Source organism: Eublepharis macularius, chromosome 13 (genome assembly GCF_028583425.1).
Source record: "Eublepharis macularius isolate TG4126 chromosome 13, MPM_Emac_v1.0, whole genome shotgun sequence".
NCBI lineage: Eukaryota > Metazoa > Chordata > Lepidosauria > Squamata > Eublepharidae > Eublepharis > Eublepharis macularius.
This window is the reverse complement of record NC_072802.1, coordinates 27,786,888-27,858,976: the sequence shown is the minus strand read 5'-3', so window position 1 is coordinate 27,858,976 and position 72,089 is coordinate 27,786,888.

Below are 72,089 nucleotides of genomic sequence, written 5' to 3'. Positions count from 1 at the left end.
CTTCTTAAAATGACTTAATTTTTTCAGCAGCCTTAAAAGCTACCATTCATAAAATGGGTGGAGTAAGCCACAAAATGGCCGGTTGTGCAAACTTTACAGAGCCAGTCTGCAGAGCTCAAGAGGGGAAATTTTACCACTGCTTTCCCCCACACTTACCCACTCCCACCCCCAATTTTAACTTGCCCCACAAAGGGGAAATATATAGCTACATCTAGGTTTCCTTAGAAGAGAAAACAAGCAGAAGAGGGGAAGATTCAATGGCACACTCTTTTCCTATCTAGAGCAAGCATGTGTGTGCGCATGAAAAAGGAGGAGGAGAGGTAGATGGGAAAGGATCCTGATGCTGCCATTTCCCCATCTGGACTAAAATTGTATCTGCATGTATGCTTTCTTCTCCTTCATACAAAGAGAAGAGAAGAGAAGAGAAGAGAAGAGAAGAGAAGAGAAGAGAAGAGAAGAGAAGAGAAGAGAAGAGAAGAGAAGCTTCTGTAGTCACTTTAGAGAATGGCTTTTAATTGCTTTGAGCGTGATGAAGGGAGCTCTGACCTTTGAAAGCTCATACACTGGAAATCTAGTAGGTATTTCAGGTGCTATTGGACCTGAAACTTGGTCATTCCTGGGTGATCTTCTCCCTTCTCTTCATTTAGGGAATGTGCATTAAAGGGATAGGAACTGTTAACATGCTTTGCACTTCAGCTGTTAATTCTAATGAAACTTAGAGTCTCTCTACATGTTACTAAGTACCTAGGGATGCTCGAGTGCAGGATTTATGTCTAGTCTTCAATTCACATGCAGGCTGTTCTTGCTTAATGCATGTGAATGCCACTTTCATGGGAGCTCCCTTTGCAAGTGATTCTGGAGGCAAAGTGCCAATTATGCTCTGTTTTTGCTGTGAGAACAAGTACTGCAGGCTCCTTTGAATTGCCAATTTGTATTTCCTTAAGGTGTGAGAAAGTGTCAGGATCTGCATTTCAATCAATGGATGTGGTAGCAAATTGAAGTGTGACTGTGCAATCGAGTGCATGGAAAATTGGAGGGGGGGCATGTGAAATGAGGTGCAGTTGAGCGTCCCTAGGCACTTAGTAACATGTAGAGAGACTCTTAGTTTGACCTATTGCACAAGTCTTATGTCTTCCTTTCAGAGAGTGGGGACAAGTATAACTTAATATAAAAAGAAGTGAAATAGCAACCATTTGTTCATCTTTAATTGAAACGATGCAAATTTTTGGCTAGGTGAGTATTCTTTTAATAATTGGTTCGGCTATGATGAATATGCTAATTTCAGAACAAATATTGAATTAGACAATATTCAGTGCGGCCCTAATTCACACATGATAATGGGCATGATTATTTAGGAAAAGGTGGTGGAAGGCCCTGCAATCATAAGCCCACTTTTGTCCTCTGTGTCTCGTATTTTGGCTTCTTAATCAAGCATCTTTATTATTCCCACTTGTCATCAGTGTGGTAGTTGCAGAGAAATAATCGCTTGAATAATTCTCCAAACTTGTCCCAATTAGGTGAATTTAAGTCACACTAACATATTGGTATACCTTGTTCTCAAAAGGATTATTTCAGCCTTTATCATGTCTGATTGTAAAACAGGGAGACATGTAGGATTATTTTAAAACACACACACACTTCTATACCTATTTAAGTTTATGAAGAAAAAGCAAGTCGGGGGCTCCCACTGGCAAGAAGTCAGATTTTATAGAGTAGCATAAAGATTGCTATAGAAGCACACTCCGAATATTGCATAATAAAGTTGGCTAAACAGCAAAAATCTTGCAGAGGTAATAAGAATGCTTGGAGAGATACGATCCATCCTAGGCTGAAATGAAAGTTACTTTTATACAATGACATGAAAAAAATAATGCAAATTAACCATTTTATCCATAGTGGCTGTACCAGGGCTGGTAGCAAGGGTTGGGAGGATTGGATATCTGCAGACATTCAAAGCTTCATAGGGGGCCGACAGCAACCGGGGATTCTTTCCCATCCACTCTCACCAGAAATGGGAGATTGCCTCACAGGTCACAGTGGAGTCTGGAGCAACTCCCCATTTTCTACTAGGAAGGAGCTTTGAGGAATGGAGTGTTCCTTTTTGTGTGTGTTCCTTATGCTTTGCTGATGCCAATGGGGCTTAATAATTTTAACAATTTGTGTTTTTTTAATTGTAAGCCACGCTGAGGAGTTGGTATAGAAATATTCTAAATAAATAAATGAGTGTGGAAGAGTCATATTCTGCTCACTCTTCCAAAAGAGTGAGGGCGTTGTGCAGAAAAGAACACGAGTCCAGTTGTACCTATAAGACTAACTGTAGGGTATGAGTTTTCATGAGCCACAGCTCACTTCTTCAGATATGGCTAGAATGTGAGTCCATCTGTCCTTATATCTTGGAGAGTGGAGTGACTGCAGAAGCCGAATGATAATAGCTGGTGATAGCAGGAGTGACTGAATAGGGTAGGATATGCAGAGGTGTAGTGGGTGTGGAGAAATTAGCACTGGTAAGGAGACAGCAAGCTTGTGTCTCGATTCAGTCCAGATGGATGTATTGTCTTGAACTTAGTTATCAGTTGCAATTTAGCAGTCTCTCTTTCTAATCTCCCTTTGAAATTCCTCTGCAGGATAACTGCTACTTTTAGGTCGGCAACTGAATGTTCCCCCACTGATTTGTTAATGCTGTGGCTTCTGATGTTAGTCTTATATCCATTAATTCTTTGTCAAAGAGACTGGCCAGTTTTTCCAATGTAGAGAGTGGGGCATTGTTGACATGTGATGGCATAAATCACATTGAAGGATGAGCTGGAGTATGAACCTGAAATGGTATGACTGACGTTGTTGGGTCCAGTGATGGTGTTGCTAGAATCTATATGAGAGCAAAGTTGGCATCTTGATTTGTTGCAGGCCTTGGTACCAGAGACCGTATTGGTATTACGTAGTTTATCATTGTGTGTGAGTAGTTGTTTCAGGTTAGCAGACTGTCTGTAAGCAAGAAAAGGTTGCCCCTCCAATGGTTGTGTGAGAGAGAGGGGGACAATGCTGGAGAGTATCTTGCCTGCCGCCCCCCATCATAGACACAGCCTTGGGTAGCACATCTGAAACTACCATTGAGAACTGATATTTACACTGCTTGTCAGTTGGAACTAGAGATGGGCAATAACAGCAATACGAACAAAAAAAAAGCCAGGAACAGCTCAATCTGCTGTTCATGAACAAGCTGTTCTTGAAGCCCCATTCAGGCAGGGATTGTCTGAACTCTGTCTGAACTCCTGCTGTTGCCCTGGAAACCCCAATCTAAGCCCAATTTAGCTTGATAGGCAGGTCTGCAAAGACCAGGGGAGAGGGGGGCTCCCAGCTCTGGCTTAGTTTGCAGACAGTGGAGAGGGAGAGAATTGCTGTTGGCATTTTGATAGAGTGCATTGGAGCTTGAATTTTCTTTGTGTGTGGTGGGATAGGGATCTACCCCTTCAAGTTCCAGGGCTGCTGCCAGGCTCTGGGCCAAGCTATTATTTATTATTGGTACTGTTCCTGGTGCCTGCTCAGGTCAGGTTTCTGGGAGTGGTGCAGTAGGGATCTTGACTTGGATGATAGCTGGAGGAGAGCCTGCTGGTCCCCCTGAACAGCCAACCACGAACATGTTCATGAACAGGGCCATGTTTGTGGTTGTTCATGAGTCCCTGTTCGTGGATATCAACAAACAACGAACATCATGTTCATTTTTTTTTTCTGTCCGTGCCCATCTGTAGTTGGGATTAGCATCAGAGTTGCTACTTAGCGCTCCCTTACCTTCTAAAGTAAGGTGGGTGGCAAATTGACACAGAGTCTTTTCTGTGGTGTCGCCCCAGATGGCCAATTCCCTCTACATAGCAGTCCATTCACTACCAAATCTACTAAATTTTAAGTATCAGGTGAAAGCCTGGTGAGTCTCACAGGCATTTGGTTTGAGCTTTGGTAAGTTAACCTTTAATTGAGGCTTGTGGTGGTTTTTTGTTCTTTGTTTTGTTTTAATCTGCTGAATTGTTTTGATTTGCTTTAGTTTGACTGCTTTCTGACTTTACTCTGTTACTTGGGATTGTACTGATTATTTTGTTTAATTTTTTTTCCTGGTAAGTCACTCTGAACAATAACTTAAAATGAATGGCACACAACGTACCATCTCTTACAGTAACATACACATTACTGTGAGATAATTCTCTCATTTTAATGATTATTTCTAAAATGCTCTCCAATCTGTATCTTATAAAATTTGAGCCAGAAAAAGATATCTCCCATATGTAAAGTACTGGCCATTGGAAGCAGATGTGCACAACCTGTGACTCTAATAAGTCAAATACAATTCATTAGCTGCATATTGTGTCTGAACAGGTATTTAATAACACCTTTGTTTTTTGTATATTTTGCTTTTGTTTATTTGTAGTCCCAGGCGAGAAGTATAAACAATGATAGGCCACCGTTAAGGTTTTGTAGATTGCAATCAGCTTGGTGGGTTACAAGTTGTGCAGGCATGATCGAGAGAGTTACTTTGCAATAAATTGAAAAAGGTCTTTCTTTTTCCAATATCCTTTTATCAATTTATCTACAGTCTGACATGCTTCTTCAGAAGAAATCTCTTTTGAAAGTTTGTACTTGCTGATATTTTTGTCCATACACTCAACCCTCAAAAATTCATCTGCTACCACATAAAGAACACTTAGCAAACAGAAACTCAGGTAGCAAGGTTAAGTAGAGAGAATTTTGTGTTTCAGAGAAAATAGTAAGCTTGATTTCATACTGGTTTTTTTTTTTTTGCTTGTAAGATAAATGAACCAGTTTTTTTCTTCCAAGTCAGGCTGCTCTGATCATTCATTATAATAAAATAAATAATGTGCAAGAGAAGGCATCATATATCTAGTAGCCAAGTAGCCCTCACATATGGAAGTTTAAGTCCATGGACTGGGACTACCTGGCTACGAAACAGATACTTCTGCAACCTTGTGCCTCTCCCCCTACCTCTCTGAATTACAGAAAAATTTGGAAAGTTGTACAAATTACATTGAATAGTTTAAACCCCCTCCCCCTCCCAAGAAAGGCACTTTCTGTACATGCACAGAAAATGTACTTACTTCTTCATCTGCCATTGGTGTCATCAGTAGAGGAAGCTCACAGGCCTCCCAGAGGTAGTGGCAGGGGAAGGCCCTACCCCAACACTGATAAATTCTGCACCAGCTTCTGATGAGGTTGGAATGTGCATTTAGCAGAGATGTACTATTTAAATCACTGTACATCGTCACTGGTTTCCATTATTGTATTCTTTGGCTTTTAAAAGGGCGGAATCCATCCTTTTGCATACTTAGATTCTGAATTTTTCCCAGGTAAACCAGTTCCTTCCTCTCCTCCCTCGCCTCTCCTCCCTGGATGGTTGGGAAAGGGCTGGTATTTCCTACAGCCACAGGGGAGGAGGTAAGCAGTAGAGGAGTAGCCTATGTGAAGCAGGTACCAGGATGGAGTAAAAGAGGCCTTTCTTGCCTCTCTGGAACCATTACATTGGCAACTTTAGAGCTGTGCAGTGCAGGACTACCCAGTTGCTTTGGAGTCATATGGGAATTTTTAATCTTTTGGGTTGGTGTCCCCTACACTCACTGCAGGGTTTAGAGGAGGCTAACATTTATATGAGTGAAAGTCCACCTAAATAATGGCATAGGTCACAAATGGCTTGAGACAATGCAATTAGAATAGGTGTTTATCTGAAGAACATTGCCAAATTCCATTGTTTCATGCCTTCTGTGAGCAGCAACAGCTAGAAAAATGGCTACCATCCAGACTAAGGGGCTCAGGTAGATGGTGTAGCTTAGAAAGGGTTCCTTTAGCACATTTGATCTGTGGCTGCTTCTGAGCCCAGAGCAGGGTGAATGTGCCAGGACAATGCAGTATGAGCCAAGCTACAAGTGACGCCTTACACAGGTTGGGCATGTGTCAGCTTCCCTCAAGCTTTGATGGGAAATGTAGGCATCCTGGTCTTGCAGCTGTAATGGAGAGCCAAGCTGTAAAACCAGGATGCTTACATTTCCCATCAAAACGGAGCTGTGGGAAGGAACTGTGGCATAGAGTTCCCAGGTGTTATCCATGATCATCTCATGCTATGGGCCAAGCTACAAGTGATGAATGACACAGGTTGGACACTTGTCAGCTTCCCTCAAGTTTTGATGGGAAACGTAAGCATCCTAGTCTTGCATCTTTGCACTCCAATTGCTGTCCAATGGACTTTTCAATGTCCAACATTCCACCAAGCTGCCTACATTTTCCATCAAAACTTGAGGGAAGCTGACAAGCATCCAACCTGTGTAAGGCATCACTTGTAGCTTGGCTCTATGTCTCAGCCACCTTGATCCAACCCAAGTAACCCCAGTGTGGGTTGAGAAGTTAATAAATTATAAGTTATTTCTCTTCTGGTACAAATCTTTGAAGAATTAATAAAGTTGCACCCCAATATTTAACCACAAAATACTATCTTTCTGCCTTATTTGCTGGATGTACACACAACAATTAGCACAAAATAGGGGGAAAAGAGATCAAAATGTAACTTTTGGTTAAGAGATGAACCCCTCAAATGAAATTGAAGCCATAAATTGACTAAGAAGAATAGATTCCTGCTGGAAGAAGATTTTTCTTAAAGGCCAGAAAAATCAACTGGCATGTAAGATGCTGGATTACATGAAAAGTGCCCACACAGACGCTACTATGTTGTGAGAACAGCACAACAACAACTGAAATAAGAATCTTACTTAAAAGTAATTTTATTTACAAAGTGATCTGGAAGACCCAGAGGGGATTAAGATTATGCAAACAAAATTGCAACACACTTATTTACAATTTATTTATTTTATTTACTTAAAACGTTTCTATCCTGCCATATCTACTTGGAGTCTAGGTGGCTGGTATCATGTTTAGGTCTTCCAGTGTCCAGAACTGCTAAGGAGACAGGACAAGGGGGACAACATTCTAAAGGCCCTGATCACTACTTGGGCTAAGCACTCTATGTGAAGGTATAAAGTTCATGGCCAGTTTGATGTAATGGTTACTAGCGGCAGGACTCTAACCTGGAGAACCGGATTTGATTCCCCACTTATCTGCTTGAAGCCAGCTGGGTGACCTTGGGGTACCCATCTCTCTCAACCCCACGCACCCACCTCACAGTGTGATTGTCATGAGGATAATAATAACACACTTTGTAAACAACTCTGAGTGGGGGTTAAGTTGTCCTGAAGGGCGTTATATAAATCAAATGTTATTATTATATATTTTATTGAGAGGAAGGGCAGAGGAAACTAATTTTAGGTCAGTCACATGTTTCAAGCCTAACCCACTGTAAAGAAAACAAAGAACTTTGATGATTCCACAGCCCTGAACTTTTAAAAAGTTACACACAGATTTGTCAAGTTTAGTCATTTTGTTTCAAGCAGGGGCCCATTTCCAATCCCAGTTTATCCTAAGTCTCTGCTATTTAAAGGTTTATTGCATGCAGTTTCTATTTCATAATCATAACTATTATTGTTTGAGATACCTAACCTTCAATAAAAGCAATCTATGGTGGCAGCCAACATTTTATAAATCAATTGTTTTATTATGAAATTATTTTGTGAATTCATCAATAGGCAGCTATTTACTAAGGACAGCCCCCCTCTTTTTTTTGTTTTGTTTTGTTTCTGTATGTTGTCACTCTTCATGGTTTCCGTCCCTCCATTTTCATTGCTGGTACTGATGATTTGTTCATTTTACACACTTCATATTGTTTCCAATTGTTTATGTAAATTCCATATTGTAATGTATTTATGTAAACTGAAATATTGTACTCTGCCCTGAACCCCCCTGGCAGGGAGGGCAGACTAAAAATCTAATATAATAAATAAATATAATAAATAAATGTATGCTGTTGATAATACAGCATGTTGATTTATTAATGGGAAAAAATTGACACAAGGAAACAGAAAATGGCCTCAAAATGCAGGCACATGGCTTTTATTTGAAGTCACAAAAGTGAAATCAAACCAGCAAAGTTTGTGAAAATGATAGTACTCCTACCGTATATTAAGGCAACTGCCCCTTCTCCATACGACTCTTTCACAAATTATCCAATGCAGATCCAAATATTCATTTCACCTCTCTCTCCCAACCCAACTTTCATTTAACATACATTTAGAATTTGGACTTTACCATCCTTCGAGACTTCTATGGAGACAAGGTTTTGAGAAACATCTAGTTGTCGTTAGCGGTGAGAAATTTGGTATAGCCGGTCTGAAAATATACCTGAAAAATCCCCCAAAATATTTATTAGTATTTTTTCAGATAAATTCAGGAATCCTGACCATATTCAGGATTTTCAGATATACCTATATTCCTATCCAAATTATCCTGAAAATATTTGGGAACAACTGAGGGCACCATTTTAAAGGTTGCAGCACCTTGTTTTTCTCCTTTTGCAGATTTCTCAGGTAAAAGGAGGAGGTTCTTTCCGGATGAATGGCATCACACATCAAGGAGAGCTCAACTCTATCCGATCACAGTGATTCTATCATAGCCTACAAGCTGAACTCCTAGCTGCAGCTTGGCCAATATGCTTTGGAATGCATGCTTTTAGCTTTTCTGCTTTGATCTGTCTGAACCTTACTTCTGTTCTGCTGCCTGCTGCCAGGTTGTTTCTCTTGGGACTCTCTAGTTCAGCATTCGTTCTGCTGAGATTCTCTGGTTCAGCATTGATTCTTCTGGGCTTTGTTGGGGTTTTTTTTGCATTGAGAGGCTTTTGATCAGTGGCTGTTCTTGTGTTTGGCTAAAATCTCTTTGCTCCAAAGAAAGGATTGGTAGCTGGGGGGCACCTTGTTCAATCCTTGACCCAATCTTCTTGAGACTTTGGGGGGGGGTTAGAGGACAGTCGTCCCTCACCCTACTGCAATTTTGGTGTAATTTGAATGAAAAACCATGACTCCAGCCTGCCAGAAGCATTCCCCCATAGATAATAATGGACCCACTTAATTTCAGAATGTGAGGCCAGGGGGTGGGAGATATCCAAGTTCAAATCTGGTATGAGAGGGCCTCAGTATCAGAGATACCAATATTTAGGGCCTTCCCATTACCAGTATCTAAAAAATACATTTTTAGTGCACATTCCTAGTTGTCATGTACCATGAAATCATTATAATGTATGCATTATTCTTAAATTGTACTGTTCTTCTAACAAGGAGCACAGGAGTCACAGTTCTGCCCTTATCTACCCACTGAGATGAGTGGCCCAGTATTACCCAATGGGCTTGATGGAATTTAAACCAGTCTTTACATTCCTTAAATAACACTCTAACCATTACTCCTCACTGGATCTCAAAGACTCCCCCCAAACCATAAAAACTACAAACTTTTTCCAAATGGAGACTCTGTTGCTCGTTTAATCTAGAGAAATCATAGACTATCATAGGAGAAATCTCCAAGCAAGACAGGCAAGTAGAATCGCAAAGAATATTCTCAATCAAATTCTTACTCTAGTACAGACACAATAAAAAGCTCTTTAGAGTGTGTGCACATTTACAAGGTAACGATCGCTTCAGTTGCAAGCAATTATTAAATAATGTTATATATACACAACATCACATATCTTTCTCCTTCAATGGTTCCTAGGTGTTTGGCTGGTTAGCATCCTGACCCTCAGTGAAATCTGGCATCAGGCATTTTGCTAGGCACATTTTGCTAGGCACAATTTTGCTAGGCACAATAATACATATACTGTCCGAGTATTGAGAGATGGAAGGAAAATGTGTAAGAACCATTTGATTTTACCCACTGTAAAAGGGCAGCTTCCTCTGGGGTAGAAGACAGCAGATGTTCAAGTGAGCACGGAACAGTAATGAGTACCAAAGAGATGAAAGTGCACACAGAGTGCTACACCAATGTGAGAGAACACTGTATTTGCTCAAATGCAGCAGGGGAAATGTAAATATGCAAGAAGCAGGGACAAATAATGGATATGGGTCTCTTGTATCCCTGTGCATATGTTTTATTCTTCCATTTGTACTACAAAAAAGTCAGAGTGTTAATTCCCCACAACAAGTAATATCCAAGGTAGACAAACAGTCAGATGTTCATGCATTTTCAACCTCTTTCATGCCTGGAATTAGCCTCTTACTTTGAAGACAGAGGAACATTATTCTATTAGTGTCTACAATCCCATTTTTCTAGAAACCCATGAATACTAAAGAAAGAGCTGATTTCATATAGCTTTGCAGTTAGATTCAGCCTTGAGTAATGAATATTGTTACATTAAAAAAGCTACCTATCTAGAAGCACTTCAAAGTCCCTTAAGACATGAGAGGAAAGGCTGTCTTAGCCGTGGCTCAGTGACAAAACACCTGCTTAGCATGTAGAATGTCTTTGCCACCTCCAATTAAAGGATCAAGTTACTTACTTACTTATTTCATTTATACCCTGCCTTTCTTCCCATTGGCATCCCAAAATGGCAAACATCATTTTGCTCTCTCCTCCATTTTATCATCACAACAACCCTGTAATGTTGGTTAGGCTGAGAGGGTGTGATTGGCCCAAGGTCACCCAGCAAGATTTCATGGCAGAGTAATGATTTAATAGCTGATAATAAAGATCTTTCTCCCTCTGAGGCCTTAAAGCACCACTGTCAGTCAGAAAAAAAAATACATTGGACTAAATGGATCAAGAACTGGACTCAGAACCTTTCCTGTAAATCTTATTTTACACGAGCCAATGTCGCATAGTGGTTAGAATGCTAGATTATACTCAGGCTCATACCCTTACTCAGCTATGAAATGCACTGGGTGACTTTGGACTAGTTACTTTCAAACTTACCCACTTCACCGAGTTGTTATGAGGCTAACATGGGGGAGGAGACCATGCACACCACCCTGAGCTCCTTGGAAGTACAGCAAGATAAAAGTCTAATCAATGAATAGAAAGTTTGACTTGGGGAGTTCTCTGCCTGAGAAGAACAACTGTTGGAGTAGATGAAATTAGAACAGATGATGGGATAACATTCTAGTTCCTGTAAGGAACAGCTTCATCATCATTCATAAATTATAGGGGAAGTTGTAACTCAATAAAGGTGGCCATTTCAGTTTGCAAGATCTGAGCAGGTCTGTTAATGACAGGACATTTTGGAGGTCTTTCATTCATAGGGTCACCATAAATCAGAGACAATCCATACATAATTGTACATAACACAGGGGAAGATGTTAGACGGCTAGGTCAAGATTAGAACAGTGCTGAGAACAGTGACCATTTCCCTTGCAGATTTAATATAAGCTCATCTCAAAAGAGGATATCATATAAATATTATATCTTCCTATGTAGACTCCCTACTTTTTCCTATTGACCCTGGTTATCTGTCTGTTCATTTATGGGCCATCTTCCAGATCTGGTTCAAGTATCAGATTAAAAATAAAGGAGAGCCCAAAATAGCCTTAAAATGTATCCACAGGAGGAGGAAGGGCTCCGGCCTCCCCCCTCAAGCCATTTCACCGTGTCAAAATAGCACGGGGAGAGGCTATTTCCCAGTTTTTACTGCTCCACATGCACATGGAGCAGCAAACATTCAGCTCCACTCTACTTGCTTGCTTGTTTGCTGTTCTGGAAAACAGATTCAGTGGGGAGCCCTTTCTTCCCCCTGAGATGGCATTCTGAGGCTGTTTGGGCTCTCCTTTATTTGTCAACAAGCATTTATTTTTTAGCTGCTGTGGGACTGCGGGAACCCAAGTTGGGAAACCCAGACCCAACTCTTTAAAAACTTGCATATCTAGAGAAACCCGGAGACTATCGTGAAAACGATAGGGAATAGAACCTGGGAACATCTGCAAACCAAGCAGATACTTTACCCCTAAGTCAGGCAAGAGAACTCACACATTCTACAGGTTTTCAATGTGGCATCACATGTCCATGCCATGACTCTTAAAACTTTGCATAAAGTTTAACTTTTTTGCTATTTGTAAGATTTTTTTTCACCAGCCTCCTAGATGCCAAGAGTCTCTCACTAGAGTTAGAGATGCAGAGAAGTTAGCCGTGTTAGTCTGTGGTAGCAAAATCAAAATGAGTCCATCTGACGAAGAGAACTTGATTCTCGAAAGCTTATGCTAAAATAAAATTGGTTAGTCTTAAAGGTGCTACTGGACTCTTTTTGATTATTCTCACTAGAGTTAAAAGAGAAGTGATAAAATAAAACAATGGACACTTTGTTTCAGTCTTTATTAGCTGTTATTTCCTAGCTAATTAGTTCATAAAAGGTAATCTTGGATGGAAGGAAAAGAAACATTGTCTCGAGACTACAGTGACAACATATCATACCTGTCAACACCTAGCTGTTTATATTTTGGGTGGCTGTAAATCATCGCTTTTTGTGCCATTATGAAACTAAAATTTATACCTATTTATGGGAGAGGGTTTTTTTCTCAGCTTCTCTTTAATGCAAACTGTTTTTCTTCCACTTTGAGAGAATTCTACTGACATTTCTCAAGTACCAAAACATACCCAACAGATTGTGAACTGTAAATCAAAATAATTGTGTGTGTCCACAGTAAAGACAGATGGACTGGCCTCTTAGAGTCTTGGCTCAGAACTTTAATGAATTGTGGGTGAAAAGTCCAAGGTAGAGAATGGATATTGTTCACTGGAATCATCATAACTATGGACGGGCTAGTGGAAGTACCATGGGTATGCCTTATAGCTTCTATCTGCTGCCACATCCACCAATAAGCCTACTTCTTCAGTCTGTGCCAGCTTTGGAAGTTCCGAAGCAATCAAAGTCAATTAAACCAGAGGCATTTTGATGTCACGTATAATCACATTTCAGTAGAGAAAGAAAAGAAAGGACTAGCCAGGGATAATTTAGCAAACCATTGCAAACATTTCTTAAAATCACTTCTAAGATGGATGCTACTGACTTCATAGGTGAAAAAAGCAGGCAGTAAAAATTAACTGATATTGGTCATTTAAAGGATGCATCTACCTGCAGAGGAACAAAGAGAAAAACTGTAAGGAATTCCCTGCTCAGCAATGCTAGTAGGTCATGTCAATTTCCAAACATGACTCAAGGGAGATATGTGCCTTAAATTCAGAGCCAAGCTACACATGACAAATGACACTTGAAAGGCAAGTGGATTGAGTGGAGGGCAAGTGAACAGGGAGAAATACACTTGCCGTTCAAGTGTCATTCGTCATGTGTAGCTTGGCCCTTAGTTCTCGGATTGGGCCAAACCAAACCCAAGTTGAAAAGTCTGACCTTCTGACACGTTCAGTGAGGAAGTTCCATTAAATGGAGAAAGTTCACGATTGTCTGCACCCTAGCAGAAGAGTGGATGGTAAGAAGCTAACATTGTGATCACCTAAGTTGACCCATGGGTTCCACAGAGGGAGAGGAAGTCCTTCAGATCCTTGACCAGGAACAGCTTGTTTGCCACCATAGGGAGCGCAAGTTGGGTGGAAAGTAGAGTACAAATATTTTAAATAATAAAAAATACTAATCTCCAGCACCTTAAGATCTGAATCTAGAACCATATCAGCAGCCAATATAGATATTACATTGGGGTAATGAGTAGACATGGGTATGAAACAAAAAAAACCTGAACCATGAGGTTCGTGGCTTTTCACGAACCAGGAACCAGGAACTGGCATGGAATTGGGGTGAGTTACAAATCAGTTCGTGGTTTGTGGGGTTTAAATGGCCCTTTCCGGCTGCTTAGCAGCAGCAAGGAAAGGGACATTTAACAGTTTAAAGGGCCCTTTCCTGCCTTGCAAGCTGCAGGTCCCTTTAAACTATCAGCTGGTAGGTGGCAAACCCCAGCCCCCACCACCCCCTGCTGCCTGCCAGCTGATAGTTTAAAGGGACCTGCTTGCAACCGGCAGGAAAAGTTTAAAATTGCCCCTCTCCGAAACCAATACAACCCAAATGAACCAGTAACCAGTTCGTGGAAGTTCGTGGAAAGGAGCTTCCACTAACCACTGGTTCGTGAACCACGAACCGGGCTGGTTTGTGGGTTTTTTGAACCAAACACACATTTTGAATTGACTTGAAGGGTAGGAAAAAGTTTTGGATGTCCATGGCTTCCCATGGACATGGCTTCCCATCAGATGTCATCTTAGGCTATGGTTGCCATCTTCCCGGTGGTACTTGGAGTTCTCAAAAATAACAAGTGATTTCCAAACTGCAGGACTCAGTTCCATTAGAGGAAATGATCTTTTGGATGATAAACTCTATGGATTCACGTCTCAAACAAGCAATCTCCCCTCTCCTAAACTCTGCTTTCCCCATGCTCCAGGAATTACCCAAATAGGAGGTGACAACCTTCACTAAGGCATATTTGGGTGCCTCTTTTGGTCTCCTGTGCATGCATGGAGGCAGGAGGTCTTCATTCTCTCCTTTCCACCCCCAATGGAAAAAAGCAGCCACCCCCTTCAGGAACTGAATGGGACTCCTTGACTTACCAAGGGGGCAGACTGAGGCAAGGTTTGAAGTAAAGACAAAGGGAGACTCTTGCTACATTCCTTGACAGCCACGGTGACAATTTTTGTGGGTAAGGCAGGGGGCAGCCTGTTTGTGGCAGCTAAATTTGGCTGGGTGGAGCAAACAGGAAGATGATAAGAAAAGGACTGTGCAATGGCTTCCTTGCCCTTTCTTCCTCTGGTCACAGCACTATTTGCAAGTTTATGCTGAACACTTGATTGTTCTTTATACATATGTTGAGAAATTTTGACGTTACATTTAGTGCATGTACAGCTGAATTTGTGATTGAAGCCCCACATTTATCCAGCTACTATTTCTCAGGGCCAAGCTACAAGTGACGAATGACACTTGAACAGCAAGTGGATTGAGTGGAGTGCAAGTGAACAGGGAGAAATACACTTGCCATTCAAGTGTCATTCGTCACTTGTAGCTTCGCCCTCAGTTTCATTTGTCAGGTGAATGCATGTTGGCTCTTTCTTACAAAAGGTTATGCACACCCATGCAGGTTATACATGCATTCACTGTAACATGTGAACAGAGTTAATGCCAGGTTCAGACTCTTTGTAAGGACACTGAACACAGAAACCATTAATGGCTCTAGATTTTAAGAAATCTGCATAATATAAGTGTAGAAATCATTTCTCTGCCACTGCATTGCTGCTAATAGGTTCAAGCCAGTATTGGAGATATGCTCTTTCTTTTCTCACACAATGCCAGAAGAGCCATAGGTCTTTGGGAAAGGATTTGCCTAAATCACTGGATGTCTGGCATTTGGTTTTATAACTTGCCAGATGTAGGAAAGACAATTCTATTTGTGTCTTGGAAGAAACATGTATATTAGGAATTATTAGTTGCGGGACTTGAAGTCAATTCCCATTTGCATTGATACACATTGCGGCATAAATCTTTATCCATTGATTGCTGAACAACCTAACGATGTGTAAAAAAATGCATTGATTTACACTAGATTACAAACTTGGTGAAAAAGGAAGAGCTCCTCTGAAGTTAAAAGACTCTAAAATAGAGACTGCATGTCTATTAAGAGAGGCACTAAATAAATCCACCAATTTTCTTCAGACACGAATGTAGCTTTCATAGCTTCCACATCTTTGTATACATTCTTCGTACTCTCTCAAGAGAGGGAGAATTGTTCAAATAACACTTTTGCTCTAGGAGACTCTTCACAATCTTGTTAGTATGCATGGCTTATTTTGAAACGGGACAAGGCTCACAAAGAACCATGGCAGAAGACTGCTGGGATGGAAGCATTTTTTAGATGATAAATTCTTCCACCTTCCACAAGGCTGAAAATAAACAGTCACCTACTGAGTGCAAGATGATTGGCAATGAGCCCCCCACCCCATGGTAAGCGCAGATTATCAGCTACTGTGTTAGAAATCTTTCAACCTCTTATTTCTCTGCAGAAATCTCATATTCCTTCTCTATCAAGTATTTAGCCAGAGGGCATATGAGGGAAACAACAGCAAGCAGGACTGTTCAAACCCTGGCCCTTGGAAAGGAGGCAGTGGCAGGGATAATTGGTGATACAGGACAGTTTCAAATAAGCCAATAACGACCAGTCCACAATGTCAAAGCTAGGGAAAGGTCTAAAGTTGCACGAGGAAGGCTATTACAAAAACAAAACCTGAGATGGTGTTCAGTGATGGAATGCTTAGGAAGGATGCAGGTCCTGATTTGGTTGTAATATTGCCGTATCTGTAAATAAAGGCAGTGTTATTTATCTACTTACTTAATTTATTGTCCACCTTTCTTACTGAAACTCAAGGCAGATTACAGAGTTAAGCACAATGCAGTAAACACTGCTATAATACATAGAAAGAACAACATAATAAAAATGGATTACACAATTAAAATACCATGAAATAAAAAGAGTATAATGCATCTGGTGGGCTGAATCTTACAAATTACTGGATCCAATACATTGGATTTCACAATTAGAGAAAAATGAAATAAAGATGACAGAATACATCCGGATTCGGTTTCGTTTTCCCGGCCATGTCGGACGCTCCTCTCTACAGGTCCAGGAGGAAGCGTCTGAGCACCCTGACTGGGCGGTTAACCTGCGAAGGCTAACCCCCAGGATCCTCAGTCAGAGGGTCAGGGTCTGGAGCGCCGCAGGAAGAGCCCCCTGATGCAGGGGGTAAATTGCTCGTTTGCTCCTACGGAGGCCGGCAGACATGCGCAGCACATTCCGTGCTGCTGGGCCATGGAGAACGGCAACAAGCAGATTTAAGGTGAAAGCCTGTAAGTAAGCAAATCCCTTCTGTTATTTCAAGCAGAGGGAAGGATTGGAGGAAACTGAAGCTTAATAGGGTTCGGATAAGTTCCCCTTCATTGAGTTTTGGAACTTAATTGGCGATCCCCCCCCCCAAGATGGCGACGAAAAAGCAGAGTCCCGCTGTGGGAAAGTCGGTTTTGGCTGTGCTGCAGGGGAAGGGAGAAAATCTTGAAGAGGTTGTCAAACGGTCTGTTGCTGAAGCTATGAAGCCCTTTATTGATATGTTAAGTGAAATCGGAAAAAGGGTTGGCTCAGCTGAAAGCGATGTGAAAACCATTAAAGACGCAGCGCTCAAGGCGGAGAAATCTGCTCGGGAGAATGCAACGCTCATGAGAACCGCAACTAAAGAAATAAAGCTTTTGGAAAATCAACTAATCGGGTTGCAGGTGGACCGTGCTCAGATGACATTGTGTTTACAAAATGTTAAAGAGGAAGAAAGTGAAAATTTAAAGGATCTGGTGTCGGAGCTTTTGGCGGCATTCGCAGAGGCAATTAAAGAAGAGCTGAGAAGTGATATTGCAGAGGTCCTTCAGACATCTTCAAAATATACAACGAAGCGTCAGCTGCCTCGCGAGATTTTTATCATCTTCTCATCTAAGAAAATTCGGGACACCATCCTATATAATTCGATTAATGTGGACTTGGACTTTCTGAGTAATAAGGTAAAGATTTTGAAGAATATTCCATTTTTGGCTCGGAGAAGAAGATTTAAATATAAAAGGTTTGCGGCTCTTTTGAGAAAATGTGATATAAAATATAAATGGTTATTTCCGGAAGGCATCTGGTTTAGATACAAAGACCAAACCTATAAGATAATATCTGAAGCACAATTGAGGAACTTTATACTTGATCATCAGGAGTTTGACCAAGAAGAAGATCCGAAGCCTGAAGGGGGGAGGGAGGAGGAGGAAGCGAGCACAGCTATTGTAGCTGCGCAAAGAGTACTAAGACCGAGACACAAGGGGGGGAAGGAGACCTGAGCCTGATTGTATTTTGTGTTTTATAAGCTCTACCAATCTAATAATATACTAGAAAGTTTAACTTTGAATAATTGTAGCCTGAAGGGATGTCATAAATTGTAGTGTGTAGTATGTGATTATGTTGTTTTTTATTCTTTCCCCCTTTGTTCCCTTTTTCCTTGTTTTAATGTTGTGTCTTTTAGTAATTAAAAAATAAAAATTTCTAAAAAAAAAAAAAGATGACACAATACATCCAATAAACATTGGAGGAAAAAGAAAAAGGAGGAAAAAGAAAATTACCTGTAATTTTCATAAGCAATTAAATGTCAATACTATTAGCTTTATAGAAAGTGTCCTCCTGCAAAATCTGTTTTACCAGATCCCTTTCCCCTTTATAAAAATGCCTTCCTGAATAGTTCCTTTAAGATTTATGTACATGCATGCACATTTGGGGTAGTGTACTTTAAGGTGATTCCAAAGTGTGAACCAACTCCATTGAAAAGCAATTCATTGGTCTTAACGTAAAACTGCATGAAAGTTCTGTCTCTTCTGTGCCCAACTCTTTATCCTGGAAGTCACTGTGATGTCTGTGCACATATTAAAGTACTCCAGAAGATATACAATAATCAAGTTCAGGGAAATCAAGTGATGTATGTAATGGCTGTCTTATAATTTCCCTGGAAAAAATCCAAACACTAATGCTTTTTAGGGAAGGGCAGAAGACCCCTGTTGGCTTCCCGAAGGGTTTCATCATCCTCTGCAAATAATGCCTCAGAGCTATCCAGATCATCATCGGTGGGTCTCCTCTCAGAGACAGGTGTATCCAAACAATTAGGCATATTTGATAAGCCTCAAAGAAGTAAAATTCTTATTCAGTTCTCCAAACAGCTGGCAGCTGACTTGATTAGCTTTGTAGAACCCACAATCCCTTCAGTCCCTCCAGCTTTAACTGGCAGACAACCATGTGCAAGAGCAGCCTCTTCCTCGAATCTAGGTTTATGCCAGATGTATCAGGAGACTGTTGTTAACGCCTCAGAGAATTCTGAGTTGCTAACATCTTTGTCAAAGTCCTGGCTTTCAAAAAATCACTTAACTGATTTCCATCTTAAGTAGAAAAGTAGAAGCTTTCTTAGTGTAGGACCTTTCTTGTATCTGGAGCCTATTAAATACATTTCTGTTATTTCAGTACTAGCACACTACAATTTGGAGCTTTGCCAACCTGATGTCTCTTCTGGACTTCCTCAATCTTCCTGCAGAAAGACCTCAGCTTGACTAGGCTCGGCATCCTGCTTCTCCAACTCTTCCCCCACTTGAAGATTCTCATCTGGAATATCACTGGATGGTACCGATGCCTTTTCTATCATGCCCAAATCCCTCCCTTTTGATTGAATTATGATATCATTGTGGTGCAAGAGACTTGGACAGCTGCTGATCTGGCTATGGAAGGGTATCATGTCTTTAAAGTGGCTGCTACACTGGTGAAAGGCCCGGGGAGATTGAAAGGGGAGCTGGGCTTATTTAATGTCAAATTTCTGGAAAAATTCCCCCTTTCCCAGTGTGCTATGGCAGTCCTTATGTCCTGGGAGGGTGGCAGTATGATTATTATAAATACCTATCTTCCCCCACAAAGCAAGAAATCAGCAGTTGAAGAAACCTGGGAGTCCTTTGAACAATATGTTTCACTTGTAATTTCGGAACACCCAGAAGCTATGGTCCTGTTGATGGGGACTTGAATGCCCACCTAGGACCTAACAACCTACATCTAGAGATCAAATATAAGACTCTTCTGGGTCTTTCAGAATCTTTATGATGATTATCATCAGACTTCCACCATACTGGATCTAGATGCTCTTCTGAATTGGCTCCCAGTTTCTTTTCAAGAAGTTAATCATCTCAAAAGTAATAAAGTCACTGGTTTACATGGTATTTCCCCAGAACTGCTCAAGGAGAACGTGGATTGGTGGCCCCCTTTTTTGCATCACTTTTTACATATATTGACGCATCTGGTTGCACCCCCAAAAGCTGGGAAGTAGTGATGGTGGTTCTTTTTTTTTCAAGAAAGGCAGGAAAGATGATCCTTCAAATTACAGGCCCATCAGCCTACTAAGCATTATCAGCAAATTTTACACTAGGCATCTTCTTGATAAATTTTTATCTTGGCTGGATCAAGAGGACATTATCACAGTGGCGCAAGCAGGCTTTAGGGAGGGTAGGTCCACCTCTGATCATTGCTTAGTTCTTCAGCATTTTGTCAAAAAGTATTGCTCTAAAGGGACATCTCCTTTGTAGGTGGCCTTTGTGGATCTAAAAGCTGCATTCAATTCCATTTCTAGAATTGGAGGCATCTTCCATTGATAAAAGGCTCCCTTTCTTTAATTCATTCTCTTCATATCCATACCTCCCTCAGAGTTAAATGTAGTAAAAAGGGCCATCTCACAGAACCCATTAATACTTTGAAGGGAGTCAGACAGGGTTGCCTTCTTGCAGTTTTGCTGTTTGTATTTTATATAAATGATATGGTAAGCCTTTTCAATGTCACTGACCATCCTCCTCCAAAACTGGCACACCAACATGTCTCAATCCTTCTTTATGCAGACAATGCCATTGTTCTCTCCAGGATCCCAGTTGCCCTAAGAAGAAATCTTCTTAGACTTGATCTCTACTGCAATTCTCAACAACTCGCGATTAACTATCACAAAACTAAGGTTATATCCTTTGGTAAGTGCCCCAAATATAGAATTTGGTTGATAAATGGCCAAAGGATAGAACAAGTTAATTCCTTTAGATATCTAGGGATAGTGGCGCAAGAACATCACATTTTAACTATGTGGCGGATAAGAGAGAAAGATCAGCTCATTACATCATTAAGTTTCTCCTCACTAAGGGGGGGGGGCACTTAGCACCAGCTGCCCGTAAGCTCTTTCAAGCAAAGTCACTCTCTCAAATTATTATATGGGGCCAACCCCCATGATTTAGCTGGCTTAAGGCTGTCCAAGTAAGTATTGCACAGCTCGGATTCTCCTCTTCAGCTCTCCTCCAGATGGGTGGAGACCTAGCTAGACAAGCTTTGAGGCAGAGAGTTGAAACATCGAATGCCAATCTGATATTTCAAGATCTCCCAGTTATATTGTACCTCATAGACAGCATCTTGCTACTTCGTCTACCTATTTATACACTCTGGAAAATAATATCCAAAGAAGAGCCTTTATTCTTGCTCGATTTTCCGCCTTGCCATCTACAATCATCAAGGGCAGATATCGGATGATCCCATGGACGGAGAGACTCTGCCCATGCAATAGTGGTGAAATAGAGACGACGACGCATGTGTTTTTTCATTGCCCCTTTTACACTGAGATCCACGCTGTGTATATCCTTCCACTTCTTGAACGATCAGACATTTCTGATTCCACCACTATAAATACGCTTCTGTCCAATGAAAGTTCAGAGATTACTAGGCAAGTAGCCAAGTTTTGCTCCCAGGTGATTAAACTCCATTCTCTTCAGTTCTCACCAGGCAATGCTGATGAAGAACTGATTGCAATATCTAACACTTTAACTTAGTGATACTTAGTCATACTTTGTCTGGATCTGGGTCAATTTTTATTTACACGTACTGTTAACCCTGATTCAAATGCTAGATGACAGACAGCATACACTGGCCTTCTGGTTGAGCATCACATTATTACATCTTTAGTTGATTGGTCCTGGTGGATTTTTCTTAATATGGTAGTTAGTGATTGTTTTTGATGTTATGTATTAGTGTCTCGCATGTTATATTTTGCCTGTTTTTGATGTTATGTATTAGTGTCTCGTATGTTATATTTTGCCTGTTTTTAATGTTATGTATTAGTGTCTCGTATGTTATATTTTGCCTGTTTTTGTGCTTTCTACCTCTTTTTATATCCTTCCACTTCTTGAACGATCAGACATTTCTGATTCCACCACTATAAATACGCTTCTGTCCAATGAAAGTTCAGAGATTACTAGGCAAGTAGCCAAGTTTTGCTCCCAGGTGATTAAACTCCATTCTCTTCAGTTCTCACCAGGCAATGCTGATGAAGAACTGATTGCAATACCTAACACTTTAACTTAGTGATACTTAGTCATACTTTGTCTGGATCTGGGTCAATTTTTATTTACACGTACTGTTAACCCTGATTCAAATGCTAGATGACAGACAGCATACACTGGCCTTCTGGTTGAGCATCACATTATTACATCTTTAGTTGATTGGTCCTGGTGGATTTTTCTTAATATGGTAGTTAGTGATTGTTTTTGATGTTATGTATTAGTGTCTCGCATGTTATATTTTGCCTGTTTTTGATGTTATGTATTAGTGTCTCGTATGTTATATTTTGCCTGTTTTTAATGTTATGTATTAGTGTCTCGTATGTTATATTTTGCCTGTTTTTGTGCTTTCTACCTCTTTTTTCTCTGGTCATGGGCTGTAATAATAAAATAAAAAAGATTTGGGTTTTTAGGGAGTCTAAGGGAAAGAGAATTAGAAGTTGAATTAAAAAAGCATTTCAAATGATCATACTTCATTCATTTTATTTATTTATAAATATATTCTATATGTTTATGAATTTTCCACCCAGTGACGGCACCAAAGGCAGCTAACAGTTAAAACAAAACATTATAAAAATTATTCATAAAACAAAATTAAAACTAGTATACATATTAAAAGCACATAAAAGGGTAGTAAAAATTAAAGGGCAGGAAGAAAAGATTATGTTGATGACTATTGGTATTTTGTCCATTAAAAACTATTCCAAACCATCTGTTTTGAAGTTGCACCACTCATGATGCAGCGTACTTATAAGCAAAACATGGATCAAAGTGCATAAATTGCTTACTTAAAATAAATATAAAATACTGAAGTGCCGCTGGAACAGACACAGATTGGAAGGCTCTTTTTTTTGTACAAAGTACGCTGGGAAAACCTAACAGGCACTCAATCTTTGCTTTAAAAAAAATCCCTTCATTCTTTCACAACATTTGATACATTTCGAAACACAAATGGAGACCTTGTAAGTAGATCACAAGATAACTTGGGGTACTGTGTATAAATTCAACTATAGGCAAGGCAATGACATTTTTATATTTTAAAAAAACCTATGGAATGTGTTTCAATTTGTCAGTTTTATTGTCTCCCCCTCATAATTTATTCTAAAATAGAACCAAAGCACAAGGGAAAAGCTGAGAGAAGACAGCTTGACTTTTCTCCCCTTATATTAAACGCTCGTACTTTTCAAGATTTTTTTCCTTCAGAATAATAGGTTTTAATAAGTCAGAAATTCATCATTAATTCTCCACTTCCCTTAGACACAACTGGCATATTTATTAAAAGTTTCGTTACTGGAAATCCAGTTTACTGCTTGCTTAAATACTTTCTGCAGACACATTTTGTTGAAAACAGAAAACCATATCCTCTGGAATTTAATTACCTCATTATGAAAATATTTACAGGAAGCATTTTAAAATTTTAAAAATTCTCCTATTTTTGACCATGCAACCAGAAGCTTGGAATTGTTCATATTATTCCATTTCAAAGTCCATATGAGAAAGATCTCTTCCATAGCAATAACTGGAGAAAGAAATAGTTTTTATAAGATATAGCATCTCTGTTAGATTTAGACAGCAATCAAAATTTTAAAAAAGTATAAAGCTACAGAAATGAGATTTGGAATCTGAAACAGAGTTCTGGATATCAGCATTGAAGAGCAGCGTAAAATTTTCAGCAAATTTTATGGCTACAGAGAATATGATCAAAATGTTGTATCACCCTTCACAAATTACCTAAAATTAATCAACAAGTTACTCTGACCTGGATAGGCCACGTGAGCCTGATCTCATCAAATTTCAGGAGCTAAGCAGTTACCTTTCTCTCCTAAATTTGGCTAGTAATTGGATGGCTAGTCTTGGCTAGTAATTGGATGGGAGACCTCCAACAAATACCAGGGTTTCAGAGGCAGGCAATGGCAAACCATTTCTGTTAGACTCTTGCCATGAAAACCCCACCAGGGGCTGCGATATGTCAGCTATAACTTTAGGCAGGGGTCATTTAATAGAAAAAGAGCTGGAGGAACTCATTATTATATGCCACACCTTTGACATCACTGGAAGAGTATCATTAACATAACTGATTTGCATATGCCACACCCCCTGACCTCACCTATCCTGGCTGTTTTGGACCCAATCCTGGCCATTCAGGGCCGAAATTGGGCCCAAAATGGCAAATGGGGGCTGAAAATGGCTGAAAAGGAGCCGGAAATGGTCAGTATCAGGCCACTGCTGAGCGGGGAGAGTGTTCCACCAGCTGTCAGAGGCCCGATCCAGGCCATTTCGGTCCCAATCCAGGCCAAAATGGGCCCAAAATGGCTGAGAGTCAGGTGGGCGGGACCACCTGACATGTGACCTCTTTGGGGAACTGCCAAAACTGCATTCCTGCACATTCCCCCTCAAAATGAGCCCTGACTTTAGGGCAATCTCTACTGCCAATCAAGGAGCTAAAGATAATTGTTGGATTTTTGGAGTTGATGATGCAGACTTTATACATATGTGGAGGAAATGCAGCAGAGCTGAAGGACATTGAGAAATGATTTCTAGAGCTATTTCTCAAGGAATTAGTAAAGAGTTACCTTTCTCTCCTAAATGTTTTCTGTTAAACCATGAATACTACTTTCCCAAAGACTTCCTTCCTATCTGCGAGATGAGTCTCTCCTAGATATTGGAAAGGGAATATAATCCCAAATAAAGAAGAGCAGTTGGAGAAACTAAAGTGTAAAGCTGAATAAACTAACCTGTATATTGCATGGTAAAAAGTTGATAAGTTTGATAAATGGAATGTTATTTTGACTAGGATGATGAATCGAACTTAGTAACACCTATACATTGTCAAAGGCTTTCATGGCCAGAGAACGATGGTTCTTGGGGGTTTACCGGGCTGTATTGCCGTGGTCTTGGCATTGTAGTTCCTGACGTTTCGCCAGCAGCTGTGGCTGGCATCTTCAGAGGTGTAGCACCAAAAGACCGAGATCTCTAGTGTCACAGTGTGGAAAAGATGTTGGCAGGTCAGTTATATCTACTCAGGAGGGGTGGGGTTGAGCTGAGTCATCCTGTAAGAGTTTCCCAGGGTGTGGAATGCTAATGGCGGGAGGCTTCACTGTATCCTGAGGAGGTTCTTTTGCATATGGATTGGTGCTTGATGTGCTAATCTTCTCTGCAGGGCTATTGTCGGGTGTAGAGTGTTTTGTTAGCCTGGTGTTTTTCAGAACTGGAAACCATGCTCTGTTCATTCTTAAGGTTTCTTCTTTCCTGTTGAAGTTTTGCTTATGCTTGTGAATTTCAATGGCTTCCCTGTGCAGTCTGACAAAGTAGTTGGAAGTGTTGTCCAGTATTTTGGTGTCCTGGAATAAGATACTGTGCCCTGTTTGAGTTAGGCTATGTTCAGCCACTGCTGATTTTTCAGGTTATCCAAGTCTGCAGTGTCTTTCGTGTTCTTTTATTCTTGTCTGGATGCTACGCTTTGTGGTCCCAATGTACACTTGTCCACAGCTGCAGGGTATACGGTATACTCCTGCAGAGGTGAGGGGGTCTCTACTGTCTTTTGCTGATCGTAGCATCTGTTGTATTTTTCGGGTGGGTCTGAATACTGCTTGAAGGTTATGCTTTTTCATAAGCTTTCCCATCTGATCAGTAATTCCTTTGATATATGGCAAAAACACTTTTCCTGTAGGAGACTGTTTTTCCTTGATTGTTTGATCCATCCTGGGTTTGATTGCTCTTCGGATTTCATTTCTGGAGTAGCCATTTGCCGGAAGTGCGTGGTTTAGATGATTAATTTCCTCATTGAGAAAGTGCGGCTCACATATCCGTCTTACATGATCCACCCAACAACCAACACCTATACAATTTGTTTATGGAGTTGCAGATGAATTTGTAAAGCTTTGTATTGAAATTTCTTTTTACAGAATACATTTTTTTTAAAAGAAAGGATGCAGAACTGAAAAGTCGAAGCAGCAAAATATAGAACAAGAAATGTGATGTTTGCCCAACCCTACTCCCCACTGCAATTCCTATGTTACCCTTTAGAAAACAGAGCTTGGGCTAAGGGTGCCATTCTTCTCCAGTTTCCAATTATCTCTCATTTTTAAAGCAGATACCTACTAGGCAGGGCTTTTTTTTCAGCAGGAATGTGGTGGAATGGAGTTCCAGCACCTCTTTAAAGTTTTAAAAACTTTAAAAAACTCCCCCCTTGTTCCAGCTGACCCAAAGTGACGTCATTCTATGGTTCTGCATGCCACCACTGAGTCCCACCACCTCTTTTCCCAGAAAAAAAGCCCTGCTACTAGGCCTTCTAAATCCAGAGTTGTAAAATAAAAGGGGAAGGAAGTTTTCTGCAGAATGGGAAAGCAGCCCACACTGCCTTCCCTTCTTCCTCTTGTTTTAGTCAACGAAGGAAATAATTGTTGAGATTGGCAGATATAGGAAGCAGAAGGCAATGCTTAGTGTCTCTATTCGTAATCTCAGGCTAGGTGTTATTATTAAACAAAAATAGCAAAAGCAGACTTTTTTCAGAAATGTAGAATGCATGACAATAATTTCATAACTAAAACAAGCTGTTTCATGAAATTGTATGATTAAGATGAGGAGAGTTGCGAGCTCGCCCAGGCAACTGGCAGGAGGTGGGAGACAGAGGGTACTTGCTAGTCTTTCTGGTGCACATGTCAGTTCATGTGCATGCCTGCATCCCTGGCTGATGTCATCACCTCAGTCATATAATTCAGAAGTGCCAGCATTGTGCCAAGGCCAATTCTTTAAAAATTGGGCCAAATCATATTGAAAATGCTATGTCTGGGCCAACGGTTAAAGAATAGGCCTTGGTGTACTGTTGTCTCTTCTGAATCTCTTTGGAAGTGACATCGTTGGGGCACAGATGTGTGCACACCCATTTCCCCAATCTGCCTCTTCCCACACATACCCATTTCCTGGGCCGCCTTCCTCCCAGCAATCATTTGGCAGAGGCATGAATCACTAAGTGATTACCTACCAGCAGCTGACACCTGGCAAGTTTTGGGATGAGGTATTGTGGGTTTGGAGAGTGTAGAGGGGAGGGGACATTTTAATAGTCTGTACAATAGCCTGAAAAAAATAATGCTTGGATCCTGCCTAGAGCTGGGGAACTTAAATATGGCAGTCCTAGCTCTGGAACATGAATCCCCTCATTTGATACATGCAAAATATCAACATAGTGGTCATATGAGTTGAACAAAATATTTTGGGGAATGATTCCCCTTAGCTAGTGGCTAAATTTTTACTTACGTCATCATTAATGCTTCCCCATAACATGTTTTTTCTCTCTCTCTCATGTTAAGAAACCCTCCATTCCCACCTAGGACATAAGAGCCAATATGGAGGATTCTCCGTTTCCTGAGCTATTTGCCTGGAGAACCTTCCCATGTGGTTGCAGAGGCAAGCCCTATTGCAACTTGGTAGGGCTTGGTAGGCTGGTGGGGGGAACCTCATGCTGCAAACAATATTGGGGTATGTTGCCTTGTGTGGTTTTACTTATATTCTACTATTAAACACTTTGCATTTAATAGTAGAATATTACAGGTTTTTCACAGTTTATAATTAAAATGCAAAACTCAAAATAATTAAAACATTAATTAAACACAATCAAAACCCTACATAAAAGGATTTAATTGTCAAAAAGTGTAAACATCAAAAATCTTCCTAAAGAAAAAAAAATATCGTTACAATCCTCCTGAAGGACAAATAGAGGGAAAGTGAGTGAGAACTTCAGGGACCAAGAAGGATCCTGAGAGAAAAAACATTTCCAACAGCATTCCTTTTCAAGAAGAACACCCAGGGTGTTTTTCCTCTGCAGTTGAAGGGGTTGATCATTCATTCATTCATTACTTTAAAAAAAAATCATTGGATGAAAATATAATGGCCAATTATCATCTTCCAGTTATTGCAGCCAGTTATCATTTTTGATCTTTCATCTGCCATTTTTGGGCAAGATAACTAAGAATGTGGTGGCGACTGAAAATCCTCCCAGATGATAGATCTGTTCCAGACCCTTTTCAATCAGGTTTCAGTCCAGAGACTATGGAACAGAGATAGAGTTGGTGGCTTCAGATGATGGTCTCCATTTGAAGGCAAAGAGAGGTGTGCTTTTTGTGGTTGTTGTTACTAAATCTATCAGCAGTCTTTGACATAATGGACTATGCAGTCCTCTGGCAAAAGTAGGCATCTAAGGATGGGTTCTGGAGTCGTTTGAATCATTTCTTGCAGTTAAGACTCATAATGTAGCTGTCAAATATTTGTTGTCAATTGTGTAGGACTTGCCTAGTAGAGCCTCATGCTTTTCAATCTCAATGTAAAGTAGAATCATTAAGTGGAATTCTCTTAATTCTTCTTTGCTGAATTTCACCCTGAAAGAAGAATAGTTTCTATTCTTCTTTTTAGAAATTCGAGTCCGTATTGAATCAATTCCTCATTCATGAAAGAAGGACATCTCCGCAATCATACAGTTAAAGAACCTCAAAGATAATGAGAATCAAAGAGAAAAGAGAATAAGAACCACCAATTGCCACCCCATTCAGAAAAGAGACGGACACCAAGTTGGATCTAAGGGCCACTTTATTAACTTAATACAGACAAAACAAGCCAAACAGAGGCAAGGACCTAAAGCGGTACAGGTCGAGCCACTGTGTCCCACCTGGACCACCGCCTTGACCTGTCTGGGCGAGCCCCAAAGCCCCAGGTGGGACCCATCCGGTGGATGGGGCGGACCCAGCCGGCCAGGCAAATTTGGTCACCCCCCCTTTAAGCTCCTGACACCTCAGCCGTATAGCAGTGAGGGAAAGGACTCGCAGGCAGGGGTTCCCGAAGGCAGCCTGCCTGTGGGCCTGGCAGCCGTCACAGCAGTACCAGCCCTTTAGGCAGGCCCCTCTTCCCACACAGGGAAGCGCCAAGGGTGCTCACCGTCCCGCACCCTACTCCTACAAACCAGCCATGACTCACCTAACAGGCACCACCTCGCACCAAATTTCTCAATCCCCATACATCGATGCAAGGTAGGCGAAAAACCCCCCTTTACCCAAGCCAATACGGAAAGGGGGGGAAAAATTCCTACCTGGCTCCGAAACGGCAGCCGGCTACTCCTGCACCAATAACTTAGGGAGAGGCGGGTGGGCCGAGCGACTGAGCTGCAATGAGCTGGGAAGGGCAGAGCTGCGTCACAAGGCTCGCTCTGCCCTCCCAGCCACTCCTTATACGGAATGGAGGGGGTGGTGCCGTCCATCCCTCAGGAGCGGCAATAAACGGCCCCTGGCTGAGCAGCATAGCTGCTTGCCAGGAAGGGGCCGAATTGCCACCCCATTCAGAAAAGAGACGGACACCAAGTTGGATCTAAGGGCCACTTTATTAACTTAATACAGACAAAACAAGCCAAACAGCGGCAAGGACCTAAAGCGGTACAGGTCAAGCCACGGTGTCCCACCTGGACCACCGCCTTGACCTGTCTGGGCGAGCCCCGAAGCCCCAGGTGGGACCCATCCGGTGGATGGGGCGGACCCAGCCGGCCAGGCAAATTTGGTCACCCCCCCTTTAAGCTCCTGACACCTCAGCCGTATAGCAGTGAGGGAAAGGACTCGCAGGCAGGGGTTCCCGAAGGCAGCCTGCCTGTGGGCCTGGCAGCCGTCACAGCAGTACCAGCCCTTTAGGCAGGCCCCTCTTCCCACACAGGGAAGCGCCAAGGGTGCTCACCGTCCCGCACCCTACTCCTACAAACCAGCCAACGCCCGGGCCAAGCCTCTGCTTAGGCCCAGGCGCCCCACTGATGGCCTAAGGCCAACTGAAGTCCTTGCCGCAGATCATCAAGAAAGATCTGGTTGCCTGTCTGAGACAAGTGCACCCCATCACCCCTGTAAAGGTTGGGGAATTCGGCCCTGATCCTGGGGTGAGGCAAATAAACGCCTACCCCCCCCCCAAACCCCTTTGGATAGCCCGATTGGCTTTCATCCTGGCCCGCTCGATGGCCTGGCGATTTTCAGCCTCCCTCCAGACCCGCCGGGGGACCATAGCCGACCACATGATCAGCACCCCCGGCCAACGCGCCGCAATAAGGCGCATATCAGATAGCGCCTGGGAAGATAATGCCTTACCCTGCAGTAATCCTAAATCGTTCCCCCCTAAATGTAACACGAGGATGTGGGGTGGCGCGTCACACCCCACTCCAAACAACAATGGCAACAGGCCCGGCCACCGAAGGCCCCGCCGGCCACACCATTCAACCGTAGCCCGGTCGCTAAGCCCCAGCTGGGACCCAACCGGCGTCCTGCGTGCTTGATGGGCAGCCCAGAATACAAAACTGTGCCCACATATCAAGATGCGCTGACGTCCAACCCGCGACGCAGGACCTAAGAAAAAACCACAATTAGTAACGTTTAAACATGCTTTAACGGACGCACATAAGCGCGGTAAGCCGCAGACCGCCACCTGCCAACCTTCTGGATAACCTGACCAGAATACCCCATAGCAGCAGCTGTCGAAGCCGCTCCAATTCTAAAGGAATGAGTTCCAAAACTCACCCCCTGCAGTCCAAGCGCCGCCAGAGCTCGCTTAGTCACTGCCCAGAACTGGTAACGAGTTAAGGGGAAGCCATCCAGGTGCCGAAAAAGGCATCCCTGCCCACTGCTCCTCACTTGCCAATACCTCTTCAATGCACGGACTGGGCACAGCTCCGCTTCGGAGCAAGATCCCAATCGAATGCATGCCCCCTTACGCATCTGGTCTGTTTTCGACCAACGTATTGTCAGAGAAACCGAATCCCCTTTAAAGGTTAGGTCGCTAGCCATAAGAGCGCGGCCAGAGGTATCCTTACAAGATGAAGCTACCAGCTCCCCCACCCGAAGGGCCCCAAAAAAGGCAGTCAACGCCGCCGCGTGAAAGAGCCTCGCCTCATAACCAGAGATACAAACTGTTTTCCAAACCGCACTAAGGCCCCTAAGCACAGACGGAGAAATGGGTTGACGCGGATCCTTATGGACCGCACCCTCCCTGGCCCAACCTTCGAGCATCTTCCGTACCCGGAAATCGCCCGTGGCCTCAGGCAATCCCCGAGCCTTGCTAACAAAGGCCAGGGCGGCCAGTTGCCCCTTAATGGACTTCACTGCCAGCCCCCGAGCCTTCTGGTGTACACAGAACTGAAGAATGTGCTCCACCGGAATGGGCCAAGTATCCTCAATCCCAGCTTCCCGCCTGAACCCCTCCAACTGGCCTACCGCTCTCCAATACGCCCTCCGAGTACTGGGCGCGATGGCTAGCTGGATGGCGCGGCACGCCTCGACCTCCCAAGCAGCCAAAGCTCTGGAGGCATCACTGCCGGACGAGAATCCGCCTCCGGGGCAAGCTGCCAAAAACGCTCCATCTGTTGGCGAGACAAAGCGTCCGCCACGCCGTTGCACACGCCAGGAACGTGCCTAGCCTTAAACAAAATATTGCGCCGGAGGCACAATAACGTAAATGCTCTCACCAACCGCATAACCCTGGGGGACTTCGAGGACAAGGAATTGACAACGTGAACCACAGCCAAATTGTCACACCAAAAGTGGACAGTGTGGTTCGCCAGCTCTTCACCCCATAAATGGACTGCTACCAGAATGGGAAAAAACTCCAAAAAGGTCAAGTCTTTAACCACATCTGATGCCAGCCAATCTGCAGGCCACTGCTCAGCGCACCAGTGCCTTCGGAAATAAACCCCGAAGCCAGTGGAGCCCGAGGCGTCAGACGTGACCTGCAGCTCAGCCTCCAGCCACAAATCATCCCGCCAAAAGGTAATACCATTAAAGTTGCTCAAAAATTCCGACCAAACCTCTAAGTCAGCATGCATGCCACCCGTCAAACGCAACCTATGATGGGGTGCACGCAGGCCAGCCATGGCGTCACAAAAGCGACGCAAAAACGGCCTACCAGGCGCAACAGCTTTGCACGCAAAATTAAGGTGCCCAACGAGCTGCTGCAACTCAACCAAGGAAGCCTTGCGCTTACCCTTGAAGTCCCTAAGACGGGCCCTAAGGTCCTCAACTTTATCCAGAGGCAAACGTAAAGATTGCCGAACAGTGTCCAACTCAATACCCAAGAAGGTGAGAACCGTAGAGGGGCCCTCCGTCTTCTCGTGAGCCAATGGAACCCCCAGCTCATCAGCCAACTCAATAAAGGTGGCCAAAAGCCTGGCACATTGAGACGACTGTGCCCGCCCAACGAATAAAAAATCATCTAAATAGTGGGCGGAGTCACTGCAAGCGGCACGCCTCCTCAATTCCCACTCCAGGAACGAGCTGAAGCGCTCAAAGGCTGCACAAGACACGGAGCAACCCATCGGTAGGGCACGGTCCATGTAATACTCACCTTCAAAGGCAAACCCCAAAAGCTCAAAGTCCAGCGGGTGGACCGGGAGAAGACGAAATGCAGACTTAATATCGCATTTTGCCAGCTCCGCGCCCACCCCACACCTGCGCACTACCTGCACAGCCTGATCAAAAGAGGTGTACCGGACAGAGCATAAATGCTCTGGAATGGCATCATTAACTGAAGCCCCTTTAGGATAAGAAAGGTGATGGATGAGGCGGTACTCACCCGCCACCTTCTTGGGGACCACCCCCAAAGGAGACACCCTAAAATTGGGGGTTGGAGGGGTTGTAAACGGCCCCAAAACTCTGCCCTCCGCACATTCCTTCTGGATTTTATGTCTGACAATTTCCTCCATGCCGCAAACTGAACGTAAATTCTCGGCCATAAATGGAGCCCTAGAACCCTGAACGGGGATTCTGAAACCATCCCTAAAACCTTCCAACAAATAAACTGCATCATCCTTAATAGGGTAATAACGTAACAGGCGTTCAAGGACCCTCAGCTTTACTGGGCTGGGGCCCTTTTCCAGGCGGCTGCTGGCCGCCGGAACCGCCAGCACCTTGCTTTTTGCCTCCCCACCCTTGCCGGGCTTTACCGCATGCATTGTAGGGGTGCTGGCCCCCACAAGATGGGCATTCATGCCGGAATCGGCAAGGTTTTCTAGGGCAAGTTCCCTTATAAGCATACTCCCAGCAGAGCAGCCGGGGTTGAACCTGCTGCCCCGCTCCGCCGCGGGTATTGGACGATTGGGTGTTCCGAGAAACCACATGGCCGCTGTCCGAACGATCCCCTAGGTTAGGCTTAGCAGGGGACATCACCGACAACCACAGCTGTTGGTGAATGCGGTCCCACGGTAGGCTGGGGTTCATAGCCGCCCGCATACGGAACTCCTCATCGTACTGCATCCATGCAGCACCTGAGAAGCCCGTATAACCCTTCAAAATGATATCAAGGTACTGGAACAGAGACGCAGCCCGACTGGGCTGCGCCCTGGCAATTACCCCAGCGTAAATCAAGAAGCCAGGCAGCCAATTGTTCCAGGTCCTATCGACCCTCCTCCTTTTCAAATGTTCCTTGTCCCTATCATCCATTTCGTCCTTGTCCTTCTTCTCTAACTCACGATAGAGAAGGGAAAAGACGTCCACATACTCCCCACGAAGAATTTTCTCCCTCGTGGCCTGCGCCAGATGGTCGCCTAATGGAAGGGCCGTATCACCAAAAGGCAGAGCATGAAAAGGAACCTGGCCATAGTTCAGTGCCGGGTAAGGATAATATCCCCAAGGGCCGGCCGAAAAGCCAGGCCAAGCAAAAGGAGGACCCCCCCAAACCTGAAGGGGAACCGCCTGCTGTTGCTGCGCACCTGGAGGAATGCTCTGATTGAAAGCGAGCTTCCCCCCACTCGCAAGAGCGGCTGCGGCAGTGGATGGGGCATCCTGTACTCCACTGATGGACCCGCTGGCTGTTCCCTGCGCCCACGGGCCCCAAGGCCACGGGTAAGTGTGGTGAGGTGCATGATCCTTACCAGTCGCCTCCACTGGGTCCACGGCCACTGCCACAGGTGGTAACTCCTCCGGCACATCCACAACTTCAGCCACCGGTACCTGGTCCTCAGACGCCATCGCTGCATGGCCACCGCTGGCTCCAGCCGCCGGGGATCCGGTAGTGCCCTCCAAAGCGGCTAAACGACGCAAAATATCACGATTAGTTGCGTCCCTAGCTGCCCGCTGCACAGGCCGTACCGCACGCCCACCTTGCTGCGCAGAGGCCTTGTCCCCTTTGGACTGCTCAAGAGCCTCTAGGCGCCTCAAAATATCCTGCTGGTCCCCCAAGGAATCATCCTCATCAGATGACGAAAGAGCTGGGGGAGGGGGCCGCTTAGACGGTGCCCTCCTAGCAGGCTGCTTCCCCTTGGAAGTTCCCTTGCCTTTCTTGGGAGCCATACTCCAGGCACGCCCGCTCGTATAATACCAAGCACCCAACACAACTTCCCCCAGGCCAAAGGCCGGGTCCAACCCCCCAACCCACTAAGCAAGACTAACCCTGCTTAGCTTCCAAGATCTGATGGGACAGATAAGACACCTATGAGGCAACAGGGAACCCAGATGTCCTTGCTCCTGTTCCGCTAACCACTAGGCGATGCTCCCTGGCCACGTGCTAGACCAAAGGAAGGCACAGCCAAGGAGGGCAAGCAATAAAACGCCAACCCAGTAGAGTAGCCCAATGCCCTTTAAGTAAGCCGCCCTACCCACTAGGCCACACTGCCTTGCCGTGCAATAGCAGCCTAAAAGGCCAACCAAACAGGGCCACGCACAAAATGGCCGCCGGCCACTAACAGGCCCAAAATGGCGACCAGCAACAGAGGGCTATCTAACGGGTCCGCCCTCGAACGCCCCGTAAGGACCCCAATTAATGTCGCTCTCCCAAGGCCAGCTGTGCAGCCGCGTTAAGGGGACCCCCAGGGGCAACTAAATGGTAGCCGCCCCAGCCGCGCCGCGCCTCTAATGGCCGGCAAACTGCCGCGCTACCGAACGGCCTGCCCAGCCTCCCAAACCGTCCCGAGGCCGCTGCAGCCCTAAACACTTCGGCCAGGGAGCACTCTCACGCGTGCACCCAGCCAACAAAATGAAGCGGCCACGCGGCCGCGCCGCACCTCCGCCGGCCCGGCGCACTTCCAAAATCCGGAGCGACCCTCGAGCCTCGCCAGCCGCTCCGAGATGATAAGCCTCGCCTCCGCCGCTCTCCCCGTGCGGAGGCAAGCCCCTAGGCCAAAGCCTATGCACAGGGCCCTCAGTCGCTCTCAGGAGACGTCCTCCTCCACCGAGCGACTGAGCTGCAATGAGCTGGGAAGGGCAGAGCTGCGTCACAAGGCTCGCTCTGCCCTCCCAGCCACTCCTTATAAGGAATGGAGGGGGTGGTGCCGTCCATCCCTCAGGAGCGGCAATAAACGGCCCCTGGCTGAGCAGCATAGCTGCTTGCCAGGAAGGGGCCGAATTGCTAGATTTAAAATGGAAATGTTGAGAAAAAGAAATTCCACCCCCACCCCCCTCACACATCCTGTAAGAACCCTAATATAAAGTCTTTGGGAAAGGTCATTCGTATGTTTGGAGCTGGGTGACATCAATCATTCTTGGTCCAGACCACCGGATGTTGCAGTCCTCCTGAGCCAATGACTGACTGCTGAGGTTTAAATGGCTAAGAATGAATATATTTAAATTTAATCCTGACAGAGCAGAGATGGTGCTGCAGGGGAAGAGCTGGGGTCTTGGAAGATATCGCACTTTGCACATATAATGAGGCTTAGCTGGCCCTTGCTGGCTCTGTTAAGAATCCAGGGGTTATACTGAAACAAGCGCTGTGGCCAGAGAAGCAAATTGATTCAGTTCCAAAAAAACCCCCACTTTCTTAAATTTTCACTTAGCTTGGAGCATGATTCCCTACCTTGACCTGGCCAATCTAGCCACATAGAGCCATGCTATGGTAACATATAGGCTTCAGTATTGTAGAACACTTTACATGGCTTACTCTTGAAGAGTAAAATTCTAATTGTAATTGCCTGTGAACATTTTTGGCAGTTTTCCTTCCTCCACTTTTATACTGCATTATTTATTGGACATGTTATGTTTTATTTCATGGTTCCAATTGTGAAATCCAGTTTACTGGATCATTGTTCTCTAATCATGAAATCCGGTTCATGGGATGTATTTTGCTGCTTCTATTTCATCATCCTTGAATTGTGCAATCTAGTTTTACTGCATTGTCCTCCCTCTAAGTATCATGCCAAGCCACAGTGTGTTGGTTTTATAACTCTGTAATACACCTAGATTCTCAATGAGAAAGGCGGACAATAAATGAAGCAAATAATAAAATCTAAAATAAATATGATTACATAAAAATGTTCATGATTTACTGATGCATAAGGGCACGTGTGTGCACCAGTAAAAAACACCAAACTCAGAGGCAAGCTGCACATGACTAGACATGGGCATGAACCAAAAAATTAATGAACCAGCAGTTTGTGGTTTGGTGCCGACAACAAACCTGAACCAGTGAACTGCAGCGAACATTTCCCGCTGAAGAACCGGTTTGCGGGGCTCAGAACAGCCCCCATTGGACTTAGAGAGCCCATATTCCCAGGGAGTATTTAGCAGGCTCTCCTCCAGCCAGCACCCAAGTTTGGTCAAGATTGCAATAGAGATCTTGGAATTATACCCTCTCCAATCTGAGGCCTCCAGGAAACTCCCATTCGATACAATTAGAGCCACCAGTTGACATTGGCCCAGTGTACAAGGTGTTGGCCATCAGAACTGCCTATCAGGGTTTGCAGGGATGAGATTGGAGTGCCCATAGCTACAGAACACCCCCTTCTCCCTCCCTCCCCCCGGGTGTCTTCTCCCATGCAACCAATTGTAACCAATTTGCAGCTCCATGGTTGGAAGGAAGACCTGCCGATCAAGGTAAGCTGGGCTTTGATTCGGGTTTCCAGGGCGACAGAAGGAGTGCAGACAGAGTTCAGGCATTCCCCCAGCTCCGTTTCCAAGGGAATTGATTCATGGTGCCTGACTGTCTGGCTTCACGAACCACAGGAAAACGCAATGAACCGGGCTTCCAATGAACACTGGTTCGTTGGCCATGGACCCTCATGAACTGCCGGTTCGTGAACAGACAATCAGGCAGTTTGTGGGGTTTTTTTGGTTCGTAATGCAGTTCGTGCCCATGTCTACACATGACATTAGAGTTCAGTGACTAGAACTCTAGACATAAAAAGTAGCTGCAGGAAAGATGGTCTAGTACCTCCCCCCTCCCAGCAGAGCTTTCCAATATCATAAATGCCATCCTGGATGGCTTAAAAACCTTAATAAGGAAAAAATGACATGTACAAATAATGATTTTAACATTTTAAAAATATCTCTTGTTGTCCTCCAAATAAGCAATTCCACAGTAAGTCAACTTATACTTTTCAGTTTATTTGCCTGAGCAAAAATGTCTTGTTTTTAACTTTAATTACTGTCTATGTTTAACGCTAAAACATCACTTTGGAAAGCTGAGCTTGGTAGAACTGGCAGGGACTCCATGGAATGTTGCCATTAACGATTAATGGATAACGAAGAAACAACCTGCTGGGGCACCTGGGATAAATTTAGTTTTTCATAGCATTATTATTCCACTTGAGCAACATAATAGATTATAATTTCAGGGGAAATGACATATGGATTGTTTATAAAGGTTCATAATGATCATTTGGACCCATCTTGAAGAATGATACATATTGCTGGTGTGCATTGTACCATGTGTTAAAATAAACCCAAATGATTAAAAACTACTTTACATTTCAGCAACCAAAAGCATAGTGACATGTGTATATGTATACGTATACGTATATGTATATGTGGAAAGCAAGAGAAGTTCTCTCTGTCCTGTATCTGGAATTTAAAACAGCACAGATATTTTCCTTGACTTAATTGTTTCCTGTTCAATTAGTCACTGCCTGTCATGTCTGTACCCCTACATCCATGCCATTGCTCTATGTGTTGAACCATTGCTAATGCTGTATCCTGATTTCATTTTACAAATGCTCTAACCATCACTTTTGTTTCTCCCCCTAGCAGCCTGAGAACATAGCTGTCTTATCTTTTCTTCCTTTGAAGCTCACTGAAGTGACCTTGTATTGTCTGCAATGTTGCCATTGACTCTTATGCCTCTTTGTCCTGTCTAGGGTGATGAATAAACTCCAGATGAAGTTTCCAGACCTTTTTCCTCGCAAACCAGTGGTCTAAGTGGGAGGGGGGAAATGATTGAGTATTTAGAGCTGTGCTTTCTTCAAGTTCCTATTCCTATCAAGGAAATGTGTACTGCTTAGATGCTTTCTTGCCTCTGAGTAATTCTATGGACATATATATGGAAATTATTGGATTTCTGAATAAAACCATTTAACCAAGAGCTTGGACTTCTTGTTGCAATGGTACAGGGACCTGTCTGCCATATCCTGTCATCCATAGCCTGACACTGCCACTAGGGTAATTGAGTGTGAGACTTCATGGAATAAGGGCTGGGCTGACATTTCTGGTGCCTCTTTTGTCCAGACAAGTGCTTGGAGAAGTAATGCTGACCTCAGCCAGCTCCAGCTCCTAACCACAGTCCTTGGTTCAAGATCCTAGGTGCCTAACAGGAAGGCTTGCCAACTCAGGGTTGGAAGTTTTTGGAGATTTGGGGTGGAGCCCAGAGAGGTCAGAAGGTTGCTCAGCAGGGGTGTGGTGCCATTCAGTCCACCCTCAAAAGCTGCCCTTCTCTGCAAGGAAACGGATCTCTGTAGTCTGGAAATTACTTGTAATTCTGGAGGAACTTCAGCTCCCACCTGGAGGTTGGCACTTGGCAACACTACTTATAGGTCTAGGTTACTTCTTCTATTATAAGAGTTCAGGTAGCTCACAGATTTGTCATTTCCCATTACGCATTTCCTGTTGAACTGTTTGAAATGACAGTGGACGTTTGCACTCTCTGCATCTTTCATAGGCAAAGAAAACTCAACGAAAGCAGAAATGTTAAATCATTGTTCTGCTTTGGCTTCCCATTCCCCAAGGTGATTTCCTTCCCCACAAGTGATGCTCCGTTCTTTTCATACTAATTATCATTTTAAACATCAAATCAACTGACTAGCAAACTTTTGCATGTACAGCACTACATCGGGTTGCGTTTACAGGGCCTCGCTGCCAAAGAAGGGGAGGGGAGGAGAACCAATTAATGTCAAATTGATTACTTTTTGCCTCTGTGTGAAAATATTTGTGCAATTAGAGCATTCTAATTAAAAAAGAGAACATGGTATAGTATCTTCTTCTTACTGTTGAAATTTATAGCAGCAAATACAAACCTTCCTCTTTGCATAGTTTGCTTTACGTTGATCTGGACACAAAACTAGCCCTTCATGTCACCCTTGGAGGCCCTGAATTGCAAAGACTGGAGTTGTCCAAATTTGCACACATTAATTTGTGCTGTTCTTTTTGTGTTATTTTTCAGCTTTTGCCCCTTTGTCTTCTCTTTAGAAGCTGGAGAAGTTGGGATTACTTTTCATGGAACTGCAGATTCTCCCCATTCCATGCTTTGGACCCAACTAAGCTACCATTCCTCACCATTCCTGCAACTTAATATTTCAGGACCCACATGGAGGAACAGACACATGGGTCAGGGTGCTACATGGAGGACAAGGAACTCAGTGAAATTACTTCTTCTGGACCCTCTGCTAGCGCAGCTCTGCTGATGGATGAGAGTGAAGGGGGTGATTTCATCAGTTTTGTGCTGGTTATTAAAAGTCCACACAAATGTGAAAAAGGATCAGGCTTCCATGGCAGAGCATTTGCTTTGTATCAGATGGTCTCAGGTTCAGTCCCTGACATCTTCCTCCCTGGAGACTCGTCTGTCTCCCTCGGGGCTTTTTTTCTGGGAAAAGAGGTGGTGGAACTCAGTGGGCTGCCCTTGGAGAAAATGGTCACATGGCTGGTGGCCCCACCTCCTGATCTCCAGACAGAGGGGAGTTTAGATTGCCCTCCGCACCACAGAGTGGAGGGCAATCTAAACTCCCCTCTGTCTGGAGAGCAGGGGGCGGGGCCACCAGCCATGTGACCATTTTCATGAGGTTCTGGAACTCCGTTCCACCGTGTTCCAGCTGAAAAAAAGCCCTGCTCCCTCTACTATTGTCTTCCACAAGTGAGTTAAGACTTTTTTCCCTGTTCCACGTACTCCCAATACTGTTATTGGCCTCTTTCCAGGTTTTGGCTGTTGTGTCTGTTCAATGTTTTTATTGAAGTATTGTATATATGCTTTAGTTTAAATATTTTAACACTGAAGTGTTTGACATTCGCTGCCTTATGGACACTATTTGGGTGGAAAACTGGCATAGAAATGTTATAGAAGAAATAAATAAAACATCAGGAAGTCTGGGATGTCAAAGACCTCTGCCTGAGACCCTGGAAAGCCACTGGTTGTCAGAATAAACAACACTGATATGGTGGGACAAGGGTCTGCCTCAGCCTAAGGCAGCACCACATGTTCATGTAAGATTAAAATACAGAGTTGTATCCAACCAAAAAATACAGGGATCAGTTCTCATGGGACAGTACTTTCCTTCCTCACCCCTTTCACTGTATCTCACTTCACATTGGTTCTAAGGTTCAGGGGAACAGCATTGGGCATAGTGAGGGGGTCTGCAGTGGGAAGGAGGAATCAACAAACATCCTATCCTCCACCAGCAGAAGTGTCCTTCTACTTGCAATATATATATATATATATATATATATATATATATATATATATATATATATATATATATATATATATATATATATATATATAAAAGTCCCTGGGTTCAATTCCTGATATCTACAGTAAGCTGCTGCCAGTCTGAGTAGACAAAATCAAGATTTCCAGATCCCTGCTGGCAACTGGCAGGCGGTGGGGAGGATATACCAGTCACAGAGGAACTCAGTTGGCTGGGAGGGAGGAAAAAGTGGTGGGAATGGGAGAGGATGTCATCAGCATTCTGATGTCACTTACTGTGCACCTGGAAGTGACATCAGCAAGTAGCTGGGGAATGTAGGGGCGCTCTAGCATTTTGGGGAAACCATAGAGTTTCCCCCAAAAGCTAGAGTATCCCCAAGTACCATGCCAATGTCACTTCTGGGTCCACAGGGAGTGACATCAACACATCAGGACACTTACAACCCCCCCCCCCATTTCTGTCATTCCCCCATCTGCTGACCAGCTGGTTGGTGGTAGGGGATCCCCTGCCCTAACCAGGGGAACGATAAGCCTAAACAACACTGACCAGGATGGACCAATGGTCTGATTAGATATAAGGCAGCTTCCTGTGTGTCCATGCATGTGTTCAGGATCATGATTTTCACTGCTTCTCATTTCCATTGTTCTCTTATTTGCATAATTTTAGAAGGGAGTTAAATCAACATGCACATTCCTTGCAAGTCTGCACTGCCATACCTTTTGAATGTCAAGACAGTAGAGAGAGGGATGTTCTTTTTCTCTCTTTTTTTAAAAAAAGAAGAATATAGTGAAGCTATAACTAATTTCATGATAAGCCTCACTATTCTTATGTGCTGAAAGAGTAAAACATTAAGCTTGATTTAATGCTGGGAATTGGTTTTCTAAATACAGTTGTGGCCATTAAATTTCACAAAGGCCTCTTTCAAAAACACGCTTTGGTATTGATCGCCAAGCTCCCCAATTTAAAATCTTACTATGCTCACAAGAATTTGAGTGCAGTTAGCCTTCTGCAGTCAAATAATATAATACCCACAAATCAGAAGCACTATTAAAGAGCTGGTTAGATTACAAAATGCAGCTGTTCTCGGCAAATTCCATCATCTGCATAATAAAATCACTGTGCAATTAAAAGCATTGGGCATTTCTGTTTTCCCACTGATAAACATTTAACAAAAGCTCTCTGTGCAATTATCACCTTCCCATACTTACATGGAATTACAGTTAATGCTATAATACAGGAGTCTTGCTGAAGGTAGGTATAGAGATATATGCTTTTTTAACGTGTTTTCCATCAGAAAATTTGGGGGTTCTTCTGAAAGTCAAGAATTCTTAATGACAAGTTCAAGTTATGGCCATATGGCAATGTGTACACAGCTGTAAAGTATTTCTCCATGCTCTTACCCTTCTGATGAATTTTTATTCTGCCCATCCATATGGTTTTCTTCATTTTAGCTTCATCTTCATTTTTCACTTTAGCTCATGACCACAATCATGTGAGGTAGGTAAGACTGGAAAACAGAGAGAGAGACTGGTCCAAGGTCACTCAACAAGTTTTCATGGGAGAGTGGGAATTTGAGTATGGGTTTCCCATATCCTAGTCTGAGACTCTAATCACAACATCACTCTGATTCTGCAAATATTGGCTTACTGAAAACAGATACCCTTTCTTTATGCAAAAAAAATCTGGCCTAATTTAACACAAAATTAAAGATGCTTCTGAATTCCTCTTCAATAGGAACTCTACCTGGAGAAAACTTGCAGATGTGTATTCTTTTTGCTCGCCTTCCATTGGCATGTCCTGGATTTGTTTTGTAAGGTGGTACACTTCGGATGTATATATATATATATCCACAGACCTCACTATGTGTGCAGAAATATCTGCGATTTTTCTGAGAATAATCTGAGAAAACCTGAACGCATTATGAGGTGAGCTACATGTGTACCCACACAACTGTCACAGAAACTCACAATGAAATGTTGTAAAAATGCAGAATGGAACACTTGACACAGAACAAGTATGACATGAAACAGGCGCTGATTGCATCCTATGGGCAATGTATGGCTGGGTCTCCATCAAATGATACAGAGACACAGCACGGTTGGTAGAAATGGCCACAACTTTATTGATTACAGCCCTTGGAGTGTTGGCAAGGCATAGGGCAGTAGTAGATCCACAGCCTCAAAAGGCCCCACACTGTTCAATGCATTGTTTCCCAGCAAGCCTGCTGGCCACCACAGGATGGCAAGTAATGTTCTGCCACCAACAGCTGCTAGATGGCCCTTCCCATCCCCATGGCAGGTGGAAGAGCTGCTCTTTCAGCACTGCTCACTCCAGTGGATCCGGCCCAATGCCTCAAAAAACAGAAAACCATCTAAAGTTGTCACTACACCCACATTCCTCCCTGAACAGGATGAGTAGGAAAGCATCCTGCTCCTGCCACTGTCACCCCGGAATGGTGGCAACCATGAGGTGATACAAGGAGGAGCAATCCCTTTCTCGGCTCCTCCTCTGCAGCTCTTGTCCTTCACTTCACCCCAGCCTGCCCTCCTAAGCAACAAAGCCCACAGTGAGTCTGCAAGCTTCTTTTGCCACTGTTGGCTTCTGTGCCAGTACATCGCTTCCAGGTACAACCCAGAAGTGACATTGAGTAGCTTTGAGAATCACTGGAAACTCTATAGTTGAACCATGGTTGTTACTGGAAGTGATGCAGTAGCATTGGCAATGCTGATAATGTCACAAGCCCCACCTCCCTAACCCTCCTGCTGTTTGTTTGGCTCAGCCCAGCAACCCTAGAAACAAGTGACTTCTCACTTCTTCGGTCTCCATGAAGATCTGCCTGCTGCCAGTTCCTCCCCCCCCCCCACACCAAACAAAAACATTTCACAAAGGTAAATTCTATCGGGGGGGGGGGACTGGGAGAGAGAATTAGGTGAGTTTTTTAATAATTCTGGAGAAAGTATAATTCTGGAAAGACTTGAGATTTTTCTGAGAATAACTCATTATGAGTTAAGCTAGGTGGGTAGAACTGGTCTATCCCTAGTCATTGTAACATCACCAGCCGGTAGACCAATCTTTGATATCCTCCATCTTCTGTTTGCAGTTTTTAAAAATTCTAGGCAACAAATGCTATACAGGACCACACTGAAAAATGCTTATGTTTCTGCCATTTGCTAAGCATCTCATTGCTGGTTTGAAAGAAAACTCTGGCAACCAGTGACGGCCCAAAGATAAAGAACTCAGTGAGAGATTTCAGGAAGAAAATAGAACTGCTGTGTACAATTTCTCAAGTGTGTAATAAGGGCTTTTAGGTAATTGGGTGATAAGTGTCACTGAGCAAAACAAAATCAAGATGAATCTCTGCACTGAACAATGTCCTTTCCGATTTCACACAGATGTCATAGACAGTCTTGGAGTCCAGGAATCAAGAGGAAAACTTTTCTTCCCCTCTGAGACATTAAGAAATTTCCAGGAAAATAAAATGAAGAGCCAAGCCAGTATAGGAAATGAAAACATCAACCCTGAGGCATGAAGTGGTGTTTGAGAGGGACTGAGAAACATACAAGAATAAATGGATTATTGTTGACAAAGTCTGAGAGCTCCCTTCTTGGTACTTCACCTTGTGGTTACAGAAATATTTTCAAAAAGCATTTCTCCCTGTTGGACAGAGAAAGTTTTGTGTAAGGTGGAAAACCCCTGTCATTTGCTTGGCTCATCTCCCAGTGGTTGTTACAGCATGTAGATGGAGAACTGTATTGTTATTCTCACATATACACAGTCAGATTTTGTAATCATCCCTCTCACCCCCATAATATAACCATTACAATTCTTTAGTGACCAGAGTGTTATCAAAAATACTTCCATACTTGACAGGAAAAAGGTCATATATAGGTTTATATATATATTTAGACCTCATGCTTAAGATCTGCATTCCCCGGAGCATGTAAGGAGAGCGATGGTTTGCTTCTGGTCTAATTCATTGGATCAGGAAGCAAAACCCCGCTACAGGTCGCCATTTCTGTAAGAAATTATGATCTTGAGTGGCATGCTCAGAAGTAGACATAGGCACGGAATGGAGGGGGGGGGGGAATGAACCATGTGGTTTGTGGTTCATTCATTTTCATGGAATATGAACCATGACTTATCTGAACTTGAGCTGGTTCTGAACTAGTTTGAGGTTCGAGGGAGCCCAGAATGGGCACCTTCATTCTCACAGCCAAACTAAACAAGACTTTCCCAATGTCCAATACCCATCAAATTTGCAGGTGACCTAGACCTCACTATCCACTATCTTCAGAGAGATTGAACCCCAGGAAAGGCATGATCCATGGGTTCCTCCCTTTCCTGTCACTTTCTCTTCACAGTGGCAAAAACTGGAGTGTCTGCTGGAAGTGACTTTGAGGGGCTACAAACTGATCTTCCCAATGTCCATTACCCACTAGATTTGCAGGGGACATAGTCCTCTCTTTCCTCTAAAGACCCCCCAAGTTTCAGAGAGATTGCAACCCGGGAAAGGCATGATCCATGAGTCCTCTCTTTTCTGTCATTTTCTCTTTGCAGTGGCAAAAACTGGCAGCTACTTTGAGGGGCTGGCCCTTTTCCTGGCTGGATGGGCCAGAGTGGGAGCTCTCTAGTTCGCAGGGACAGCTGCCAATCAAGTGTGAAGGCTTCAGATTGGGGACAACCAAAAAACTGCCACCATTGCCTGGGCGATGGATTGAATGGCACAAATGATCTGGCTTCCCGAACCAGCAACGGAACGGAACAGTAGGAAAAGTCATTTGTTCTGTAAAAATGCAGACCCACGGAATGCATTTATTTGAAAATGAACCAGCCATTCCATTCGGAATTTTGTTCTGTGGTTCATTTCATGCCCATCTCTACACAGAAGCATCTAGAATTTGAGTTTGAGGCCTACAAAATCTCTCCTCTCTTCAATATGGTTGACAGCATGAGGCAGGGAAGGGAGCCCTTGCCAGTGACCTCCTTATGTTGTCAGTAACATGATGACATCACTTCAAGCCCAATAGGAAGTGATGTCAGCACATTGCCGACCACACACTAGCATTCAGCTAAAACTCTATGGTTTAATCAGTGCCCCCACCCCCCATTGCACTCCCATTTTTCTCTGGCTTCTCAGCTGACCAGTGGTGGGGAGGGCTTGCTGTGTGTTTGAGACCCCCTATCCCCAGTGGGAAAATGGCAACCCTAAGCCAGTGAATATCCATTTCATCTCTTTACAAAATGATTTGCATTCCAGCAGGAACTGGCAAGGTAAGCTGACTGGAGCCAGACTGAAACTTCACAGAGTGAAAGCAGCTTGGCTACAGCAGAACATGGATTGCTGAAGTGAGGAAGTTTGTATTCCAAACCCCTCTGTGCTGATTTTTAAGTGTGTGTGTGTGTGTGTGTGTGTGTGTCTTTAAATGCTTGGTGTGGTGCAGATGAAGAATGGGGGTGAAAGAGAGGGATGGATGAGTGAGATGATTGGTTGAAGATTGAGGGTGTGGTGAACTGCTGTTTTTAATTACTGAGCAGAGAGGGAGCATCTAGTCGGGGCAAAGCAGGCAACCTGTGTGGAAGCCTGAGGGGATTCACATTCTAGTTCAGTTAAGCAACCTGTGTGGAAGCCTGAACTTTGTGTGTCTGTGAGAGAACTTTCAATTCTATCTGAAGCAAGCAAACTGTGTGTGCGCCTAAGAGAGAAAGCTTGTATATATCTCTGTGACTGAGCCTATGAAGAAAAACTTTAAGAACTGATAACTATCTTTGAATGTGGAACAGGCTACTTGCTAGAGGTTCTGATGTACAACCAAAGAATTCATTAGCACTTGAACTTTACTGTAGGTAGATTCCACACACAATGCTGCAATTTTCCAGTTTGATTTTGGCGTAATTGGTATTTAGAATGTTTCTTTGAAAAGTGATTATTAAGTACAAATAAATATATGTTTGTCAAACATCTTCTTTTGCTCAGAGGCCACTCAGAAATTGAATTTGAATATCTGATACCATTTTTGATTCTTTGCATAGTTTAGATTTTGTGGCTTTTGTTATTTTTGATCAATTCCTGCTTGGCACCATGCTGCCTTTCTCAAGGGCAGGAAGGCGGGCAACTGCTGGACAGAAAACCTCATGTTTCAAGAGGCAGAGCAGCCTTACATAGCCACTACCGCCTTGTGTCTATTGGCCAAGTTTTATGAGGCATCCTACAGCCACTTGATCCCCAGTGTGTCAATTTCTATCCCTTCATACCCAAACCATCCCCTGTGCCTACCGGCAGCATTTTCTATGGTTTATACAGGTTGCAGTTGGGGGTGGATATGGAATTTGGATTTACTAGGCACAGAATTTTATTTGTTTTTACTGCACAGTAAACTGCCCTGGATTTATTTCCAGGTAAATGTATTTAAGGGCCTCATTACACGAGATTGGTAGCAAGGTGCTAAGATTTGCTGTTCTATAGGTTTAAAAGCAAACACCCTAGACAGTACTATTTCCTTGGGATATGGTAGGGAACAAGGTAAATGTTTAATCTTAACTGTAAAGGGCCAAGTGTTCCCCATTGCTTTTCTTTTAATATTCATTTTGTCAACTGTTTTCGGTTCTCTAATTTCTACCTCTAAGTCTGTAGATCTATTTGTATTGTATATTCATGCTGTGTAGATTTTATATGCAATTGATATGGTATTTATACCTACAACATGTGGCAATTATGCATACATCACATGCATACTGTATTGCTTCTTTATGGATGCAGAAATTATATGGGAATATATTTCATGGGAAAAGTTCAATAAGAGAAAACAGAAAATGATGCAAAAATAATGAATAATGGAGTTTGATTCGCACGAGGGAGAAGCAAAACTGAAACTGGGATTATAGGGCTGAAACCACCATTCAAAAACCATTGCTGCTGCTTCTGAACGCCTTTTGAACAGCAGTAGTTTCTGATGAAGGGTTCCAATATGGCCAACCAAAAGGGTTGTATTTCTTTTCTAAGTGGAGAAAGCCCAGATACTCCGCTGACGACACTGATAGACTGTACACTTAAATGTGTAGCATCGCTCTGGCACATTAATGTCAGCCACTTTCTTTCGCTTATTTGCAAAGTTATTAGCAAATGCTTTTCAATCTATCCTTTCCTGACTTGCTTTTGGTGACAACCTCCAGGGTGAGGAGAGGCACTTAGAGGAGGAGGGGGGGTAGAAAATCATGTAATAAAATAGTAGAGCTATTAAAACAGATGTGTTTTTTTTTCAAGGCATGGATTTTATTGTGTGTCGGTAGCATGTGAGTAAGGTGAGAATGAACAGGCCATTATTTCTGTTCAACAACTCAGCAGCAATAGGCTCTGCAGGAACCACACTTAACGTGTCACAAAGGTTTACTATGTATTGGCAAGAAAGATGCTCGTCGCTCTGAGTTTGGCTGAGATAGATAAATTTGCTGTAGTTGAGTAACTCGCAAACTGTTTGCCATGAGAGAGCTGTTAATGTGCCATGAATTTGTTACATAATTAAAGGCCCCTCTAAGCCACTTGTTCTCAGGAGGATACCTGTTGCTTCTCTGCATCAGTCATTGCTTTGATCTTCACTCCTTCTGGTCAGGAGCCAAGCCTTATTATGCAGAAAGGCAGGGGTGATCTGCCCTGGTGATGAAGTAACTTTTACTTTTATTTTTACTCTTGGGATCTAAGAGTGAAACGTACAACCAGTTACAGCTTAAGAGTAAAATGAGTTTAGGTATTGAAGCAATACCATAAAAAATTTAAAGACATACAGACAGAAGCTGTTGGGAGAAACGGCATAGTTCTATCGTAACAAACTGTACTTATAAGAATGAGCATGGGAATGTTTTAGCTTACATACTGTTACATATGACTCAACAACAAAACACTTTCATGTTTTGCAGAAAGCTGTGGTTTGCATTTATGGCTGAACTATGAAGTTATGGCTTGCTTACTTCCCTCTAAACCAAGCTTCTAAATTTTAAATGAATCCCAGATGGGAGAGAGGCAAACAAACTTTAGTTAGTGGTTTGAGCATAATCACAAATTGCTTCATGAGTATACCTTGTTTTAATGGTAGAGATGTCATGAATTTCTCAGCAAACCTATTCAGCAGATGAGCTTACCTTGTTCAACTCTCACAATCAGACTCAGGGCCAAGCTACGCATGACGAATGACACTTGAACGGCAAGTGTATTTCTCCCTGTTCACTTGCCCTCCACTCAATCCACTTGCTGTTCAAGTGTCATTCGTCATGTGTAGCTTGGCCCTAAGAGCCAATCAAGGTTATAGGCAGATTGCATCAAGCAACTTTAAAAACTCCCTGATAGATAAGCTTAGAAGAATTTGAAAGTATATTATAATAAATATAGTAAAATTCATATGAGTAAAGGGAAAATAGATGGGGGGTTGGAAAACTGTTGGAAGTCAACAAAAGGGGGGGGAATGGGAGGGGGTTAGAATTGGAAATTTAAAGGAATGTGAGTGTAAATGATATGATATGATATATTTCTAATCCAATAAAAAAATTTACAAAAAAAAAAGCAACTTTAAAAACTCCCAAACACAGTTGTAGCTGCATACTGATCGGAAGCTGACTCCCAGCTGATTGGGAGATTAGCTAGAGAGTCCAATTCTTATCTACTCACCACCTCAGCCCTCCTGGATGACAGCAGAGTGGCTTGGACAGGGACCGCATTTGCTGCCTCAGAAGAAGAAAGTGCAGCTAATCCTTTCCTGGGAATCCAGGGCTTTGCTGGGGGGGGGGGGGAGGGGCAGAGAAAATGGCTTATAAACCTGCTCTACCATGCTCCAGTGTTCAGTCACCTTTTTGCTCAGGAGACTGGTGGATCATGGGGCCTCCCAGGTTTACCTGGTTTGGTGAGTGATCCTTAGAGAGCATCTTTGAAGCAGAGCACCTTGCCTTGCCAGCTGCTGTCCCTCCGGGCACACCCTTCTTGCTGCACTTGCCACAAACTCTTGCTGCTTTTCGTAGTGTTTGCTGCAGCAGGCCATGCAGCCTTTTTTCTCTTGTTGTTCTTGAAGCGGCCTGATGTGGCGTTCACCACTGGGCTCCAAGGCCTCTTGGGGCCTTTGCTCTCACCACTTCTAAAGAGGCCTTGTGCAGCCTCTGCTGCTGGGTGCCATGGCCTTGCAGACCCCATGACTGGCCTGCCGCCACCCCAGCTGTGCCACCCTTGCTGCTTTTAAAGCAGCCTTGCGCAGCCTTCGCTGCTGGGCACCGCAGCCTCGCAGGCTCTGTGGCTAGCTCGCTGCCACCCTGGCTACGCCACCCTCAGTGCTTTTAAGTGGCCTTGCTCAGTCTTTGCTGTTGGGCACCATGACCTTGCAGCTCTCGTGCCTGGCTCACTGCCACCCCAGCCCTGTCGCCTTTGCTGCTTCTGAAGTGGCCTTGCTCAGCCTCTGCTGCTGGGTGCTGTGGCCCCACAGGCCTCTTGCTTGGCCCATTGCCAACCCGGCCATACTGCCCTCACTGCTTTTCAGTGGCTTGAAACCTCAGCTGCTGGGCTTTGCGGCCTTTTGGCTCCCTCGCCGCATTGGAAGTGGCCTTTAGCAGCCTCTGCTGTTGTGTGCCTGGTCTGCTATAGCCCCGAGTGTGCTGCCCTCCATGGTCTCTTGCAGCCTTCACTGTTGGGCTGTTGTGGCCTTCCCTGAGCTTCATTTCGGCTGAAGGGGGGATCAGAAACACTTGCTGCTAAAGCAGCATTTGGGTTGCCTTCTTCAAGGCAATGCCAGGGCCTACAGCTTACATGACCCAGTTGGCCCATATTTCCCCTCTGGGCATCTGCAGGCTTTTTTTTTTTTTGAAAATTTTTTTATTGGGTTAGAATCCATTATTTTTACATTTACATTCAATTTTCCCCAATTTTTTCATCTCTAACCCCCTCCCTTCCCCCCCTTTTTGTTGACTTCCAACAGCTTTCCAACCCTTTGTCCCCTTTCCCTTACTTTTATTAGCTTCCTCTATCTAAAACAAATATATATTCTCCATTATTCTAAGCAGTACATCCTTAACTATTTTTAACATTGTTTGCCCAAACTGTAAGCCTTTGTTTCCATCTTAGATAAACAATTTATCCCATTTTTCAATTTCAAATATTTCTATATATCATAAACCATATAGATCATACATTCATTTATATCAAACAATTTGACTTATTCTCTATATATTACTCATTCTATCTTTTTGTAATAATTCTATATATCTCTCATCACGTAGTCAATCAATTTGACTCATCTATATCTTCAAACATTCAGTTTGGTACAAAACTTACCAAAAGGAAAAAAAATATTGTTAGTTAATCAATCCTTATATTTAATCCTTATAGTTAATTATTTTCTATCTATGTTCTGTTTGTTAACCTATATATATCTATATATATATCAATCTATTAATCTGACTGCTTATTAATTCACATTTATCTCTTCTCCCCCCGGTAAAGTCTCCCCCCTCTACTTCAGTGCTTCAGTAGTTCTCAAACTGCCACAGTTTTCCTCCCACCTCCCATTTCTTCTCCAGGTGTCGTTTCAGCTTCTCCCAGTCTGTGTTGAACTGCCCTGAGGCATCTGCAGGCTTGAGTGCAGAGTCCTCAGTGCCAGCGTGGCAGCCATCTTGTGGAGGCAGTGGCCATTTTGTAGAATCTCTTAGCGGTGGCCATTTTGTGAAAGTACTGGACCCCACGAAACTGACTTCTTTTTGCTGGCAGTCTTAAAGTGCTGCAGTAGATTGGGTGGCCCTATCGGAAGGGTTTAAAATATTTTGCTATTATGCCTAAAGGTAAAGGGACATCTAAGGGCAAGCAGCCAGCTAAATGGCATGCCCCCCTAGAGACAGTTCTTGCACTGTCCTCATCTGATGATGAGGGAGCAGACCTGGAAAGGCAAGAAATTTTGAACTGCTTAGCAGCCCTGGAGAGTGCATGGGGCAATTCCGTGCTGGCTACAGGCCGGCCAAAATGGGCTAGGTCCGCCAAGGCACTATCTTTTGCTACTTTTCAGCGTGAGGTCCTTAAATGTCTTTCTGCTCTCAAAGGTACACCTGGAACATTGGGAGCTGAGGCAACAGGGACACACTTGGTAATTGGTGATAATGCTGAGCCCGATGAACAGGCTGGACAGGAATGGGCAGCTGATTTGGGGCCATGTTAGTCTGTAGCAGCAAAATAGTAGACTGATTTAGTGTTATGGGGTGGAACCAACTGAGGGGGACATTAAGTTGGCTTGACCACCTCAAGCGGGCTCTTGGCCTTGGAGGCTGTGGGGTCAGGCATCTCCTCCCACAATTTCATCAGCAATGCAGACTTCATACACACCTGGGAATGCCTTACAAGCTCAGTGCACACTTGCAGTGTGGCCCATTTGGGGACAACCACATGTTGGCTCCCAGACTGTGCAGATGTCACCTGGGATGTTCCCCTGGCTTAGTGGTGATGCTCAATGTCAACCTCACACAAGTCAACAGGCAGGGTAGGGTTATTATTCAAGCTCTTCTTGGAACCCTGTGGTGCCTTATGTATTGGCTTACAGGATGGTCCCTTTTAGGTCCTTACCATTTGGGGACACAGCTATACCATTGGATGACCACCTGACCCCCTCCACCAGGGAGAAAATTCTCAAGGGGGAATATGTTGATGTATTCAGTCTCCTCTTCTGGGAGCTGGAAAAAAGGAGAAAGAAGACCTTGATGACAGGGAGTAGGAGCACTTAAAGCACTGAAAGGTGAATTGTACCTAGGCCAAGTGGCAATCGGGATGCTGATTTATGCTGGGGTGATACCTAATGCACAGCCATGGAGAGCTCCTCCTTAAATCCAGTACATAGACATCATCTATCATGGCTATAGGACTTAGCTGATGGTGCTTGACTTCAGTACCATGGAGAGTTCTGTATGGCAGCCATGAATTCCAGCCTTTCGTGGGACCAGATTCACCAGCAGCTATGGCTGCAGGTTATGTCCCCTGCCAAGCCCAACCAGACTGACCACTCTGATAGTGACCACTTGGTACAACTGCATCAGACCAATGAGGATCCTCACGTCCCCATGGGGCAGCTGGTTCAACTGTGCCTGCTCTGTTTGGAGTACAGCTCCCAAGGGGTCTGTTCAAAGAAGACTTGTAGTTTTAAACACTAGTGCCCCCTTTGTGGAGGCTCCCACCCATTTATGGCCTGCCCTTGGCAGTGAAAGAAATGGGGCAAGTAGGGCAGAGGGGGAGGTGGTTTGTCTGGAAAAAGGACCCAGTCTCATAAGGAAGAAGGCCTTTAGGAGACTCCTAGCCTGGAATCCTCAACGTCAAGACATGCGTTATTTGTTAGAGGGTTTTACTATGGGATTTAGAATACTGTTCCAGGGCCACCAGGCTCCATTCATGTTGGCTAATTTAAGTTTGGTTGCTGGCATGGAGGATGTTGTTAGGGCTAAGATCACCAAGAAGAGTGCAGGGGGCATGTTTTGGACCCCTTTACTTCCTGTTCCTTGTTTGAGGGTCTCCCCTTTGGGTGTTGAGCCCAAGAAGGTGGTGGGTGACTTCTACCTCATTCATCACCTTTTCTACACCAGAGTGGGTTGGTGAATGATGGCATATCCAAGTACTTATGCTCAGAGCATTATACATCCTTTGACGAAGCAGTCAAAGTTGTTAGGCATTGAGGGTTCAAGCAGAAATGGCTAAATGCAACATTAAGTCTGACTTTTGCCTTTTGCCTGTTCATCCAGGAGATTTCGAGCTACTGGGATTCTTGTTTGAAGGCCAGTATTACATGGATAGGGCTCTCCCTATGGTGTGTTCAATTTCCTGTGTGGCCTTTGAGCACTTTAGCTCTTCCCTGGAGTGGGCCTTGTGGTCCCGGCTTCATTGCCTGGAGATGGCCCACTATTTAGATAATTTTCTTTTCATGGGCCCCGGTGGCATGGGCCAGTGTGCCCGCCTTCTGGCTGGCTTCATTGCCCTGGCAGAGGAGCTGGGAGTACTGTTGGCCCATGAAAAGACAGAGAGCCTGACGCCTGTACTTACCTTTTTGGGTATAGAACTGGACATGGTGTGGCAGACTTCACGGTTGCTGGCCAAGAAGCTGGGTGATCTCTGTGTCTGGCTGGCCTCCTTTATGGAGAGGTAGAAAGTCTCCCTTTTAGAGCTTCAGCAACTGGTCGAGCACATGAATTTTGCTTGTAGGGTAGTGGCTCTGGGTTGGGCATTTTTATGACATCTCTGTGATGCCATGGGTGGGCTTTGGCATGTCCACCATAGGCTCCAGATTAATCATGGCATGAGGGCAGACCTGGCAGTGTGGGACAAATTTTTGGCATTGTATAATGGGGTTACTTTCTGGAGGGAGGATCTCCTGTTGGAAGAGGAACTGTGGGTTTCTTCTGACACTTCCAGGTCCACAGGTGTTGGGGTGTACTTCTGGTGCACTGAACAGTAGCCAGAGTGGTGGGCACATCTTGGGCTCACTTCAGACCTGACTTTTTGTGGGGGGGGGGAACTGGCTGACCACACTGTTCATTTCTGGTGTGACAACCAGGCAGTGGTGTATGCCCTTTGTTTCTTCTTATCCAGATCCCCATGAGTTATGAGGCTGGTCAGGGCATTAACACTCCAGTGTTTACAGTTGAACATTTTGTTCAGGGCAAAGCACATTCCAGGTGTAAATAATGGCATAGCAGATGCTGTGTCTCACCTACAGATGGAATGGTTTTGGCAGCTTGCCCTGGAGACTGATCCACTGCTGGCTCAGATGTCCCGGGAACTTTCTAACCTTGGTTGGTAGAGGCACAAAGGGCCATCCAATGGGTGATTGCCCCCAGTACTCAGGAGTTACAACTGGGCAGTGAGTCAATTTGCAGACTTTAGGCAGGATGCTGGACTGCAGCAGGTATGATCAATACCAGTGAATCACCTTACATAGTTCTGAGTGGAAAAGAAAGGTAAGGGGCTGTCAATCAAGTCTATAAGAAAACAGCTAGTGGAGTTAGCCTTTGCCAGTAAGGCCAGGGGGATGGTGGACACCACTGGTGACTTACAGTTGAGGAAGATGTTGGAGGATTGGTCACGGGAAGGGGGTCCACACAGGCAACTTATTTCCTCTTCAGTGCTCTGAGGCCTATGCCTCATTTGGAAGGTTGTTGCTCAGATTTTGAAGTGGTACTGTTTCATGCTGCTGCTTTCACCATTTTTTCGGGACCCTATGGGTCAGCGAACTAGTGGCCCTATCCCTTAAGGATGGGTCTGGCTGTGCCCTTATGGCACAGGACCTTAAGTTCTCAAATAATAACTTCACCCTCAAGGTCTGCTGGTCTAAAACTGACCAGTGGGGGAAGGGGTCTGTTATCCAGTTGGGTTCCTCAACAAGGCTTTTGCCCCGTAAGTGCCCTTAGGTGCTATGTTGATATGTGGGGTGATAGGAAGGGGTTGCTTTTTCGCAATGCAAATGGCACTCCCCTAACCAGGTATCAGTTCTGGGTGGTCACAGCCAAAGCACTTGCCAGACTGGGATTGGCAGGCATTAAATTTGGCACCCATTCCTTTAGGATTGGGGTTGCCTCTATGGCAGGTACCATGGGTTGGCTTGGGCCAGTTATCCAGAAGGTGGGGTGTTGGCAGTCCTCGGCTTATATGTCTTATGTGTGACTCCTGATGGCTTCGTGAACTACTGCTGATTCTGTTTCCCTCCTAGGTGCTGTGTCTCACTGTGTGAGGCTTCAGATCCTCATCTGCGGGGACAGCATGATCTTTTGGGTAGCCCACCAAGCCAGACAGATGTCGATTGGGTTCCAGCTCAGCCTCGGTGATTGGGCCACGGTTGAGTGGCCGGGCCATAGGGGACTTCACTGGCCAGGGTTGCTGCCACTCCTGTTTGAAGCCTGCACCCTTAAAGTCAGGGGTAAAAAGGGGTTCCATGAGAGAGGTTGACAATACTGTACCTACAAGGTGCCACTGCTTCTATATGGCAAAGAGCAGTATTTGGAACCCTTTTTGAGCTGAAGAGATCTCTCGCTGGTTTTATAATTTATGAAACACACAACTTGTGTAGCTTTCTCAATACAGCTTATAAAATCCAGTTAGAAATGCTAATCCCATAAATCTCTCCAACCTCCACATTCCCTGGGGTATCACTTTTCCTGTTAGGCTTATCCAAGGCATCTTCCGTTCTTTTTTTAATGAGTCGTGGGCTTCTCAACATCTTGCAATGCGTAAAAGGATTTAGGATTTTTTTCCTGATGAGCTCGATCCCTGTGTGAATATGCAACAATTTTAAAACATGCATGGAGATTAGTGGGTGGAAAAAGTAGTTTCATCCAAGTTCAACTGCATAATATTTCTCCTTCTGCATTTAAAACATTGAAGACTGATGACAGTTCATAATGCAGCAAATAATCTGAGCGAAGGCATCTTGTTTTTGCTAACTCTGTCTCCTTTGTTGCAACATTTACAACCATTTCCCACTCCTTTACATACTTTGTGGATGGTTTCTAAAGATCTGTATTTTGATTTCTTGAGGATTTTGGGTTGACAAACAGATATGCTAATAGTTAAGCCCACTTTCCCCCCTTAATGCAGCCTCTAAGGGCCAAACCACACATTATACATGCTTTGAGGGAATGCCATTTTAAAGGTCTGCAGGAGCCCAGTTCAGCTTAGGATCACTGTATGAGGAGACGCCTTCTGTTTCCCTTGCTGTGCTGTATTCTTGATCGGAAATAGGTTGGAGCGGCACATGCACAAACTATTGTGGATATGTAATGTACAGTTTTGCTCTAATTTGCCAACTGACCCAATTTACTAAGGCAGTCTGGATGTGTCAGAAATATGAAGGGTGGAGAACTCCTCTGGAACTACATACAAGATTTCTTTTACAGGCAACACAATCTCTCTTCACCCCACCCCACACATAAACCCCCTGTCAACACTTTTCTGTTTTTCTGCCCTTAAAACACTGTCTTGGACAGTGTTGTATGAAAATCCCTTGAGGAATTCTGAAATCTTATTTAGGGATCTTCCTGAAATTTGCAGCCTTGCCGCTTCAATTCAAATTTCAACTTTGTTTCCTTCTTGTGCAAATTTAAGCCTGGAAGTCTATATTTTCACACCATGTTCTCTTTCCTTGGGTTGAATTTTGCACATAAAATGTAGACGTTTTTCAAAGTGATTTTTGTGCATCAATAAATCAGCATTATATTCATGAGTGTGTAAAGTGCAGTCAAGTCACAACTGACTTATGGTAACTCCAGTAAGAGGCTTTCAAGGCAACTGAAAAGCAGCAAGGGTTTGCCAGTGCCTTCCTCTACAGAGTCTTCCTTGGTGGTCACCCATCCAAGTACTGACCCTGCTTAGCTTCTGAGATCTGATGAAATTGGGCTATACCATACGGCCTTCCCTCTCATTGTATGCATATTATATCTATAAATGGCTTACAGTCTACATACTATTCTAGATGGGTAGCTATTTAAGTTAGGGTTACCAGGGCCCCAATTGGCCAAACCAGGGGGGAGACAGCAGCCTGTTGGTGTGGGGGGCAAGCCTAGTGTTAATCAGCTGCAGTAAAAATCAAGCCAAAGTGCCGTGGAACCTTAAAGAATAGCATTTATTCCTGCATCAGGTTGCACAAGACAGAGCTCACTTCACCATTGTTCTGACCCATGAAAATTCATCTTACTATATAATTGAGTAAGAGTATTTCAGACAACTCACTTTATACCCTGTTGCACCACCAGAGGGTGCTGCAATGGAAGGCAGCCTAGGCAAGGCACCATGTCCCACCATAAAATGTGCCATGGTGAGAAGCCCAGGATGGGAGCAGGATGGGAGCAAGTGGCAATGCCCGCTTTCCGCTTTCACCCAACTGATATTAGGAGAGAGGCAGGTGGCAATGCCCACTGCCCTACTTTACCCAGCTGGTGGTAAAGTACTTGAAGCCAGATGAAGCCCTACTTTACCCAGCTGGTGGTAAAGTACTTGAAGCCACTTGAAGCCAGCTGGGTGACCTTGGGCTAGTTACAGTTCTCTGGAGCTCCCTCAGCCCCACCCACCTCACAGGGTGATTGTTGTGGGGTAATAATAACACTTTGTAAACCGCTCTGAGTGGGCATTAAGTTGTCCTGAAGGGTGGTATATAAATCAAATGTTGTTGTTATGTTGTTGGTATTAGGAGTGGAGCAGGTGGCAATGCCCACCCCCTGCCTTAACCCAGTTGGTATTAGAAAAGGAGCAGGTGCCAATGCCCTCTCCCCACCTTAACCCAGCTGGTACTAGGAGCGGAGCAGATTCCAATGTCCACCCCCACCTTAACCCAGTTGGTATTAGGAGAGGAGTAACTGGCAATGCACACTGCCCACCTTAAACCAGCTGTTATTGGGAGCGGAGCAGGTGGCAATGGCACCCCTGACATTAACCCAGCTGTTATTAGGAGTGGAGCAGGTGGCAATGCCCATACCCCCTTCACTCAGCTGGGATCAGAAGCAGAGCAGATGGCTTTGCCCACCCACTGCCTTAACCCAGCAGGAATTAGGAGTGGAGCAGGTGGCAATGTCCACCTCTCACCTTAATCCAGCTGGGATCAGGAGCAGAGCAGGTGAAAATACCCACCCTCCTTCACCCAGCTGGGATCAAGAACAGATCAGATGGCAATGTCCGCCCTCCTTCACCCAGGTGGGATCAGGAGCAGATCAGAGCAGGTGGCAATGCCCATCCCCCACCTTAACCCAGCTGGTATTAGGAGTGGAGCACGTGGCAATGCCCTCCCCTGCCTTAATCCAGCTGATATTAGTGGCAGAGCAAGTGGCAATGACCACCCCCCACTGTCACCCATTTGTGATCAGGAGCAGAGCAGGTGGCATTGCCCATCCCCCACCTTAACCCAGTTGGTATTGGTGGTGAGCAGGTGGCAATGCCCCCTCCCACCATCTGTGGGATCAGGAGTGGAGCAGATGGCAATGCCCTCCTTGTGCCTTCACATGGCTGAAATCAGGCACAGAGCAGGAGGCAATGCCCTTCTTCCCTTCACCCAGCTGGGATAAGGAGCAGAGCAGGTAGTAAAGCCTGCCACCCATCTTCACCTGTCAGGATCAGGCGCACAGCAGGAGGCAATGCCTGTTCTTCCCTTCACTCAGCAGGGAGCAGGTGGCAATGCTCACCCCCCTTCACCCAGCCGGAATCAGGCTCGGAGCAGACAGCAATGCCTGCCCCCCTTCACCCAGCCGTAGTGAGGCACAGAACAGGAGGCAATGCCCTCCCCCCTTTATCAGGCATGGATCAGGTAGCAAAGCCCATCACACCTTCACATGGCCGAGATCAGACAGATGAGGTGAGGAGCAGATGACAATGCCCACCCCCCTCCTTCACCAGCTGGAATCAGTGATGGAGGAGGAGTGATTGTCCTCCCCTCCCCAATTCCCACTTCCCCAAGAGTCCACCCCCAAATCTGCAGGAATTTTCCAATGTGGAATCTGCAACTATAGCTTCGTGCCTGCACAGGGCTTTCAACTCTGGTTTCTCAGGTTTAGCATTCCAATTGCCATATCACACTTTGTCTCTCCTGCTTGCTACTGTTCTCCTTGTATATTTCTAGCTGATCCTTCTCAGGCCTAGCCCATCATCTGTCCTTTATATGGAAACAGTAAAGATGTTACCTGAGCCCCGTGGCACAGAGTGGTAACTTAAGCTGCAGTACTGCAGCCCAAGCTCTGCTCATGATCTGAGTTCGATCCTGGCAGAAGCCAGGTTCAGGTAGCCAGCTCAAGACTGACACAGACTTCCATCCTTCTGAAGTTGGTAACATGAGTACTCAGTTTCCTGGGGGTAAAGTGTAGATCACTGGGGAAGGCAATGGCAAACCACCCCGTAGCAAAAAAGTCTGCTAAGAAAAAATCGTGATGTGACGTCACAAGCATGGATCAGTAAGGACTCAGTGCTTGCACAGGGGTCTACCTTTACCTTTAAAGTGGTTGCAACTGAAATCTCCTGGCTCCATGCCCAAATCTCCAGGAATTACCTAACCCAGATTGGGCAGTCCTAGTTTCATCCTTGTTTCATGGAATTTCTTTGGTCACCTTTCAGATTAATTAAAAATTCAACCACAGAAGTTTTCACCACAGGATAAAACTTCACATTTGCTCCAAATGTTTGCTCCCCGACACACTTAGGTGACATTTTCAGGCATTTGGACAACCACAATAACAACAAAGCCTTCTTATTTCAAATGCTTGTCCCAACTGAAGCTAAGCCAGGCCCACTTGAATTTGATCTGGATTCACTTTTAATCACATTGGGGATTACTTAACCTGGCAGCAGCAAATGCTCCTACAAGCACTCTTTCAAATAACGCAAAGCAACTCAGGAGAGCAAGTTGATTCTAGGAAATTTACAGTGCAGTCCTAAGCAGAGTCACTTCAGTCTAAGCTGATTGAAATCAATGGGCTTAGACTGGAGTAATTGCTTATGATTGAAATCATAGTCTCCCAGGATTCCTGAGTCCAATAAAGAGACTAATGACTGTATTCTCCCATAGTGCTTTGCAGAGACTGGCAGAAACAAAGAGTTAGATGGTGAGTTGGGATTTTGCTGCCATTCCCAGGTAAATTTAAGAGAAAAGAAGGAAATAAGAAGTAGCAACGGGGGGAACTATAGAGGGAAGGGACAGGCTCACAGGGACGGAAAGTTTCTATATACTCCAGTGCTGAGCATGACCATTAGCTACAGTTATTATAAAGAAGATTGTTCAGATGCTAGTCAAGTTGTCTTGCCAGATTACCATATTTTTTGCTGTTTGATGTTCTCAAATGCTATGCTGAGCAGCTTTGCATCTGCTCAGTAGGTCACAGAGTGTCACAGCTGGGATATAATTTGATTAAAAAATGACGTATGCAACTGATCTATCTCAACTTTCAGTCATTTTGATGCTTTCACAGTTTGGCAAATCAAGGAGTTGCCTATCCCCAGGGTAACACTGCCAGCCTCCAGGTGATGTCTGGAGGTCTCCCAGAAGCCCTCCCTCGGCTCCACCCTCAAATCTCAAGAAATTACACAATCTGGAGTTGGCAACCCTACTCTAAGGTCATGGTCAGATGAATAAAATGGCTCTTGCATGTTACAACATCAAATAAAGGTTTTTGGGTTGGGGTGAGGGCTACTGATTTATGTTAAACATTTCTATTCTTCTTTCTGCACCATATGAGCAATTAAATGTACAAGCATAAAATAATCATGTATCAAAAAAGCAGCATTAAAAGTGGACCGCTTAGATGACATTAACTGCAATGACAGTAAAATCCTTAAAACAGCAGAATTTTGAAGGATCACACATAATCAAAAGATATGTCTTTATCTGGCACTAGAAACTTAGCACACAAGTGCCAGCCAAATATCAGTGAGGAGAAGGGGGGCGTTCCATAACTGAGCCCCAGTTATCGAAGCTGCCTGTCTCACACAACCACCCACTTATTTCACAAAAAGGTGGCACAGGGTGTAGGGCTTCAGATGACTACTGCAGTGGCCAGCAACGTTGATTCAGCAGCAGGTGGTCCATGCAGGGTGTCAACAGTAATACCCATCCCTTCGAGCTTGGCTCCAAAGCAAACTGGGAAATTCTTCAGCACCGATGAAATATACATTCTGTAACTTAGACAAGACACTCTCGCTGCTGCATTCTGAGCTAGTGGAAACATCTGAACTCCCTTGAAGAATGCACTACAGTTATTTAATTTAGATGGCATTTGAGCATGGACGACTAGAGTCCAATCCTCTTGCATCCATTCTGGAAAGCTACCAGCCTGTCTTGCCCCAATCTGAAATTCTATCTGAGTAGCCCTTCCGTTTGCACCAAAAATGGGATCTGCTTGCAAACAGAGCAAGGAGATGGTTGACCTTATTTTGAGCACCAACTAGAGAAAAAAAATTCCTGGAGGATATTCCTCTCTCTCAATTTGAGTGATAGGATATCCTTAAGGATATTCCTGACATGACCATCAACTCTGAAATCCAGTACAAAGACATTGAAACTGCCTGTTTTCCCACATATCATAAACTCCCGTGTTTAGAATATAACCTCAGTATTGAGAAAGAGCTGAAAAGTGTTTTTTAAAGTAGTGTCTGTGAATTCAGCCAGTGATAGAAAAGTAGAGTGGAATAGACTGAAGGTGAATACTTGGTATTATCCACAACATGGAGAGTTAAGTGTAAGAAACTATCTCTGAACAAGTCAGTTTTTTACAGTGGCTCATAACTTTATGAACATGTCCTTTAAAAATTCATTTCATACTACACGGATGAAAGCAACATCCCTTCCATGATATCTAATTGCTCCTTGGTAGATGGATAACTGTTTGTTCAAATATTGTCCATAGACTTTATATTGTAATCTTCTGCTGCCCTCTTTCGGCAAGTCAAGAGCATAAAAGAATGCCTCTATGAAGTTTCAGAAATGGTTTTGCATCCCAGCTGTAGAAGGTAAGGTGAAATAGTAATAGAAAGAAATAGACATTTTGTTTTCATCTTAACTACTTATTTTTTGTTTAGTGTTTACATCACTAGATGCCCCCCCTTATTAGGCACATTTAAGATTAATCAAGAATTACAGGACTATCCTTTCCTCTGCCAAAGAACCAAAAGATAAAGGATAAAAGAGAAGTGCTGATTATATGTCCTAAAACCTTAATCTTAAAATACATCTTTAAAAGCTAGTCAGCAAGAATAGTGAAGGGCACAGAATTATGGAAGGGCTGGAAAGGACTAAAAGCTAATCTGTATACATATGCAATGTCATGAGATGCCTCAGAGCTGAACAGTACTCCCTCCCCAGCTATGCAGAAAAAACCTAAGAAGAGGAATCCAAGCCAAATTCCGACATAATATATCATGTCTCTCCATCCATGGCATTTTTTGTTATTCCATAGGAAAACTTTTCAGTATCTGAACCTTCACCAACAGAGCCTGATGCAGCAGAATTCAAGAAAAGCTGTCCGGGGTCTGAGATACAGCCCCCAGCCTTGCTGGGAGGAAACAGTGAGAGACAGCCGGGAGGCAGCGGCCCTGCTGCCCCAGCCAGCAATCAGAGCCAGAAACTGCCTATGCCAGGAAAAAGGGGCAAGGGTCCAAGGCCCAAGGGGGCTGAAAGGGGCAGGGCAAGGCCAGCTAGCCCCACCATTCAGGGAGAAGGCAGGGGGCTGGGCAAAGTAGAGGGAGAAGGCAAGGGCAGGGGAAATAGTGGCCCAGCAGCTGCCCAAGCAGAGCCCTTACCTGATGAGGAGAAGCAGTCCCAACAGCTCAGAACCACGCCCCAGCCTATACACCAGCTAGAAGGCAATAGCCAGGCCCAGGGAGTGCCAGAAGCCAAGTAACCTCAGGTGGAGCTGCCACAGGCATTCTGGGGGAGGAGCTGGGCAGGCAGCCAAGGGGCCGCAGCTGGACCTGCCTTCAGCAATCAGCAGAGGCGGGGAGGCTTGGCAGCCAGGCAACACGACACAGCTGGTGCCAGTCAGTGGAGCCAGATCAGCTACCCCAGCTGCAACTACTTGGGGCAGCCCAGATCCAGGCTGGAAGAAGGGTGGGGCGGGGAAAGGAACCCCTATAAAGGATGGCTGGGAAGAGCTCTGAGGTGGTGGGTTTGAGTAGGAGTGATGGAGCGGGAGCAGAGTGAAGGCAAGGAGGAGAGTGAATGAAGGAGGAGGAGGAGGAGGAGGAGGAGATGGAAGAGACCAAGGGGAGTAAGTGGCACAGGTTGAGCGGGCCAGCAAGTGGAGTGAGAGGGAGTCTGGGTGATGTATACCACCCCTCCATCCACAGAGCAGGGTCCCGCAGAATCCCTGGCCCCCCTTTGACGTCAGGAGCAGACCGCCCAGTGCCCCGTCCAGTGGTGGCTGCGGCAAGCCCTGACAAAGCTGTTATGATGAATTCTGCTGCACGTACTCAAAAGTCAACACTATGCATCTATGCAGATAGGAGTACAGAGAGGGTGAATTGACCCTTCACCGGATAATATTTGCAAGTGTGGAAAGAGGATACACAAATCACTTTCATCTCTCGATATAAAGACAAGTGCCCTGACTGACTTATTAACAACCAGCCCAAATCCCTGGACTTAGAGCCGAAACAGACGTGATGAGAAACCTAGGTTCAACTCGTGTTCTCTTATCTCAAGGTTTGTTGAGAAGTGTAGGCGTTTTTGCAGCTTAAAGTTTAGCATTTACAGAGCAGCAGGGAGGGAAGTGCAGGCATGGGGCGCCTTTCCTCCTGTTCTCGAGGTGCATCGTGGCATCTTCCCTTCCCCACTTACATGGAGTATTGCTTCATCTCCCCCCCTCACCTGGCCTGGCCCCTGCAGAGTGATGCCTGGCTGCACTGGGAGAGCTGGGAGGAAAGGCGCCCAGAGCATCTCCCCCCATCAATCGCCTGGCCCCTGCCCAAAGCCACATGGCCCAGAGCTGCATAGCTGGGCTTGCTCTGCCTTTACCCCAATCGCACGGACCGTCGCTCCACCCACCTCTTGCCCAGCCCTCGCAGAGCGACAGCGAGCTATGCAGCTCCGAACCGCACAGCTTCAGGTGGGGGCCAGGCAAGCGGGGGGGGGGGGGGGAAATGCAGCAATGCTCTGGGCGCCTTTCCTCCTGCTCTCCCCGTGCAGCCTGGCATCGCTCTGCGGGGGCTGGGCGAGGGCATTGCTGCATCTTCCCCCTCGCTCACCTGGCCCCCACCTGAAGTCGCGCAACTCGGAGCTGCGTAGCTCGCCGTCACCTGTACTTCCCTCCCTGCTGCTCTGTAAATGCTAAACTTTAAGCTGCAAGGACGCCTGCACTTCCCGACAAACCTTGAGGTAAGAGAACACGAGTTGAACCTAGGTTTCTCATCATGTCTGTTTTGACTCCTAGAAACATGAAATTTAAAGAGAACATTCCTTTCATGATATAAACACTCACTAAGATGGGATTTTAAGAAATTTGTCCCCAAGGGGGCAAAAGGGTAAAATGTGTTTCCCCAAAGGGACACAGCTTCCCTGTGTGGCTGGCAGGCTGCTGCCTGCTTGCACCTCCATCCACTGCCAGCTTGGCTACTCTTCCCTGACTGGGCCTGCCTTTCAAGGTTATTTGCATATGTGGGCTGATTGGGGCTGACAACATTCCACGCCTCAATGGAGGGTCAATGATAAGCAGAGGCATCTAAGATAGTTTTTGTCCCAAATCCTTCTCCTTTACAACACTACAGAAGATGGCAACTGAACACTGAAGACATTCTAGCAACATTTCTCTAAGTGTTCCAAAGATCTTTATTGCAGGTGCCTAATGCAATCTCTTCTTTTGCATTGTGTTTGTACCAACAACAAAAATTACCAAGGCAGAAAAGAAATCCTACTACATACCCCTCCTTTCCTAAAATCGACTATTCGACACATTAATTCAAACAGTAATGTTTATGAAACAAAGAACGATAGGGGCAGTGCAGGTCTCAGTTTGCTCCAGAACTCACCAAAAAAGAGCTCAAAAATTCATTTTCATGTTGGAACTTAGCACAGAGCTAAGTTGTCTTTGGCCACATGCAGAAATTGAAAGTATTCCCTTGCCCCTGGATAATTAACTATATACAACCAACTCAGACCAGATTATGGGATGCTGGTTTCAAAAAAGAGACTTCTGGGTGTTAACATTTTTCAGAAGTTCTGATAACATTGAAAACCTGTGCAGACTGCCATTACCACCAATGGTGCAAATCAATACATGTTTAAACAGAAGTCCTGCTATGGGGAGGGAAGTTGGCATGGCATAGCCTGATCTCATCAGATCTCAGAATCTAAGCAGGGTCAGTAGTACTTGGATGGGAAGAAGGTTTTGCAGAAGAAGGCATTGGCAAACCACTCTTGCCTCTCACTTGCCTTGAAAGTCCTCTTGCCGGGCTGCCATCATTCAGGTGTGACAGGAGGGCACTTCATACAAACAAAGGTCCTTCTACAGCATCAAGATTCACTCTCAAACAAATGTGAATAGGATTGCAGAATGAAGGTGGTTTTGTCTCTTTGGACTTTGTTTGCTATTGTGTTTGCACCAACAACACGAATTACTAATATGGAAAAGAAATCCTACTATATACCCCTCCTTCCTAAAACCAACTACTCAACACACTCACCACTGAAGGTTAACTTTGAGGAGAGAGGCAAGCTCCAGCCCGTTTAAAAACCAAATCATAGAATTATTTAGTATCCATCAACCCCCCCCCCCCTTCTTCAACTTCCCAAAACCAGAGAAAGGAAGAAGACTAATATTTTCCTCCTCACACTGAGAGAAACTTCTCTTCATTCTGCTGCTGCAGCGGTGTTTCATTGTGAGTCACATACTGTGTGAATTCCCCCTCACTGGAAAGAAAGATTGGCAGGCCAAATAAGCAGAATTTTATGTACCATTAACCAATCAGGGAGGATGAGTATCCCTTCCCAATGAACTAGTGTACGAGTGTGGATTAGTTTGGTTTAAAGGAACAGGGAAGCCTTCTGCCTCTGTAGGGAGGGCCTTGCTTGCCTACAGAGCTGAGATAAAGAGACTGACTAGGTAGCTAAGAGCCTGTCACCACCTGCACCATATGGTAATGACAGTAAGGAGGCAGGTAGGAGGGGACCGGGGGCCACCTGAGTTAGTTGGGCATGGCTGCTTTCACTCTCATGGACCAGCCATCACTGGCTGTCTCCTGTGAACCTATGACAATTCAGGAGCTGACATTCCATGGCAGAATCGAGCTGGGGGGGTGGGGATCATTCTTTTACCACAGACATGGGTAATGTAGGCAGCTTGGCGGAATGTTGGACAAGTGACAGGTGAAAAGTCCATTGGACAGCAGTCAGAGAGCGAAGCTGTGAGACCAGGATGCCTACATTTCCCATCAAAACTTGAGGGAAGCTGACTAGTGTCCAACCTGTGTCAGGCATCACTTGTGGTCCCGCTTACAAACTAACGGTTTTTCCCAACACACTTTGCAAACTCTGGTAAAGCAGGTATAACTCTTAGCATATTTTAGGCCCAAAGCAGGTCAGTTCAACACAAAAAAGCAATTTTTTTGAGGTTTTTATCAAAGCATACTGGTAATAGTGAGGGAGAGAGATGGAAATAAATGCCCTGAAAGCCATCATGCTTGCATAGCAAGCACACTGTACAAAATTCAGACATTTTTAAAAAATACATGTAATGATAGAAAACAACTAATACATTGTGTTTTTTTTTACAAATGAAAGAACTTTAACATCTGGGAGCAAGTTCTGTCGAGGGACAATTTTGGAAACACCCCTATTTTTTAAGGTGCTTAGTGAGCAGCCACCTTCCCAAACTCAGGTCTGTCAGGGTTGGGAAATTCCTAGAGATCTGGTGGGTGGATGATGGGGAGGGTGGGATTTTGGGAGGGGATGGACCTCAGTAGGGTATAATGCCATAGAGTCCACCCTACAAAGCAACCATTTTCTCCAGAAGAATTTATCTCTGTACTCTGGAGATCCGTTGTCATTCCAGGAGCTCTCCAGATCCTGCCTGGAGGTTGGCAACCCTTGATCTGTCACTGAATGGCTGGTTTGGCCCAGACTGAGCTCATTTGTCTCTGAATCACAGCACTGACCAAAGTTTCCCTGGTCTATTATTTTTTTTAAAAAAATATGAAAACTGTAATAGTTGTTGCAGAAAATAAAGTGCCCGTAATCCTTCTTAAAGATGACACAGGAGTCTGGGTTTGCTTTTATATATGTTTTTAAAAGCTGAGGATGCTTTCAGGTGTTGGTATGCTGCTGTGAACAAAGTCCATCGGGAGCTGAGTTGGTAACTCCACGGGCTCAAAATTTAATCTCTTGGAGCAAGCAGAACCTTTAAGCTTCAAGGAAAACTAAAGACGCTGGCAAAAGTATACGTAAAGGTCTTCTGACAGGCCAGCAAGACAAGGTTCAGCTCAAGGTAGAACGCAGCTTGAAATTCAATTCTTGCTCGTAAATGCCCAATGCCCCTGAGGCCTGCTGTGCCCTATCCATACCAAGGGTGGGGTCAGATAGCGTGACCTACACAGAGATCACGCCAAGGTGGATTTCAGGAGATAAATGTCTGACAAAGGTTAGAAAGGTGACCGATAGCCTCATAAGGGAGTAGTAGCTATAACCCTGTCGTGTTCTTGTGCCAGTATTTGGCTTTGTCCAAAAGTTGCTTTGGAATAGAAACTGGAGGGGGGCACTTTGAACATATGCCACCATCCAAATTCCAACAAAGATTGCTGCCACAACTTATTTTGCTGGACATATCACCTAACTACGTTGGATTGCAAGTTGCTAAATGTCCCATTGAGCCACCTTAAACAGGTCTGAGAAGATGCTTCTAGGAAACCTAATGTACATAAACCTTGCTCTTGTTGTTCAACCTGAAGTGTTTGCTTCTTTAAAGGGAATCCTGTCCCTTTGGAATCTGACGTTTCAATCTTTCCAGTGTTGTGGCTACGATACTAGCCACGCACTAGTTTTTATTTCAAGCAGTCTTAAGCCGAACGATTCTAGGGCAATAAAGACGAGCACCTTGGGCTGTGATCTTCTTTCTGGGAGTAGCCCCTCTGACTACACTGGGACTTAACTTCTGAGTAGACTGGCTGAGATACTGATGGGTCTGAGTGGTGAGTTAGGGATGGCAGAACAGATGTGTAGCTGGAAGTGTGGGGGGATCAAAGCAATAATCAAAGCAAAACCTGCAGAGAGAAGGGACAATGGAGGCTAAAAGTGTACATAATATGTACAGTTTTGTACGAAATACACACACAGCTTAATGACATTCAAGTCGTAAATTTTTATTATACTTGCAGCTATAATAAAACCAATTTCCAACATGCAAATTTGCCTTTGGCAATTTCCTAGCAAATATCTCTGGGCTAACCAGTAGTTTCCTTTTGCTAGACATGCTTAAAGTATGTTATTTGTACTTCAGACACCAGATGGCACTAGGAAAGCTAAATAACTCTTGTGGTTTCTTTCTTCTTAATTAGACTTTTTTTTAAAAAAATTACTGCAGAAACACAAGTCGTGACTATTGTTATTCCACCTGATCTTCCTTCCCTTGAAGAGCTCTGTAAAGAGGATTATAGCAGAAGAAATAATGTGTTGCTAGCCTCTCAGTAGAGAATGATGGATCTCATGATATGAAAGAGCCATCCTTTGTTTACAGAAGTGTGGGTGGATGCTAAAGAAAGTCAGAAATGGAGAAATTTCACATCTCCGTTATCCAAATCAAACCCACAGTTCTTTACTTTTGTTCTATTTTCAATCTCCTCTCACCTATTTTCCCCCATAAGAGTTATACATTGAACACATGAGTCTGCCTTCTGCAAACAACCTATCAGCATGATCATTTATTGTACAGGGAGAGAGAGCAGGGAAGCATGTACTGACCGTGCCCCTCCCCACTCCACACAGTGCAAATCGTGGAAGAATTGCCTGTGTGTACTTCCCCCCTCTCTACAGTCAGCAACTTCTGGAAAGCAGGACTGCTGACACCTGGGAGAAAGGGGGAATACATACAGGCCCTTCTTCTGTGCAAGCTGCTGTAGCATAGTGGTTGAGTGGTTGGGCTGCAAATCGACACTGCTAGTCCAAATCCCACTATTGCCATAAACTCAGCAGATAGCCTTGGGTAAGTCACTTCTCTAAGTCCCCGCTCCCCAGCTGGATTGTGGAGATAATAACAATACTGACTTTGGTTGTTGTGGGTTTTCCGGGCTGTATTGCCGTGGTCTTGGCATTGTAGTTCCTGACGTTTCGCCAGCAGCTGTGGCTGGCATCTTCAGAGGTGTAGCACCAAAAGACAGAGATCTCTCAGTGTCACAGTGTGGAAAAGATGTAGGTCATTTGTATCTACTCAGGAGGGGTGGGGTTGAGCTGAGTCATCCTGTAAGAGTTTCCCAGGGTGTGGAATGCTAATGGCGTGAGGCTTCACTGTGTCCTGAGGAGGTTCTTTTGCATATGGATTGGTATTTGATGTGCTAATCTTCTCTGCAGGGCTATTGTCGGGGATAGAATGTTTTGTTAGCCTGGTGTTTTTCAGAACTGGAAACCATGCTCTGTTCATTCTTAAGGTTTCTTCTTTCCTGTTGAAGTTTTGCTTATGCTTGTGAATTTCAATGTCTTCCCTGTGCAGTCTGACAAAGTAGTTGGAAGTGTTGTCCAGTATTTTGGTGTCCTGGAATAAGATACTGTGCCCTGTTTGCATTAGGCTATGTTCAGCCACTGCTGATTTTTCAGGTTGTCCAAGTCTGCAGTGTCTTTCATGTTCTTTTATTCTTGTCTGGATGCTACGCTTTGTGGTCCCGATGTAAACTTGTCCACAGCTGCAGGGTATACGGTATACTCCTGCAGAGGTGAGGGGGTCTCTACTGTCTTTTGCTGATCGTAGCATCTGTTGTATTTTTCGGGTGGGTCTGAATACTGCTTGAAGGTTATGCTTTTTCATAAGCTTTCCCATCTGATCAGTAATTCCTTTGATATATGGCAAAAACACTTTTCCTGTAGGAGACTGTTTTTCCTTGGTTGTTTGATTCATCCTGGGTTTGATTGCTCTTCGGATTTCATTTCTGGAGTAGCCATTTGCCTGAAGTGCGTGGTTTAGATGATTAATTTCCTCATTGAGAAAGTGCGGCTCACATATCCGTCTTGCACGATCCATTAATGTTTTCATTATGCCTCTTTTCTGTCGGGGGTGGTGATTGGAGTTTTTGTGTAAGTACCGATCAGTGTGAGTTGGTTTCCTGTAGACCTTGTGACCTAACTGAAAGTTTGCTTTGCGGATGACCAAGGTATCCAGGAATGGGAGTTTTCCCTCGATTTCTTTTTCCATTGTGAATTGTATGTTCAGGTGGATGTTGTTGAGATGATTCAAAAACCCCATCAATTCTTCCTCCCCATGGCTCCAAATGATAAATGTATCATCCACAAACCGGAACCATATACCAGGCTTGTGGGGTGCTGATTCTAGAGCTGTTTTTTTCAAAATGTTCCATGTAGAAGTTTGCTATAACTGGGCTCAGTGGGCTCCCCATGGCCACCCCATCCATCTGTTCATAGAATTCGTTGTCCCATTGGAAGTAACTGGTTGTCAGACAATGGTGGAATAAGGCTGTTACATCCTCTGGGAAAATCTGATTAATAAGTGCAATGGTGTCTTTTACTGGAACCTTGGTAAACAGGGATACAGCATCAAAACTGACAAGTATATCTTGTGGATTGAGTTTCAGAGAACTGATTTTGTTGATGAAATCTGCTGAATCTTTGATGTAAGACGAGGTTTTCCCGATGTGGTCCTGCAGAAGATCTGCCAGATGTTTAGCTAATTCATATGTCGGTGAACCAATGGCACTCACAATGGGTCGGAGTGGGACTGAATCCTTATGTATTTTGGGGAGTCCATATAGTCTAGGTGGCTGTGCTTCAGTCTTGCATAGTTTTCTGTGTGTGTCGGGATGTAGTGAGGAATTCTTGATCAGAGCATTTGTTAGCCTGGTGATTTTGCAAGTGGGATCTCGTTTTAGTTTTTTGTAGGTGGAGGGGTCCAGGAGTTCCTTAATCTTCTTTTTGTATTCCTCTGTTTTCATGATCACTGTAGCATTGCCTTTATCAGCTGGTAGAATGATGATGTCTGGATCTGCATTGAGGGTCTTGATGGCATTTCTCTCCTTGCGTGTTATATTGCTGGTGGGAAGCTTTGCCTTTCGTAGAATCCTGGCTGTCTCTCCTCTTATTTCCTCAGCTTCCTCTTCAGGTAGATGACGAATGGCAGCTTCTACATTTGCAATGATGTCTTCCACAGGAATTCTGGTGGGGGTGACTGCAAAGTTTCCTCCCTTTGCCAAGATGGAGGTTTCTTCTGGTGAGAGTTGACGGTCTGTCAGATTGATGACAATGCGTGCATTGTCGAGCATTGGGCTAGTCTGTCTTTTTTCCTGTAGTTTGCTAAACTTCTGCTTCTGTCTGGATGTGTGGTTGGTAAAAACTTGTTCCATCTTCCTGTAGGTGAGATTATCGATCTTGTCCCAATCCTGACTTCTCATTTTATGGCTGGTGTTGATATGCAAGCAAAATAGCTCCTTGTCTGTGGCAGCAAGTTCTCTGCGGGTAGTGTGGATTCTCTCACGTAAGAGGGCCTGTTCTAGACGGTCATAAATGCGGTTCACCTGTGAGGTTTTGAAGATTCTTTTAGTTGTGAGAAAAGATGGAATGGTTCTTGTGTTCCTGCAGCGTAGGAGAAAGGTTAAAGAACAGAGTAGATGTGCTTTCTTGTTCCGAAGTGTTTCCGATCTCCGGGTCTGTTGGAATGTTTCCTCCCCATAGAGGTGTTCAATGTATTGTCGAAGGCTTTCATGGCCAGAGAACGATGGTTGTTGTGGGTTTTCCGGGCTGTATTGCCGTGGTCTTGGCATTGTAGTTCCTGACGTTTCGCCAGCAGCTGTGGCTGGCATCTTCAGAGGTGTAGCACCAAAAGACAGAGATCTCTCAGTGTCACAGTGTGGAAAAGATGTAGGTCATTTGTATCTACTCAGGAGGGGTGGGGTTGAGCTGAGTCATCCTGTAAGAGTTTCCCAGGGTGTGGAATGCTAATGGCGTGAGGCTTCACTGTGTCCTGAGGAGGTTCTTTTGCATATGGATTGGTACT